This window comes from Pseudoliparis swirei, chromosome 20 (assembly GCF_029220125.1).
Source record: "Pseudoliparis swirei isolate HS2019 ecotype Mariana Trench chromosome 20, NWPU_hadal_v1, whole genome shotgun sequence".
NCBI classification, from domain to species: Eukaryota; Metazoa; Chordata; class Actinopteri; order Perciformes; family Liparidae; genus Pseudoliparis; species Pseudoliparis swirei.
This window is the reverse complement of record NC_079407.1, coordinates 22,097,206-22,169,294: the sequence shown is the minus strand read 5'-3', so window position 1 is coordinate 22,169,294 and position 72,089 is coordinate 22,097,206. Positions and strand designations below refer to the sequence as shown.

The following is a 72,089-nucleotide window of genomic DNA, read 5'->3' as shown; positions in this document are numbered from 1 at the left end:
TATGACTCAATGGTGTCATATGAGCATTATTATGAGAAGTACATTAGTCAATTTGATCCTTTTTCTTTCCTCTTCTCCCTTTTTACTGCGACCGCGGCACTAACGTTTCCCCTCGGATGGATGAAGTTGTATCTGATCTTAATTTATGTTGATTGACTGAAAGTAAAGAAGAGTGACGTGAGCTGGTTACCTCCTTGATGTCCAGGTCGATGGAGCCACTGTTGTCCTTATCCAGGGTCTTAAAGGCTCCTGCAGAACACACACACACACACACACACACCTCATTTACCACGTCTGATGACTTTTATGATTAAAAAAAATATTTAAGTGAAAATGGTCTATTTTAAAGATTTAAAAGATTGACAAATTGAAAACTCTTTTTTTAAAAGTAAAGAGTCATCACTACACAGATTTAATTCCCATCATTTACTGGACGTCAAATGAAGCCATCGCACTCTGGCAAATCCATATTATCAGAGAGAGACTCACTGCACATGGCGTCCAGTCGCACCAGGCAGCCGACGAAATTGTCGAAGTCCATGCTGCCGTGTTCATCGCTATAGCGACGGATAATCAGCTTGTAGAGCTGGTCATTCAGAGGGAAACCTGCAAACACACAGTTCGTTGGAGACGCCACACTGATGTTCCTGGTTATTTAAAACACACACACACACACACACACACTTTCTCACCTGCAGCCTGGAAGGCATTTGGCAGCTCATCAAAGCCGATTGTACCTGAACCATCTGCATCGTATTTTAAATAGATCGCCTAGAGGACAAACAACACAAACGCTTTTCACTGGTATGCAAGTGATGTGAAGAAGTGGGTCAGAATAAAGGAGAAGACCAACGGACCTGCCACTTCTTGATGTTGTTCCACATGTATTTGAACTCGTGGAAGCCGAGTTTACCTGTGCTGTCACTCTGAAGGGCGTCAGGTCAAAGGTCAAACTCACAAGCAAAAGCAGAATACTTTTTCATATTTACGAGTTTTATACCATCTGTTAAGACAGAGCTCGAATAAACAACGAAAGATACAATTACATTACATTACATGTCATTTAGCAGACGCTTTCATCCAAAGCGACTTACATTAAGTGCATCAACCAAGAGTACAAACTCAGAACAACAAGAATCCAGAAAGCAACATTTCTTCAATTACTACGACTGCTGCTTCTTCTTCTACCACTGCTTATGCTATCACTACTTATAGTTTATAATCTACAACAACTATGAACCATGGGGAGTTTTATTTGATTGAATACTGCTGTTGATAGTGTAACACCGACTATTACTTACATTACTGCTATTGCTTCTGCTACTAGGCTACTACTACTAGTGCTAGTAGGCCTACTGCCACTACAGCTGTTACTACTACTGAGGTCTTGGGGCAGGGATGTCGTATGTACAGATTGTAAAGCCCTCTGAGGCAAATTAGTAATTTGTGATATTGGACTATACAAATAAACTTAATTGAACTACTACTACTACAGCTGTAACTACTGTAACTGCGTTGGCCCCATGTCCAGCTGAAGGATACGTCCATGACCGCGACCATGCTCCTGCAGGACTCGATGCTGAAACCGTCGGTCTTCAGGTTTTCATCTGAAACCAACATGAACGGGTTCAACCTTCAAATGAATTACAGTCAGCAGGAAACACTGGAACACATTCTCTGTTTAGGCGATGACATCTCAGCTGGTAGAACAGTTGCCGTGAGAACAACAGGAAGAGGATGGCCAGACAGAAGGAACACCTTCATGTAGAGCAGACTCACGATTGCCAAGGACTTTGTTGAGGATGTTCATCAGCTCGTTGGGGCTCACCTCCATGTCCTGTTGACGCACAAACACACACACACACACAGTTCAGAAAAATAGTGTCCGTGCTCAGATTGCTTCTTTCCACAGAGGAAACCCAAACAAAGTGAGTCACAGCTGATCGGAGCGGGGCTCAAACTCAAGCTGTTTCCTTTGACTTCCTTTGATATTTTTCCAGCATCTGACTCACGTCTGAAAAAAAACTAAAAGCTCAGAACAAATCTCAAACGTTCTCCCTGTTGCCCAAGCACCGTGTTTATTCTCTGAAATGGGCCAGGGGGTTAGTTGGTTATGAGGAAACCGTCTTGTGTTTTCTCGGTCTTGACAAAAACTTGTCGTGACCTTTGACCTCAAAATAGTCGAACAATACTGCCACCAAGTGGTGACCCACGGTAAGCCAAAGAAAATGACAAGACTACAACTTTGAAGTTGAAGGACAGTTCTCCCTTTAAACATGAACCTCTGGATGATTTAAGTTTGCTTATCATTTATTTATTTTGTTTCGAAAGATGGAAACACACAATATTCCTCCTTCAAACTCAACTTCAATACATCCGGACAGCATCGAGGTCCGTGCCGGTCGTGGAATTCCTGCTACCGACTACGCCACTGTCCTGTTGAGACTCCGCCCACTGTTGAGACTCCGCCCACTCCTCCTCTCTACCGCCATCTGTCTGATGGATCGTGGAGGTCTCCATCGTGGAATATGCCGACTATGAACTATTCATACACTCTGTCATATTCATTGAATGTATTTAAACTCTAAATCTGTCCTTCTGTACACATTACATCTATTGCATCTGTCCATCCTAGGAGAGGGATCCTCCTCTGTTGCTCTCCTGAAGGTTTCTTCCCTTTTTTCCCTCTGAAGGGATATTTGGGAGTTTTTCCTGGTCCGATGTGAGGTTTTGGGGCAGGGATGTCTATGTGTACAGATTGTAAAGCACTCCGAGACACATTTATAATTTGTGAAATTGGGCTATACAAATAAACTGAATTGAATTGAATTGTTAGAGATTGACCACAACGGACTCCACCTTCAAAAGTCACTGTTCACATAACTCCGCTCGGCCAGGTGGGTGGGGTTACTTTACTACAACCATCCTTCATTACTACTGTTGGTTTAAAAAACACCCGCTGACAGCGGGCGGAGTACTGGTCTAACTGGTGTGTCCCTCTGATGAGTCAGAGAAAACCTCAGACACACACACACACACACACACATACATAGACACACACACACCCCTCAGGCTTGGGTGCCGCCCTGCCAGACAATGGTAGGAATGCAGAGAAAGAGCTCTCTTTCTCTCAGGCCAACACTCCCATGAGCCGACGACAATCAATGGATTCACTGTTTATCTTTGACAACACTCGAGTTCTGAAGTCCAGCTGATTACGGCCATGTTGGTTATGAGAGTCGAGTCTTCCACCGCCTCCCTCAATGCCCCAGCATGGGAGGGGAAAGCCATGTTTCTAGCTTTCTCTTCTCTCTCCGATTTAATTTCCCAAGGCTGGGAGTCACGTCTCTACTCGATGCGCATCGTAAGGCTTCCCGACTGACGTCTGCTCCGTCTGGAGAACTCTCCATGCCCGTTTCTGGACACATTCTGTCAGTGTGACATGGAAACACAGAGATTCTGCTCAGTTTTCAGCCTCAAAATGCTCCAAAAGGTCGACGTAGTTTGGAAGACAGAGTTCCGAGTCACATCGTGATCCCTCCGACTCGCTCTTCAATTCCATATTGGGGCCAATACAGGGGTTGCCACATTGTTTTGTTTCTCGGCTTCGATGCTATTAATTCAGCTGCCCAGTATTTCACGATGTAAAGCTGATGCTTTTAACTGAATTGAAACTAGGTCTGCTCAATATATCGCTTTTGTTTTTATTGTCATAGGGATGTTCAGTTGAGCAATAAACAGAGAAAAAAAATACCACTTTCCACTTTACAGTCACAACATTAAATTCCATTCTGTCCGGAGGCACTATTTTGTCTTCTTGTTATTTTGCCGGTTGGCAGCCATATTATTGCTGCATTACCGCCACTATTTTATTTGATATGTCGTTAACTGTTTGGCCAATCAGACGTTTATCGCCAACATCACAACGTTTAGTTAGTTGATTGTGTCATTAGAAATGTCCACTTTAAAATCTATGTTTGTGTCTGTTATCATAGGTGCGTTTTGTACTCTGTTCAATGTTACATTTGAATTCATTCCTGTAAAGTGTTTTAAATTCTTTTAGTGGCGGTTTGAGAACAGCTGAGAGACAGAACCTGCCGGGCGAGATGGTGATGAGCGAGTAGGAAGCAGAGCGAGGAGGGGACGGCGGAGGGTGGAGTTTGGAATGCAGTCGACAGCAGGCAGACAGGTGTGGCGAGGCGATCAGGTGAGAAGCAGAGGGCACTCAGAGAGAGAGAGAGAGATGCATCTTTAGGAAACCGTTTCCTTCAATGCAAACAAGAAACTCCTGAATCAGGGCGCAGCGGAACGCTTCCTCCCTCTGACTCGAGAGAGACGGAGGCGTAGAAAGTCACAACGTAGATCACCGCCATGAAATGTTAAGCATGCGGACACATTTTTCAAAGACACGATTCGTTTGCACCGTCGGCTGTCCTAAACCGACCTTTGGGAATGCCCCAAACACGCGCATGCACACTAAAACCGGGCTATTTAACTGCATGCTAGCGTGAAAAGGGTTAACCCGGTTGAAAAAAGATGTGTTTTGAGGCGGGACTGGAATGAGGTGAGGGAATCAGAGTCTCTGATGAGAATTGGGAGTTACATGAGAATGAAAGGTGCACACAGCGTGAGACTGGGAGTGAGACGTGGTGTAAACACGGAGCACACGGGACAAAACATCCACGACGGTGGGCTCACCTCTCCGGCCAGCTGCTTGAAAACTCTCCGAAACTTGTTCTCCTCTTCGTTCTCGTGGGAATCGCCAAAGTTCAGAGGTCTGCGAGGAGGAGGCTGCAGACACACACAGACATTACTGTTAATCAAAAATAAGGGCAAAGTTCAAATTTAAGAGCAACTCTCAAGTGATCACATGATTAATCACAGCCAATCGGACACAAGGATTTAACCTACGTCTGCTATATTGTTCATTCTATACTAAATAACATTCGAAATTGAATATATTCATAACTAGGGCTGTCCCAACATTTGATTTGAACTGTGGGCAAAATAATTTGATTCTTTAGGCGGAAATGATAATAATAATGAATATCATCACCTTCTCGTTATTGTTGGTGAAGTTTAAATATTCAAATTGGGACGAACTAATCGGAAGTTGGCTGAGATGGACACAAAAACGAAGTGGAACAGGAAGAGGAGGCGTGTCAGAGAAATCCCACGAGAAGGGAAGTTTACTGCCACGCCGTCAGGTTCGCCGGATGAAGATGCAAAAAAGTGAACAAGCGACGGCAGTCTGAATCATACGGAACGCTGGATCTTGTAAAAAGTTTCATAACTAATTTTCATTCTTGAGCTTTATTTTAGTAATTATTTGTAGCAGTTTGATAAATACTGGACTGTGCCCTGGTTTTGTGTCGTTTCAAGCCTTGACATTTGCCACTTGAATACATTCTACCAAAGCCACATTTTAAAATCGTGCATTTCCATCGTCCGACACCGTGACATATTTGGGTCTGAAGAGAATATTAAGTGAGCAAAGACAACATCCGTGGAGCACACGGTCTAATCGCAGATTGAGAGGATTTGTGAGTGTCAGGTGGATCTTCTGCGGCTCCATCGGGTTTCACACTCACAGGGTCTGAGGTCTTGAACTGACTCGGGTCGAAGTCGCTGTCGGAAGAAAAGAAAGACAAGAGACATGAGTCAGAGAGCCGCTGTGAAGACGTCATGATGTGCATCCAGCACAGAGGGAGTCACATGGTTAGCATAGCTTAGCACAAAGACTGGAAGCAGTTAGGTCTGCCGAGCCCCATCGAAAGAAAAGGGAAATACAGAAAAAGATCTGTTGTGTGCTTACCTCACAACATCAATGATGCCTTTGATTAAGCTCCTTGCAAAAAACATGTTGCCGTATGTCTGAGAGGGAGACGGAGAGAAAACGTTAGGAATACACAAATAAATAAAAGTTGTTTATACATAAACTACATAATGATGCACAACACATGTATGACCTTTAAAATGTAATACAGCCCTGAAACAATACTTGATGGACATAATGTCAACGAATGACAGTTGAGAATCACTAATGGAGACTCTTTGGGCCCTGTTCTTACAGACTTTGGTTCACAATTAAACAATCAATAGATTGAATAAATATTTTAAATATCATAGCTTTTCGAGTAAAATAAAACGTATGCAATTATAAAATATAATTATTTTTTTACAATAACAGAACTATTCTAAATTCTAGTGGTGTGAAAATGTGTCGAGACTTTTGCAGTCTTGAATATTTAAAGAAAAGTAATAATCATGAACATACACAATGACATCATGCAGTGTATACTATGATGATTCTGCTGACTTCAAAGCTCATGATAAATACAAAGAATGCATGTCAGGTGGTACATGTATACAAGTACTTCTACTGTATGTGTCCTATTAATGCTGCTACTTCATCACAACACATTTTAGAGGAGAGGAATATTGTACTTTTTACCCCTCTGCACTTATTTCAAAGTCGCAGCGACTGCTCACTTTGCAGATTAATATTTTACATAATGAAAAACACAATGGGTTCATCAGTAATAAATGTATTGATATAGACTAAACTACCAAACAGTATATTCAGTTTATCATCAGAGCATCCAGAAGATGTCATATACTCAACAAATTATTTACAAATGACAATCAATCAAAGTGGTTGCTAAATAGTTTTGTTGAATTAATCAATTAATTATAGCAGCGCTAATATAAAAATAGTTGAGCAACTGGTTTTACCTGAGTATGCACCCAGTAATTATATATACACGTATATATATATATATCATAACAATTTGTAGGGAGGTGTTCTGCATAAGGAATGCTTTTAGTTTGAAAGGTCTCTTTTCGGTACTATGAAGGAGGCTTCTCTGACTCAGCAGCTTTCTCCATGTTACTATGTCAACAGTGGATCTGACTGGAGTGCACTTCACTGCCTCCTTGTTCACTCCAGTCAAGGCAAACTGTAAACATGCACAACTGGAGCATTTAGTCCACCGCCATATTCTTTTTTTATTTAGTTGTTTTACTCTTCCGCCACTAAAGACAGGAGTGAACGAAATAAATATGCAAACCCTGTATCTTAATATAATCTATACAGCGTCAGGTTTCAGCAGAGAAACAGACCCACACACACACACACACACAAAAACACCCACACACACACACACACACACACACACACACACACACACACACACACACACACACACACACACACACACACACACACACACACACACACACACACACACACACACACAAAAACAAAAACACCCACACACACACACTTCATAAAACCAGCACACACGACGGACAGTTCATCAAACATACATCAGACCAAAGTAAACACTCTTAAAACATGAAGGACAAGAAGTTTGTATCACTTACTCGTGCTTCTGCCGAAGAGAGAGAGAGAGAGCGCGGAGTGTCTGAGAGAGGTAAAGATACACTGAAGGAGAGAGGAAGAGAGTGGGATAATCCGGCACAGGGCACTCCCAGAGACCAACAAAACCAGTTGAGCTAAAAGATCCAAGTTCTTTCTCAATGCATCATCACCCAGCCCCCGCCCAACCCAGCCACACGCACACATGCGCGCGCACACACAGGCCGGGAGAATCGGCCTCCAGGTCCTAACGCCCACCCTGTTTCTGAAGCGCAAACATTCAGTGGACACAGATAATGGTGCATTTAGGGGTCAGCGAGAAAGCTCGGACAATAGCACCCGTAAGCTATTTTTGGATGGGAATTCCTCAATTCCGATTTCGTGACTGATTTTTATTAACCAGTTTACGTTGTTGCCGTTGTGTGTATTTGTTTATGGCACCGTAGTGATATTGATTAATTACTGAACGGGCCAACCGGGCACAGGCCCAGAGGTTCCCATGGCCTTCCCCCTGCAAAACGTTACCAAATAGACGTGTACCTACTACCAACCATGAAAATAACACAAAACAACTGGAATTAGATGCAAAATGACTACAAGGAGACACAAAACAACTTCAATAAGATGTAGAATGACTACAAGGAGACACAAAACAACTACAATAAGATGTTAAATGACTACAAGGAGACACAAAACAACTACAATAAGATGCTAAATGACTACAAGGAGACACAAAACAACTAGAATAACATGTAAAATGACTTAAAGGAGACACAAATTCACCCCGAAAGACACAAAACAACTTCAACGACACAACATCAAGGAGAAAGAGACACAACATGATCACAAAGATACACAAAGCAGAGACAAATAGAGGCTGCACAAACAGAATTAGTTTTGTGAGGCTTCTTGCATGTCTTCTGGACTGCACTATTTGTTTTGTTTGTTCTGTATTGTATTGTGTTGTAATATATATTTTGTGTAAGCACAGAGACACTTTACCAAGTCAAATTCCTTGTTTGTGCAAACTTACTTGGCCAATAAAACTGATTCTGATTCTGATTCTGATGTCTGTACCCAGGGGCCTTTTGTCTCAGATTTTTGACCAAGCTTACTGATAATCTTTTGTTTTATTTTCATATATATTTGCTCTCTTTCCCACTTTGTATTGCAACTGCTGCACAATAATCTTCCTTGGTATGAATAAAGATATTGTGTTCATCTACTTAATTTAACTTATAATTAAGCTTGACAACAAAATTGTATGTGAAGTAAGTTATCGTAATGCTATATTTGTGAAAATCTTTTGCATCTTCACTGTTTTTATTACCGTTTCTTTACTGTTTATTATTTATATTACCCTTTCTTTCTTTTTTACCCCCTTTGCTGCTTTAATCCTGCATGTCCCCACTGGGGGACTAAAAAATGAATATTTTATCTTATCTTATTTGTATCTAGAGGATGCATCTATCCTAAACTCATCAATCAACTCACTTTTTAAGCTCTAACTGTCTAAATAGACATTTATTCTGTGCTTATTTATGTGTTGTTAAGAATTATTCATATATCCTACTGGACTCTAATGTGTCCGCAATATAATAATAAAGATATCAACTTTAATAAGATTTCAACACTTAAATCATATTCGAGTTTATATCTTCATTATCCTGAATCAAAACATTAAATAATAAATATTTTCATTGTTGATTTTTCCCTTTGAAATAAAATGTGCTCCTCTTTTTGTCAGAAACCCCAAAACATTGAAACCGATAATAATATGGGTTTACATGTATTCTATTTGTATTAGCCTTCTTTACAAATTAAAAATTAAAAAAACAAACAAACATGTTTTATAAAGGCAACTAAGGTGATGTCTATTTGGATTAAGAGATAGAAAAATATACATACAAAAAATAATATACATCGCGCTATTTTCTTTCCAGATAATAATAATTGTTGAAAAGTGTTGGTTATTTTGAACTATTGACAAGAGAAATATAATATTTGTTTTGAAAGTTTACCAAAAGAGAACACTTGGTGTGTTTCAATTGTCTCTGACTCTTTGCTCCCACTTAGTGGTCACATAGAGGAAGTGTATCACTGATCAAACTGTAGGCTACGCAGTAATGCCAGTACAACGGGAGTCAATATCAACATGTTTGGTTCGTTGTTGGTGTAAATAATATGATTTGTATCAGTAAATATTGATTCGTTTAAGAGGTGTTCGTGGCTTGAGATCCGGATCTCATGTCTGACCTCCACTTTGAAACGTGTACTTACTACTTCCCTCCAGTGGTCAAAGTAATGAAGTTAGACATGTTGGCATAGTAAGACTTCCGGTGTGTGCTTAAAAAATAAATAGTAATACAAATCATAGGCGAGCAGCATTAGGAATGAAGCAACTAACTAGACATGTTTTAGATAAACTTGAATTTAGTGTTGGTCGTTACGTTTCCAAAAACCTGGTTACTGTGTGCCACATGCCCTTTACTTATCTTTACAGTGTCTCCACCTGTCGTCATACTTCTCCATCACTTAAATAGAGAAGTGTATTCATTTATTGGAAGGTGACTGCTTAAGAACACTGTAAAGTACATTCAATTAAATGTCATATTGATTTGTATAGTCCAACATCACAATTAACAATTTTGCCTCAGGACCATTTAGAGGAATTATAACGGAACATATGACGAAATCCCATTATAATATATACTCTGTACCTCAAGGAAACGTTACTGTTGAAGACAAAGTTACTAAGAAAAAGAAACATCAAAAGGATTGTTTTAAAGCGTAAAACGGAATAAAATAGAATATAAATGAATAAAATAGAATATAAATGTAAACGTCTGTTTTTATTGTAATTTTAGTTATTTTTATTGCATATAGCTTTTAGGATATTTTAACGATGTGTTGTAAAGCGTCTTTGGGTATTTTGAAAAGCGCTTTAGAAATGTAATGTATTATTATTATTAATAAACTTAAACAGACAGATTCAAATTGTAACAGTATATAATAAAAATTGCAATGCAGTGCAATTGTAAGTGAAGGCTAAAAGTGGTCAGAAGTGTCACGTTTAGACCATTTCTTTCTTTGTAAATGTGGGACAGCCTTTCTCCCTCCCACCATGTTTCAACACACACACACACGCACACACACACACACACACACACACACACACACACACACACACACACACACACACACACACACACACACACACACTCAAACAACTTCAGGATATCTGTATACAAAAAGTTGGGTGATAATGATCATGTCCGTTTTGACAATGTGGGAGCGGAAACGAACAGCAAAGCAATCCTGACCAAAACAATTAAGCTCCGCCTCCAAACTGGAAGCCGCTTTGAATAGCAGATGGAAAACATGTTGGGTGACACTCGTCTTTAGATATGTCTTTCATTGCGTTGAGGTCAAAGACATGAAGGGGGTAATGGGAGGGGAGAGAGAGAGATATAAGAGAGAGAGAGAGAGAGAGAGAGAGAGAGAGAGAGAGAGAGAGAGAGCAGATGGATTACATGTCAGGATTATCTGCTAAATATACACCTACTGTGTGTGTACTGGGCTGATATACCAATCTTCATTATGAGTATTCAAGATGAAATAACATTAGCATATGTAAATACATGAACCTATAAACACACACTCTCACACACACACACACACACACACACACACGCACACACACAACCCTGTTCAAAGCCCCATGTATAAAGTTGTACACATTTTAAACTTCAAACAAAAGAATCAGGTGGTTGTTATGGGAACCATCTCTATCCTGCTGTTTGCACATCACCCCTACACGAGAACCACACTTTCCAGACTTAACAGTTTTAAACTCCCCCCTGCCCCTGAACGCATCATTCCTCCACTGCCAACGTCAGCCGGAACCAGGAAATGTCCAGCTTGTTGTGAGTTGTCGCGTTGCTTTTAGCTGTTTCTATTGTTTCTTTCTTTCTTCTTTTTTCTTCTTCCTGACTCACAAATGGCGAGCCCCATGGGACCGGGCCTCTGGTCCTCGGCGCTGCTGCTGCTGGTGCTGCTCGGGGCGGCCGGTGCCGTGTCCCAACAGGGAAAATGGGTCGTGAACATCGACAGCGTGAGTTCCTGTTTGTAATGTCGTCAGTGTGTTTCTGCCGTGGAGGTAAAAAGAGAACGAGTTGAGTGTGAGGTGGTGGTGTTAGCGTGGTACAGGTGGTGTTGAGTTGGTACAGGTGGTGGTACAACTGGTACAGGTGGTGTTAGCGTGGTACAGGTGGTGTTAGCGTAGTACAGGTGGTGTTAATGTGATACAGGTGGTGTTAATGTGGTAAATGTGGTGTAGCGTGGTACAGGTGGTGTTAATGTGGTAAATGTGGTGTGAACGTGGTACAGGTGGTGTTATGGTGGTACAGGTGGTACAGGTGGTATTAACGTGTATATACCACCAGATGTGTGTCATGATATCGGCTGATTCATGAGAATTTATTAATCTGTGAGAATTAATCTGCAGCTATTTTAATAACTGAAGATTTGTTTCACTCATTTTTTCAAGTTAAAACATTATCTGGTTTCAGATTTTCAGTTAAACGATTCGCTGCTCTTCTAGATTTCTATAATCGTTGCTTATAAAGGAATATCCAATCCATCTTTGGGTTTTGGACTGGTGGTCAAATAATAACAAGGAATTGAGCCACATTGGGTCAAAAATCACAATAGTCATTTTGACAATATAGCCGAAACAACCAATTAATTGTCCATCGAAAAATATATAGATGGTACTTTCATATTAAGATTATTATTAATATGTGTTCAATATGTAACGAGATAAAATCCAAGTATAATCCAATATTATTACAATATTTTGTAACATTCAAAATCCAAATGGATCCATCAAGCTAATTTAGTACTTGAAGCGTTATCAATATAGGGAGGACCACTCTCTTCATTCATTTATTATTTAGTACTTTTTTAAAATGCTGCACGTTATGAAGTAATGTTCTTCCGCGAAAACATGACAGCAATTCTCTGAAAAAAAAAGTATCTTTTCTTTTTAAATGACCACTGATCGAAACGACAGCAGCTCAATTAGAGAACATTTCTTTCTTCTCAAAGTCTTTTATTTTGATAGGGGTTAAAGGCTCCAAGAGGTCCAGCTAGTGCAGGGGTGGCCAACCAGTCAGAGACTAAGAGCCACCTTTTTTACTGTGTCACCGCAAAGAGCCACATCATACACATATGTGTGCGCGCACACGCACGCACACACCTCTGATCAGCCAGATTTGTTGTAAATGTCACACACCAACATGATAATGACAGAAATGGACTCCTACAGTACTAAGACAACAGGTCTGTCATGTTCAACAATGAACATTGTGTACACTGTCTCACACACACACACACAAACACACATTATCTCAGTTCAACCAAGTCCACAAACAAAAATAGAATAATTTACAATAGCGTTTTCTTTTACTATGCATGTTGCTTAGTGGGACTTATGGGATTCCTTGCCTTGAACAATCCTCTTCAAATCTGGCTTAATTCCTTTGTTGCCACTCAATGCAATTCTTTCACATGGGTGTCAGAACAGGTGTCCGAAAATCTAACGGTGCACTTGCGCCATGAACGCCGCATTATGGGGGGCTGGAGTAATCAAACGCCCACCAATAAACCACTTTAGCCGAAGAGAGTGTTCGACATTCGGATGCGGTTCTCCCGCAACGCTGCTCTTACACCGTGTCCGCTGAATTGAGGGCGGCTGGAGAAAGCGACACCGTAAACTACTTTAGCCATAGTGCGGGACATCCAGCTGCCCATAATGCGGCGTTCATGGTGTAAGTGCATGTTTGATTTTTGGACACTTTCATTCCCGTAACCCACCGTAGAACGGCCCGCTCGACATTCGGATGTGGTCTTTCCGCGTTTGGCCCACGAGTTTGAGACCCGTGCCCTACTGGGAAACTTTGCGTTTTTTTCATCTCACGCATGCGCGTTTGATGAAAAATACCGTATTGAACTCAAGCGAAGCGAACACGCACATACAAAAAAACACAAACTTAGATATGAACGTAAGAGCCGCATGACACCAGGCAAAGAGCCGCATGCTGCTCGCGAGCCGCGGGTTGGCCACCCCTGAGCTAGTGTGTCACAGGTCTGTAAAATGAACACAACTTTGAATAACACCATATTGCTTTTTTCCATCCTCTTACCTAGTCAAAGTTGTATTCTATCAGTGAGTGTTCCTATGACACGGAGCTTGACACAGATTAGGTTTCGTATTCTCTCAGGGGGGTCGTCGTGTATGTTGCAGCATTGTCAGACACACGGATCCTGTTTACCAGATGAAGTCTGATCATTTGTTGTTGTTCCTCTTTTCCAGGGCACTCTGAAGAAGCCAAGTTTATTTTTCTTCACTAAAACTCTGTACAACAGCAGCTCCATCCATCTCCGACGTAAGTAGACGAAGACGACGACCCCCGAGTCGCGTCGTCGCTCAAGTTTCCCGCGTGACGCGTTCAAAGTCGGCAGTACGTCGCTTGATAGGGAGCGTTCTAAACATCTGGAAACTAACGGCCAATGAGAGTGTAATGCTACGTTCACACCAAAAGCGTTGCGAAGCTCCGCGAGGGGCGGGGCTTATCTCGGTGGCTCGTCTCCGCAAAGACCGTTATCATGTCCTTCATCCACCATGAAGAACTAACCACTCGTTCTGCTTTATACTTGTTGAGGACATCCCACAAACGTCTGAACATCTACCGCCCTCGTGTTTGGGTTCATGACATCACCCGTAGGCTCGCACAGCTCGGTCACTTTCACCGATGAATACGTGACATCACCCGTGCCTGTTTTATTCTCTGCGAGTCAGGTCGTCATAAGAGGTATTAAAGAGCTCCGGGTGCCCGCAAACCGCAAGTGTGTCCTCCTCTGATTCCACAACTGCGGGACAGCGGTGACGCGCGGAGCAACTCAAGAGCCGATTGGCCCGAGTTGCGAAATTATCGCCTCAAAGTTGAAATATTTCAACTTGGGGCGAAAATCGCGTCGCCTAAAACGCCGCCCGGAAAAATGTCGCGTCCGTCGCAGCCACATGTGTCTGTACGTTGACTTTGCATGGGATCTCGTTGCGGGATAAAATCGCGTCGCTTTTGGTGTGAACGCAGCATTACAAACGGGATTATGGGAATCACGGGGGATGGGGTCGCCTGTAACAAGAGGAGCTGTAAGTGTTGCATTTGCAACACAAACCGTAGTTTTTGTTGCTTATTACCTTCGCATTGAAAATGCCGGAAGGTTATGTTTTGATCGCCGTGTATTTATTTATTTATTTATTTATTTATTTGTATGCGTGTTATTCGCAAAACTCAAAAAGTATTGAACCGAATCGCATGAAATTTGGTGGGATGATTGTTTACTATCCGGGGACCAGTTGATTAGATTTTGGGATCGATCGGGTCAAAGGTCAAGGTCAAAGGTCATGAACAGGTCAAATCTTCTTGAATCACATGGAATTTGGTGGGATGATTGGTTATTATCCGGGGACCATTTGATTAGATTTAGGGATCAATCGGGTCAAAGGTCAAGGTCATGGAAAGGTCAAAATCTTTTTTTTACCATAGCACGATACATTTTTGTCCAATTGGCATGCAACTAATGCCAAAATGTTCATAATTCAATGCCCAATCTTGTGATATGCGAAGGTATGCACTCTACCGAGTGCCCGTTCTAGTGACTATTATTATTACTCACTTTATGTTTGACAAAAGACAAACGTACTTCCGATCTTCTGTATGTTCCACAAATGTAAAATGTACAATGAAGATGACTTTGACTGCCATGAAAGCGGCTACACATGGTAAAGAAGTGTGGACCTTGTTGTAAAAGCTCTGCGGTGAAAGAGCCTGCCCCGCTGCCCCGTCAGGCGGCGTGGGAACCACCGCGACCTCAAGTCCCTTCGGACGACCTGACCGCTTTGAATGTGTGAATTGGCTTTTGACGGCACACTGACATGCTTCTCCCCCTCAGTGGTGTCGGAGACCTGTAACTCCTCGTCACCCGTCCTGCTGAACGTGTCGTGGTATCTGAGGAACTCGCACTGCTTCAAAGAAGTCGTCAGCCTAAACGTACGAGCAGTCTTCATCACTACGCAATAAGACGTACAGTATATCACTTAGAATTGTGATGAACACTGTGTAAATCAGTGTTGTTTATCTCGTCATTATTGATCGGACATTATCGATCAATCTTATACCTAAGGGTTGGTGTTCAGGTAAATTTTGGCAATAATGACCAGCTCGCTGAACAATATCCTGCTTATAACATGGCTTTTCCCTAAAGACGTCAATTTTGACACAAAATATTGTCAAAAATAATTTGATTTATTAGTTAATTATTTCATTGTTTGCGTAAAAATGCTAAATAATAATCGTCTGCTCACTGTGTCCCATAGCAACGGTTCATTATTCGCGGCCTGTTGCCTCTGTGTCATGTGACTCGTTATTTGCCCGTCCACAGGCAGACAATGCAGGAGATTACTTCAAGTCCACGAAGGTCAAAGAAGGAGGAGGAAGTGGATATTATGTCTTTCATCAATATCCTGCCATCATCTGCAAGCCCAACTTAGGCCCCGACATGGTGACACACACACACACACACACACACACACACACACACAGAGCAAATAATAAGTAAAAAGTGATTGTATGGTGATTTATTATTTCATTTCTTTCTGTGGGTGCGTTTGTTTTGCAACAGTTTGGCCTGAATGAGTTTGAGATGAAAACCCGACTGACGGAAGTGACGCCCCAACAGGTGAGACACTTTCTGCTTCCTGTCCCAACCAGAGCTGCACAAAGGCAAGAAGAAGAATCAAATGAACCATCCCAGTTCATGTTGCGGCCCGCCAGCTGCCGCGTGGCTTTCATGCGATCGGCCTCAATAATGCACAGCGATAAACGGTTTCGGTGTTCTCCGAGGAGGAATCCAGTAAATCCAGTTCCACTTGTTTGTCTTCACAAACTGTTCCGTGGTCACATTCATTCACAGCTCTCTCCGGCCTCTAAGATATCATTGTTTTCGGTCCCGCTGCACGGGGGGCTGTTAAGTTTGCTCAGACAAGTGAAGAATATACTGCATCACAATTCTGTTAATACACACACAATATATTCAACAACATGGTCTCAGTCTAATTGGTTAAAGGCTTCATGGTAGTTTTTTTACACTATTTTCCCATGTTTTTGTGTCTACAAGGCTATGTCCACCGAAAGTTCTTATTTATCATGAACGTTATGGCGAGAACAGTACAGGGAAATGAAACTCTTTCTCCTTACCTCTCACTTCCTGTTGGTTATTGTGTCATGTGACTTGTTGACAGAAGACTATGGTGGAAACGTGTTGGAGTGCTCATGACAGAGGTCATAAGGCCTTCCACAATAACAATATATATATACATTGTCCCATAAATCATTGCGATAAGCAATTATTGATATTTCAAGACTATGCCACTGATATAATGATAATACAGTAGAATAATATAGCAAGCACACCGTTTTTAAAGAGCAATTCACTTTTAATTCTCAATATTCAGACATTGGAATTGGGAGGGGATTTTTGTTGGAATGAATGAATCATGAATGAAATGAAACCACACAATCAAAACAATTAAAAACAAAATGGATCCGTTTGTTCTGATAGTGACGGGAAAAGCTCTGCTGTTTTTTCCGACTTCAAAATCTAACATTTTGCCGTCATCTTAAAGAATCGTTTTTTGTTCCCTATCATTCACTGTCAACATTGTTTGTCTTTCTTCCGTGTGTTCCATCAGCCAACCGCAGAGAAGACTCCAGGTCGGAGGGGAAGGCGTGATGCACCTACGACAGGATTTGAAGTGGGTGTCCCTCAGGGTTCGATTTTGGGACCGTTATTATTCAGCCTGTATATAAATGACCTCCCCCGTGTAATATTCAAATGTACGCTGATGACACAGTGATTTATGGCCATGCGAAAAACAAAGTACAGGCTGGCTGATACAATGGCCAATGTCTCTAGATGGCTCTCAGATTCCTGTCTACACCTAAACGTGAAAAAGACGGTCTGTATGTTTTTCCCAAAGATCGCATGCAACTCACCTGAGCCGGATGTCTATGTCTCTGGTGAGCGGCTCCAGATAGTGCATGAATATAAATACCTCGGTATCTACCTCGTTTCAAACCTTTCTTTTAAGAAGCAGGTAAAAAACGTGGCAGTTTGTCAGATTCCATTTATTTAATTTCAAGTACATAATAATTAATCTAACCATACAAAGCTGTACTTTAATGCAATTATCATTCCATATCTGACTTATTGCCTAACCAGCTGGGCTCAAGCCAGCAGCACAACTCTCAAATCAATTCAAATCCTTCATAAGCAGGCTCTTAAAATACTGGATCAAAAGCCCAGGAGTTATCACCACTGTGCAATTCTAACTAAACACAGTCTCCTGAGCTGGGATAACCTCACTAAATTCTCCAATATGAGTCTAGTTTTTAAAGTTCTTAATGATATAGCTCCTATGGTGACTGTATCATCACATTTAGGAAAAGTTCCTTTAGCCAGTCTGCATGCTCAGTGAAAGCAGGACATTTCTGGAATGCCTCTGCATATACGCACTAGTACAGTGGTCGTCAACCCGTCGATCGCGATCGACCGGTCGATCTCGGAGACGTTCCCTGTCGATCTCCAAAATAAAATGAAAATAAATTCAGAAACACATTGTTCCTTGTTTTCGAACATTTTCTGAAGTGTCTTCTGAAATGTTTTCTTTCTGACTGGAAGATTGACGTCAGAAAACATCTCCGCCTGATTCATGAACGCCTGAAAACGGGTTCGCTTACACAGCCGTGTTGTCAGCTGTGCTCCTGAAAGAGGGGAACGTACCACTACAGGTGGGACGCAGGGGGAAATGCAGAAAGACCTTGATTGATAACTTCACATATTACACAAGCTCAAAGTACACCGACATAAAACTAAGTCATCAATAAATAAATGTTGAAATGCCTGTACCTTCGTGTACATGTTTACGTTACGGCATTAACAGATTACGCCTGTGCATGCGCGACAGCCGAGATTCTTGGCGACTTGCCAGGTCTTACCTCGGTGAGTTGGGCTTTTCTGCTGTTGTCCTTCAAAACAAAAGCTCAACATTGAGCTTTTTTTTCTTGTCTGATTGAGCAATCTGGTTTACTTGAAAGTGCTTGCAATTGCATTTATTCTATTATTTGAAAAGGGACAGATGCAGGAGTCACAAATGGTGATCCTCATATTTATTATTATTTAAATCTGAGGATGTCTGTTGAGTTGATGTGAATGTAATCACCAACGGTCTGAGTTCGGAATCAATCCCAGATGAGAAAACTTCCATGAATACCAAATTTGCCCCGAAAAACTCGTCAGTGGAGTTGAGAAAATCACCAAATCAAAGACCAGGAGCTGGATTACTGACACAGCTGACAGACGGCCTCAGACTGGCTGTCTGTGATTATGAACTAACTACAAGCTCACATACAGAGTTCAGTCACAGCATCACACTGACTTGAGTCACATGGCTTGATGGCATTATGATGAGAGCTGAACTTACATGAGTTGCACTGACTGATCATGTTGTCAGTGGTGTGCTGTAACTGGATTGGATTAAATTTATTGTCATTGCTAGAGTACAGGTACAGAGGCAACGAAATGTAAATAAATACAACATTTATATTGGTAGTTCATCCAGCTGCTCATTGCAAATGTGTTTTTTCTTGTTCATATTGTGTGCGGTTAACACATATCTTACTTGTTATATTACACTTAAATTCTGTGTTCCTGGTCCCATCAATTTGAACGCTGGACCCAAATGACAATTAGGCCAAATAAAAAGTTGTAAGTCCAGTCTGGACCGTCGTTTTCTCTCAACGCCTCAATAGGTAGATCTTGCCGGTCATGAAGGCGGAGGTCAGGGATCATGGGCTCAAAAAGGTTGGTGACCACTGCACTAGTAGAACATATCACTCTTTTAAACACGGCCTGAAGAACTGGCTTTTTACCATCATAAGTGTGAGCATGGAGCGTGACACCCTCCTCAGCGATTGTGTATCTACTTATTGCTTTTTATGATGGTTTTTATTCATGATTTTATGATGAGGCCAGTATTTGATCGTAACCTGTCTGTTTATTGCTTTTTTATGTTGTTTTTGTGATAACCTTTCTCTCCATTAGTGAAGGCTTGTAATATCTGGCCACGGGGACTACAGTTGAAATTTAGCCTTAGCTAAGACTGACACATTTACCCCTGGGTAGATTAATGTGTACGGTCCCTGTTCAAATAAATAACTAAAATTAAATAAAAATTTAATACAGAACCCCCAAAGCCAACGGTGTGCACGTCTGTGGATTTGAGATGTTCTTTGAATATTTTTGATCGTTAGATTTCATTGTTAAATGTCTGACTCACTGATTATATTTCTTTCTGTCTCTTAGGCTACTGCAGGTCAGAAGATTGGGGATTCTGCCAAAAAAGGAAAAGCTTCCATCCCTCTTCAAGGGGTCAGTCAGGTCTATTCAGTATGGTCAGCTAAACTTATTACAGTAGGCAGAGATGTGGATAGACAGTGAGATATACAGTGGGTACGGAAAGTATTAGACCCCTTTAAAATGTTCACTCTTTGTTTCATTGCAGCCATTTGCTAAAATCAAAAAAGTTCTTTTATTTCTTATTAATGTACACTCAGCAGGGTGTTGGTCTGAATACTTCTGACCGTGTGATATTTCAGTTTTTCTTTTTTAATAAATTTGCAAAAAATTCTACTTTTCTGTTTTTTTCTATCAAGATGTGAACATTAATGAGAAATAAAATGAACTTTTTTGATTTTAACAAATGGCTGCAATGAAACAAAGAGTGAACATTTGAAAGGGGTCTGAATACTTTCCGTACCCACTGTGTGTGTATATATATATATATATATTTCATCAACCTTCGATTGAGTCGTTTTCTCTTTGATCTTCTTATACACAATCTCTGAAGACCAAACCGAGAAATGTGCTCAATGAGGTAGTCTATGTCCACAATAACCGGCACTGCACATCACACTTTCATTACTGTTCCATGAGAAAACACAATCTATCCCGCCTGATTACAGCGACAGTTTCGTTTTCTGCCATCTGGAACCATCCTCACACACTCGATCAAATGAATAAACCCAAACACTCTTTTGTTGCCTCGGCCATCTCTGAGGGATTCGACGGTTGGGTCGTGTAACTGTTGTAATAAGGTGCCCTAAATGTATGCATACGATGCATAACCAATCGCAAATCAAGTTACTGACTTGTCTTTGTTGCTCAGATGGCTGCTTCTCTTCATTTCGATGTGGTGGCCGAGACCTGGGAGGACGGACCGTACATGTTCATCCTGAGTGTCCAAGAAGTCAAAGACAAGAGCAGGACCCCTGACCCCGCGAACCCTCCCACGCCCTGGACGCTACAATGTCAGTCGCACTTACACACCCACCTACCAACACAGTGAATACCGTACCTGTTCATCCATTAGCCATTCGAGATTTCCTGTTTCATGCCGCGGTGAAAGTGCTCCTGAGGCCGATGCTAGGTTTACTTGCATTATTATCCCAGTGTTTCCCCTACCATTCTAACAGGGTGGCGCCCCGCCCCCCTGAATTTTTCTCTATCGCGCCAGATTACAGCAGAAGTAATTTAAGGTCCCTTTTCTTAACCCTCCTGTTACCTTAGGGTCAATTTGACCCCATTCAATGTTTAACGTCGGTGTTCTTTCGGGTCAATTTGACCCCAGGCTGTTTTTCACTGTCAAACATATAAGAAATATCAACTTTTTTATATATTTAAAGGGCTATTTAGGTAGTCAACAAACAAACATAAAGTACCTCACACTTAAACTTGGAAAACAATATTAATTCTAATAATTTTCTGGAGGTTTTAATTGCTGGGGTCAAATTGACCCCAAGGGTAAAATGATTCAGTAAATATAAAGGTAACAGGAGGGTTCAACATTGAATGGGGTCAGATTGACCCTAAGGCAACAGGAGGGTTAAAGACGTCGTTCTTCTTTTATTAAACTAAACATCTGTTATTGATCGTCTCTACACAACAGCATGTCATCTCTGTCTCTACGTGTCGCGTTAACACTTCTCGGCTCGCCGTCTCGCCCGGATGCCGGCGTGCGTCGCCGTCTTTACGCTTTTCTAATGATCTTCAATTGTTCAACTTTTGCAACAGACTCGAGCGTCACAGTGCACACTTAGCATTCTGTAAGCCTTCATCAAAATGAGTGACGCAGTTTTGTTTGACGCGTGAAGAGCGAGTGAAGTTCATTGCGCTCACGGCCGCTCGCTGTGGGAGCGGCAGTTCATTCGCGGCGCTCTTGCTCGCACCCGGATGTGGCTCGAGTGTTTTCCGGTTGCACCACGGAGCAGTATTAAAGGCGGAATACGTTACCGAGAGCAGAGACACCACATTGGTTGATAGAGCAGCCAATCGGCTCTGAACGTCCTGATGTCGTGGCATACGTTTTTAATGTCGCGGACCAGTTGATCTGATCGCCTTTGTTTGTGTTTGCAGTGCAGATCAGCATGATGGGTCCTCATGACTACATATCAGCCTCCGAGTGGCCGATGATGGTGGTAAGAAGACACACACGCGCAAGACGAAATAACACTTCAAGAACAGGAATCAAACATAACCTACAAATGTGTTAGTCCGTCGTCTTTCCCAATCTCTGGAAACAATGGGATGGAAAAATATAGATCACGGGAAATATTGGATATCACCAGAGTTATCCTTTCAAAAGAGCGTCAAGCAGTCAAGCACTCTGTTTAACTCCCCAATCAGGGCAGACGGGATTAAATTAAGCGCCGCTAAACACGATTAATAAATCCATGACAGATATTTAAAGGTTGAGAGTATATAGAGAGTAGTATATTGCTGTTTTTCCAAACTGAGGGAACCTATTGGGAGAATACACTAACTATGGATAAATACTTAATACAAACCCCAACGATCCAAATATGCAAACTATCAATTTAAGAATCCTTTTTATATCGGACCGATGTCTTCTTTTGTTCCCCAAAGTCAACACTGTCAACCCTCTGTCTCCAGTTCTACATGGTCATGTGCATCGTGTATGTGCTGCTGGCGGTGTTGTGGCTGGCTCTGTCGGCGTGCTACTGGAGGGATCTGCTCCGGATCCAGTTCTGGATCGGAGGAGTCATCTTCCTGGGCATGTTGGAGAAAGCCGTCTACTACGGCGAGTTCCAGAGCCTCAGATACGAAGGCTTGTCGGGTAAGGTGGAGACACGGTGGAGCTTTCTCCGCATGTCGGGAGGCCGAGCGGAGAGATAACACGCTGCAATGTGTCCTCCCGCAGTCCAGGGGGCGGTGGTGTTTGCCGAGGTGCTCTCTGCGGTGAAGAGGACTCTGGCCAGGGTGTTGGTGATCATCGCCAGTCTGGGCTACGGCATCGTGAAGTACGTCTTTTCCTCCTCACGGCTCTCTTTGTCGTTTGAACCTCAATTTCTCTGATAAGAAATTCCTCACTAATATCTTTTTGGATCCTCTTTGGTCTTTCATCTTTTTGATAACTTTAATTTCAATTTAGACAAGGACGACAATTTGTTCTTTCCAAAATCTAATGATCACTTTCAGACAATCTTTGAGTCTATAACATGTGCAGAATGATGAGAAACGCCTTCGGCCCGTTCCACTCTCCTTTCTGCCTGCTCACAGGCCGAGGCTCGGCGCGTTGCTCCACCGAGTCGTCGGAGTCGCTCTGCTCTACTTGAGCTTCTCCATCATTGAGGGGATGCTCCAAGTCAACGCTGTAAGTCCTGTGTGTCTGTGTGTGTGTCTGTCTGTGTGTGTGTGTGTCTGTCTGTCTGTCTGTGTGTCTGTGTGTGTGTTTGTGTGTCTGTCTGTGTGTTTGTGTGTCTGTCTGTGTTTGACTGTGTGTCTGTATGTGTGTCTGTGTGTGTGTGTATTTGACTGTGTGTGTCTGTCTGTGTGTCTGTGTGTGTGTGTGTTTGACTGTGTGTCTGTCTGTGTGTCTGTGTGTGTGTCTGTGTGTCTGTGTGTGTGTGTCTGTCTGTGTGTCTGTCTGTGTGTATGTGTGTGTGTGTGCCTGTGTGTGTGTGTGTCTGTGTGTGTGTGTGTCTGTCTGTCTGTATGTGTGTGTATGTGTGTGTGTGTGTGTGTGTGTGTCTGTGTGTGTGTGTGTGTCTGTCTGTCTGTGTGTGTCTGTGTGTGTGTGTGTGTGTGTCTGTGTGTTTGTGTGTCTGTCTGTAGGCCTGTGTGTCTGTATGTGTGTGTGTCTGTTTGTGTGTGTGTTTGACTGTGTGTATGTGTGTCTGTCTGTGTGTGTGTGTGTGTCTGTGTGTGTGTCTGTGTGTGTGTTTGACTGTGTGTGTATGTCTGTCTGTGTGTGTCTGTGTGTGTCTGTGTGTCTGTGTGTGTCTGTGTGTGTGTGTGTGTGTGTCTGTGTGTGTGTGTGTCTGTGTGTGTGTCTGTGTGTATGTGTGTGTCTGTGTGTCTGTATGTGTGTGTGTGTGTGTGTGTGTCTGTGTGTGTGTGTGTCTGTGTGTCTGTATGTGTGTGTGTCTGTGTGTGTGTGTCTGTGTGTATGTGTGTGTGTGTGTGTGTGTGTGTGTGTGTGTGTGTGTGTCTATGTGTGTGTGTGTCTGTGTGTGTGTGTGTATGTGTGTGTCTGCGTGTGTGTGTGTGTCTGTGTCTAACTTGTGTTCCCTCTCTAGGATCGAGGCCACTACACCAGCAGTAGAATTGTGTGTGACATCGCGCTGGCCTTCATCGATTCCTGTATTGTGTGGTGGATATCCTTTCACATGTACACAAACACACACACACACACACCAGCAGTTAATAATTATGCACTTTTTCAAATTAAATAATAGTATTAATTGTAAATCCTAACAATAAATAATGCTGAATAATTACAGATTAAGATAATCCGATCAAAATTCAGAAGATAAAGTAGGATTTTGAGCTTCCAGGTTGTTGTTGTTTTCCGTTGCACATACAGTAACTTTTGTTTTATTTTTTCAAATCACTGCGTAACTTTTTTTGTGCAAGTATATTTATTAATTTAAAAGGAAGCTGATGGCGATCATCCCATATCGTCTTACTGAGTGAAATGTTCTGTATTATAACAACTTCCACCACTAAATGCTGAGCATCTGCATTAATTTAACCCACTCTGAGGATTTCATCTAACAGCTATTCACAACCATAACCAGAGTTAAGAACAGAGTACAGTTATGGGAGTGAAAGGCAGTGAAAATGTTTAATATTTCCGAATAATGCAGTGCAATAAGAATACAGCAGTACTCTGCCAAACCTCGACTTAGTTCCAGCTGCCACTCGACGGTGATAAAAGACTAACGCCTGCTCCGTCCTCCGCCTGTCGGCCTTTCTGTCTTTTTCTGTTTATCAAGTTAATCTGGATACTTCCATTAGTTTACGTTGTGTTCTACACAGAGGTGTATTTTTCTCTTACTTGTGTAGTGCGAGAATTAATACAGTGGTTTTTTTTCTCCAATTAAACACAGGCCTTACCGGCCGCGACGATCGCACCATTTGAGTGCTTTGTGGTACAAAATCATCACAACATGCTAAATTAACCAAGTTCACATACCTATGGGTTTTATCAGACAACAGTATAGTGCTACTTGGTGAAACAATTTCAAACTTGAATTTGTATGGCGATGTTCAACAACTTACTCTGCAGCCATTTTCATTTAAGTGTTCCCTTCCCGTCAGCTACGGAGGAAAGATGGCGACCATTGAGGGTGTCCATCGTCTCACATTGCGTCTCGAAGGTAAACCACACGGCTAAACCCAGGCACGATGGTGCAGGGTAGCCATGTACCTTGTATGGTTTAGATTAGGAATTGATCCTAAATGGGGCGGCTGTAGCTCAGTGGGGTAAGGGGGTCGTCCTGCAACCCCAAGGTTGTCGGTTCGATCCCCGCTCTCCCCATTAGTTACAAGTCGAAGTGTCCATGAGCAAGGCACTGAACCCCCAGTTGCTCCCCGGGCGCATCACTGCAGCCCACTGCTCCTTAATAACTAAGGATGGGTTAAATGCAGAGAATACGTTTTGTTGCCTCTGCAATGACAATAGATTGAATCCAATCCTCAATGGTTGAGGAGAGGTCATCAGGCCGAGAGTCTCGCAACAGTTTTTGCATTTTGTGGGTAACCATCTATTATTAGGACACCAACTAGGTTCTCACAGTTCACGGAATTTCGCCTTCTTTGTCTGTGTGGACGCCTTAATGCACAACATAACTGCTCGTCTGTTGCTCTGCAGGTTTACAGACTGTCACCTCGTACCCCCACCTGAGCCAAACTGAAGGAGCTGCAGCTGCTCACTGACTGCAGTACACTGTGTCTGCATTTCTGTTCTTCCCCCTCTCAACCCTCTCTTCCCCTCCATTTGCCTCGCCACACTTCTTCATCTTCCTCTCTGTCCTACCCGTCTTACGATCCACGTCCTGCTTTCCCGCCCTCTTGCCCTCTTCCTTTCGTCTCGCCTCCTGTTGGTTTCACCTTTTCGTCATCTCTCAATCTTTTTCTCTCCCCGTAGGCCGAAGGTGACGTAGTTCTGGCTGCTATTCCTCTGACTGTGCTCGACTCTACCCTGTGCCGGTGGATATCTGTGACTGCATCTTCCCCTTTTTAGTAAAAACTCAGCCTCTCTCTCTCTATTTCCGCCTTTTTTCTTTCTGCTTTGTTCGGCTCTGCGTATCCGATTTTGTGTTCAGCAAAACCCCTTTCAATGCTAAAATCATGCAATTAACCAAAGTATAGAAATATTTTAATATACCTTTTATGTGCCTGTTTTCACAATAGAACATCTTAGACTGTCGGCAATGTGCAGCATGTAAAACCTTCGAACCTCTTGTTCCTCATGCACCTGCAAACCTCACCAAGCACAGGAGTTTGCGATGATAAATATCTCAAGGGTTAAACCTCATCAACAAATGGTCCGACACAGGGATCTTAAATTGGAGATGAGAATAAAAAGAATGAGCCGGTCGTGTTTGTCCAACCTGTCGCCGCTGCTCCTTGACCGTCGTCACATCTTTGTGAGTCTGGCTCAGACGATGAAGCTTCTGAAGCTGAGGAGGAACGTGGTGAAGCTCTCTCTCTACAGACACTTCACCAACACGCTCATCTTCGCTGTCATCGGTAATAAAAAAATGAAGAACGAAAAACATACTTAAATGTCTTCTGAAACCCACTTCCCTTCTTTAAAGCTTGTTTGTCTGTGTTTTGCAGCGTCGATCATCTTCATCATTTGGAGCAGCAAGACCATCAAGGTGTCTCAATGTCAGTCTGTGAGTACATCAGCAGCATTGAGTATGTACTGGGTTCCCCGGTTAGATGATTAATAATAATAATAATTGAACTAATAATGAACCACACAGTCTTTTATGATTCGGACCAAGCGTTTAGGAGGAGTTAAAAAAATCTTTTTTTTACAAAATTCAAAATGGCGGAAAATCTAAGTAGGCGGAGCTTAGGGGTGATATTGGCTATTTTGTAGAGCAGGTCCAAGCGGACATGTATGCCACATTTTAAGTCAATCGGTCATTGGGGGAAAAACGTGGGTACGAAAACTCTAGGGGGCGCTATAGAAACGTTTCTTTGTAAACAAATACAGAAAACTCAAATCTCAAAATTTTCACCAGTCTGTAATATGCATGTGGAATTTTACTCAGTTGGGATACGCGGTATTCAGTCGTGTTGTTTTTATGAACTTCTCATCATGGTTATATATGCATCTAAACTCTTTTCCCCCTGTAAGCCTAGTTACCTTGTTGTTCCCATTCGTAGCGAAGCTTGAATGCAAAAGTGCTTCTGTCACACTTCATATATTTTCGCCATCAATACACAGTTGAGTCGTGTCACAACACTTTTCTAAGATATATGAAAAAAAAAATTTTAATCCAATCTGTATTTATCCGAATTCAAGCCAGTGGAGACATAAATCCTTTTTTTTCTGCATGTAAATGAAGATTTTTTTAAATAATGCTTTTGAAGTTAATCTCTCTCTACCCCTATTTTCCCCTCCCCCCCTCTCTCTGCAGGACTGGAGGGAGCTGTGGATAGATGACGCGTTTTGGCGCTTATTGTTCTCCATCATCCTATTGGTCATCATGTTTCTGTGGCGACCATCAGCCAATAACCAGAGGTAAGGGGGGGGAGGGGGGGGGGATCGTCAGGCCCGTCTTATCGACTCTTCCTCTCGCTCCAACTGCAAAGTAAAGTTGGTCTCTTTCTCCCGCTGTGTGTTTGCCAGGTATGCCTTCAGTCCTCTGTTGGATGAAGAGAGCGAGGAAGAGGAGAAGGAGCCCATGATGAACGAGGCTTTCGGTCAGAAACTTTCCTCCTTCACTCTCTTCTTTCCTTCCTAACCTGTTCCGTCCTCTCACCTTCCCGTGTTATTTCTGTCTCATCATCCTCAGTGCCTTCCTCTTCTTCTTTATTTTAGTTCACTTGTCAGTTAGTTAGTCTGCTCGTGAACTGATTAGTTAGTTCAAGACACACTGCTCAACATCACTGGAAATCTGTGTGTCTTTGTTTGTTCTTTTGTGTCTCCAGAGGGGATCAAAATGAGGGGCGCGAAAAATGAGACCAACGGCACGGCCAAAGCCAACAAGGTGGTAAGTGACCTTTTTTTAACAATATAATTATGTTTTTTTAATACTTACTTGCAATGTGCTGCTGTGTCTCTTTTGTATTGTGTGTCTTATGTGTTCTTCTCACCACGTATAATGTCGTGTCTCCTGTTTGCTCTTGTGTTATGTTTGTTATGACCTCGAGGGACTCGAGATGCAAATTAGCTGAAGCTATAATCTGGTACAGCGCATCACATGGTGACATTTATGTTTGAACTGCACATGGTCCCTTTTTCAAATAAAGAGAATCAAATGATAATAATTTCACTCCAGCGGAGTAGATGTAAGGATATTGCGACAAGGGGCCGATTGAGGGATGGATTCATTCACAAAAATGTACCACTCCTGTATGCTGACACTCACTCATACGCGGTAATCGGTGCTTACGGCCCATTGGACCACGTATGACGTGCTGCACGCCGATGGTTCAGAAACAGAGTGGAACAAAGCACCAAAATGACTCATTTTTCTAATCTCACTCATGTGAAATATCATTAGTTCGATCAACCTTATATAATCCAAATTCTCACATCCAATAGAATCGTGTTCTTTTTATTCATTCATGGAGGCTGATTTTGTTGTTTTTCCAGGATGAGGATCTGAAATGGGTAGAAGAGAACCTCCCGTCATCGATGGCAGATGTGTAAGTCGTCATCATGACGCCAGCATGTCGACACTGATTATAACATATGAGAAAAGATCATAAATTCATATTCAAATATTTCCCCTCTGTCTCACAGCGCCATGCCCACCCTGCTGGACTCTGATGAGGCAAGTCTTCTGGTTCTCTCATTTCATTAACAAACTACGATGTAATCGCACAACAATCAGATAAGTAATGCATTCTCAGTTCATCGGATATGAGTGGTGATTGGCCGGTTGCTCTCATATTTCTCATTGTCACATCTCATTGTCACATTTCTGATGATCATTGTGAGTTATGTACAGTATATCTATTATATTATAAGTATGAAATGCAGGCAATTTTGCTAAAATACCTGAAGAATCTCTTTAACCTGTAAATACTAATGATTGAAAACAAGTGAAAGAAAGACGAAGACACTAACAGTGACACTCGTTTTTATGCACTTGGGCCTTTTAAGTTATTGTGAAATGTTGTTTAGACAGATATTAATATGTACAGGACTGTCTCAGAAAATTAGAATATTGTGATGAAGTTCTTTATTTTCTGTAATGCAATTAAAAAAACAAAAATGTCATGCATTCTGGATTCATTACAAATCAACTGAAATATTGCAAGCCTTTTATTCTTATAATATTGCTGATTATGGCTTACAGCTTAAGAAAACTCAAATATCCTATCTCTAAATATTAGAATATCATGAAAAAGTATACTAGTAGGGTATTAAACAAATCACTTGAATTGTCTAATTAACTCGAAACACCTGGAAGGGTTTCCTGAGCCTTGACAAACACTCAGCTGTTATAAATCTTTTTTTTTACTTGGTCTGAGGAAATAGTAAAATTTTATGAGATAGGATTTTAGAGTTTTCTTAAGCTGTAAACCATAATCAGCAATATTATAAGAATAAAAGGCTTGCAATATTTCAGTTGATTTGTAATGAATCCAGAATGCATGACATTTTTGTTTTTTTAATTGCATTACAGAAAATAAAGAACTTTATCACAATATTCTAATTTTCTGAGACAGTCCTGTATATAAATATATGTATATGTATTTTGTATGTATATATATATATATATACTCACAAGATGTGTGTCAAACACTATAATAATATTTGTAGTTCTGTTCTGTGAGCAGCAGGGGGTGGCAAACTACCAAGGCCGAGATCAGCTGTTGCCATGGTTACATCACACAGTTTATCCTCTTCTCTGTGGTCATGGCGAGCAGAACAATGTGACGGCATCGTGTGTGTGTTTGATGCTATTGCTGCTCAGACATTGATGATGATCTTAAACGCAAATAGACGAAACATTTTGGAAAGCATTTTCTGATATAAAACATCAATTCTCACTTCAAATCTCGATCATATATTTCAAATATTGTTCTGCTGACCGTTGACCATTTTCATGATTTACTCTTTGATCTCCAAGCCAAACCTTTTTTTGCTTGGAGATCAAACTTATTATTTAAAAAAATTTTTTTTTAATGATCCAGCAATCAACCAAGTGCCTCTTATGTTGAATCAACTCCTCCTGTAAGCTGCTGTGTTAACGCTGAGAGATAATGAAAACCCATAGATGGGATTAAGTTCTTCCTTTATGGCGTTTCTGTTCTGAGGGAAAGAAAAGAGTCCAAAGGAACGGAGCAGCATCAAAATGGTGCTTGCAAAAGATCTTTTCTCTGTACTAGTCGCCACAACTGAAGGCTGTAGCCACTTATTTATACATCATGTCAGGGATTTTTGGGGGTTTTCAACTGCAGGGTGTTTGAAACGTGAGCGAACACTCACAACGTCATGACTCTCTAGATGATGACAGTAAGGGGAAACAATCGCCGCCCCACCATTCATGTCCTTATATGTGGCAGGTTACGTAATGCGCTCTCGTTCTTCAAGAGGTTGATCTGACTAACCTGCACATTATCCCTATAATAACAAATCATGTAATTTGTCTTAATTAAGGAGGAAATTAAAGAGTGGGTTTTTCAGTGCCACCGCCTCCAGGCCCAGATGCTCTTTTGAGAGAATCCGAGGACAGGTTTGGGTTTTATTCCTTTAAGAATCTGATTCCTTAGATGCACACACACTAACAAACAAAAAAAAACACACACACACACACTCTCTGTATTGTGCCTCATTACCTTCGCATTGAAAATGCGGAAGGTTATGTTTTGATCGCCGTGTATTTATTTATTTGTATGCGTTTTACTCGCATAACTCAAAAAGTATTAAACCGAATTGCATGAAATTTGGTGGGATGATTGGTTGTTATCCGCGGACCATTTGATTAGATTTTGGGATCGATCGGATCAAAGGTCGAGGTCAAGGTCATGAAAAGGTCAACATCTTCTTGAATCGCATGAAATTTGGTGGGATGATTGGTTATTATCCGGGGACCATTTGATTAGATTTTGGAATCGATCGGGTCAAAGGTCAAGGTCATGAAAAGGTCAACATCTTTTTACCATAGCGTGGTCAATTTCTATCCAATTGTCATGCAACTAATGCCAAAATGTTCATAAGTCAATGCCCAATCTTGTGATATGCGAAGGTATGCGCTCTACCGAGTGCCCGTTCTAGTCTTGAACATGTTAGCCAATACAGAGACTCTGATTCATTTAAATAACTGCAAACGTCACACTTAGTTCCTTCAATTGTTAAGGAACAAATGAAAGAGCTCCTTTAAACGTACAAGAGGGAACACCAGGGTTCGGTTGTCGTCAGCTGACGCTTTTCTTCCCCTGTCTGCCAAAAATGCAGGAAACCTTGACGACCAAGTTTGAGATGTCCAAGATGGAGTGAAAGCAGAAGAGGACGGACGGACGGAGTGTCTGTGAAACGCAGGGGCCGGTGAACAGACGGGCGAACAACGCAGGTTAACGTCGGCGTAGAAGGTGGATTAGAGAGAAGAATGGCGGTTTCAGCGCACATGTGAAGACGAGTGAGGGGACACATGGGCGGAGGGGTTGCTTTAGTCTGAGTGATTTAACCCCTGACTTTATGAGCTTTGTAAGCCTTGATTGTACAAACACGGGGAGTTAAGTCTGAGACGGCAGCACAAAGATCCTTTTTATGTTCGTTGCCTGTTAGTATTTATCTTTTGAGAGATGATGTTCTTTCTTTGTGACACATTTGATCTCTTGGAGTTCTCTGCTATCGCGTGGCTTGTTTGTTTTTTCACATGCGGGAACGGGATTTTCCAATCTCGTCTCATCGGACAGTTTGTGTCCGAGCTCTCCCCGTCAGCCGCTTTTTGTTGGGTAGACGAATAAGAAAGAAAGGAGAAAAAACAACCGTGTAAATTATAATCTATATGGCTTTCGGTCCCGTTGGTTTTGGAATCCATATTTTTTTTCAGCTTTCGCTCAGTGTAATCTGTATTTGAACCATTAAAGCTGTTCACGTTTGGATAATTTTATACTGACTGTGTTTGACAACTTTCTTATAATGTTATTGTTGACGTTTTTTCATCGTGTTCATGAAAAAGAATTTCTTCAACAATAGAGGACTGATTTGCTGCATCTTTCGCCACCGGTTTCATAATCATCACGTCCGGTCACTCGACATCCTACTTGCCGATGATAAGAAGACTCGTGACACCTCCCCAGGGTTGTGGAAGTGTTTGCATAGCCTTGACGTGCGCAGACCGTCCGTATAGAACCCCTAAAACGTGCATCAGGGCCCTGAAGCCGGCAGTCAGCCGTTAGACCGGTGAACTGATGACTCAGGCCGTTTGGAAGAGAACAGCCTCTGATTGACTTTTCAGGAGGGGAAAATCAAAGATTCACCAAATAAAATTGAAAAAAATCTGTTTCTGTGTCATCAAATTCGTATCAGTTGGTCGGTCCAGCACTTAGGTCAAATGTGTTATTACAGTTCAGGGACCTTAAAATCATACTTGTTCCCTTGCAGTGATCTATTGTTCTTCTGACTTCAAAAAAAGAAATCATGGTCCAGATCCATCATGTTCCCTGTTCCACGACGATTTGTACGATCAAAATAATCTGAATTCTGTCAGCGTTGGAGTCTGTTCAGCATTTCATGAGGAAGTATAGAAGGAAGAAGTAATGAAAGAAATGTACATATTTTATTAGAAATATATATATAAAAAATACTAAACATGAACAGTTGTGATCCGTCCGCTCTGCTACCACAATAATGGTATAAAGTATTAACAAAATAAAAGTGGCAATTATTCCACTTGCGATGAAGTCAACAGTGACTCTTCTCAGAAGGCTAAAACATGGAGGGAGAGAGTCGTGTAAACGGAATATACGTGAACATCTTGTTTCTGGTTTTCCGACCACCTTAAAGCTCTTTAACGTGACGTCATTCACATACCTGCCCATCAGGGAGCTAACATTCAAACACACTAGGCACAGCTACGGGATCAAGTGCCTTGCCCCAAGGACACATTAACATGCACTAGCAGAGCAGGGGATGGAACCTCCGACCCTCTGATTGAAGGACGACCCTGCTGACCGCTGAGCCCCCTGTGACAAGCGTGTTTATCTTTAATCGGCAATAATATCAAAAAATGTCACCCCGTTGTGAATGTGGTCATTTATTCAAACGTGTTTCATATTTCACCAACAGAATATGTCAAGATTCGGGGGTTGAAATCCTGGCTGAAGCATGAAATCTTGGAGAGGGGCGTTGTTTTAATGTCTTTCCGAGAAACAGGAAAAAGCGCTCATCTCCTTCAACAGGACTGGACCCTCACCCCCTGATAGTGTGTGTTGTTATAAATGATCACACCGTGGCCAACATTGTATCTACCTGTTGTTGGTTTGTTCCGTCCCGTGTGAGACGGCCCTCTTTCAGGAAGAAGGTGGAGCTATCTCTTTCAGGTCTGGTACGCCTGGAGCAACACCACCTGAGAGGGATCACCTAATCAGTGGGCGGGACATAGATACACCCAGAGTAAAGGTGCGTTCACACCAAAAGCGAAACTATTTTTTCGCGCGACCGAATCCCATGAAAAGTCAACGTACAGACTCGTGTGGCCGCGATAGACGCGATATTTTCCCGGGCGGCGCGTTTGGGGCGACGCAATTTTCGCCCCGAGTTGAAATATTTCAACTTTGAGGCGGTCATCTCGCAACTCGGGCCAATCGGCTCTTGAGTTCCGCTCTCGTAGCGCTGGAAGCGGAAGTCTTTCAGACGTAACAGTAACTTCATCGGTGAAAGTGACCGAGCTGAGTGAGCCTACGGGTGACGTCATGAACCCAAACACCAGGGCGTTGGTGTGTGGGACGTCCACAACAAGTATAAAGCAGAACTAGTGGTTAGTTATTCTGGTGGATGAAGGAGATTATAACTGTCTTTACGGAGACGAGACACGGAGATAAGCCCCGCCCCTCGCGCAGCGTCTCGACGCTCATGGTGAGAACACGGTGAACGGTCGAGCGAGTAAACTCACGCGTTTTGGGCGACGCGAAAAATAGTTTCGCTTTTGGTGTGAACGCACCTTAAGTGTTTCTCTCTCTCTCTCTTCACCTCTGAGCTTGACCATTCTGTGGCATGGTGCCTAAGTGGAGGCCACCATTTGTGTATTTTCGGGGGTTCTCTGACATTTTTGTTGTGTCTTTTCTCCTGTTTTGTGGTAAGACAGGGAGCTTAGTAGGCCTATTGTTTTTCATTTCACCACGGTAGTTCAGTGTGACCTTTTGTTTTCTAGTTAGCATTGGGGTTTTGTTTTATTGTGTTGGCCTTGGAGACCCTGATGCCTTTTTGCTTCTGTTTTAGTTTACCTTTTGTTAAGCCTTAGATGTGCTAATAAATATTCCTTATTTTGCTTAAGTATTCCCCTTTATTGTTCGCCTCCTTTGTTCCCCCCTTAGCTGTATCCCTTATTATTTGTATGTTACGGCCTGTGCACCCCTAGATAACCGAGAGGCCGTAGGCTAACGTGGTTTCTTAGGACCCCGACACATTTGTGTTTTCATAAAACACAAAACAAAAGGATGTGAAATCATTGGGAACAATTTGATTGACCGTCGAGAAAGACTGGACTGATGAAAGGATGCACCTGTGAGACACGAGCATATATACCTCTGAGGTCGGTCGGACTCTTTGCCCGGTGCCGTTTGAAACCGCTCACGTGGTACATTGGATTCGTGCACCGGTCAAATGAACATGTAGAATCCCAGCGTGCTGCTTGTGGCTGCGGTCTAAATATTCCATATATTACATTCTTGGCATTCACAACTCGCTGGAGAATCTGTTGATGGACAAGTCGGCCACGGCGCCGAGGAGGAGCTGAATCATCAGTGTGTTGCGCCTCCAGTCCACTTTATTTATTGTGCAGAATGTTGCACTAACATCGTCTCTGTGTCTTAAAATGTGTGTCCACGTGCTCCTGTGGACTCTCACGTGATCTCATGATAGCAGCTCGCCCAAAAACACCCGTCAGTACTTTACTAATCGCTTCATGTATTTAAATCTGCTGATGTTATTTCATCTTGAGTACTCATAATGAAGATTGGTATTTCAGCCCAGAACACACACAGTCGGTGTATATTTAGCAGATGGCGTCTTTATGTTATAATCCTGACATGTAATCCATCTGTTCGGTCTCTCTCTCTCTCTATCTATCTCTTATATCTCTTTATCTCTCTCTCTCTCCCCTCCCATTACCCCCTTCATGTCTTTGACCTCAACTGTAACGCAATGAAAGACATATCTAAAGACGAGTGTCACCCAACATGTTTTCCATCTGCTATTCAAAGTGGCTTCCAGTTTGGAGGCGGAGCTTAATTGTTTTGGTCAGGATTGCTTTGCTGTTCATTTCCGCTCCCACACATTGTCAAAACGGACATGATCATTATCACCCAACTTTTTTTATACAACAAAGCATCAGATATCCTGAGGTTGTTTGTGTGTGTGTGTGTGTGTGTGTGTGCACAGCTACTGCACTCTGGCATTACGACTGTAATAACATAATCCCAGAGATTTGGCCCGACAGCAAGACAGTATGCTGCAGATTTCAACTGGCAGGAGGGAATTATTGCGTGTACGCACTTCACAGACGGCTAGACGTGTGTTAATATTGCTGCTATGAGTCTCAACATGTGGCCCGTGGCCCTCCGAGTTCCACTGACTGTTAGGGGAATGACGTTTGGAGGAAACGTGGTTAAATGGTTAAAGTTCAGACAGGCCAATTTAAACTACCTGCACTGTCATTGTTTTTTGTCTTTAAAAAAAAAAAAATCTTGCTTTGTTAATTGTAGCATTAAAGAAACACAATTTTGTTCTCCTACATAGTGATAATATATATATATATGTGTATATATGTATATATGTATATATATGTATATATATATATGTATATGTATATATATATACATATATATATATATGTATATGTATATACATAAATATATAGGTTTCTTCCGTATTTTTCTTTGGGTTTGACCTGATCTGAAGTGAGGGTCGCAGTCAGAGGATGGTGCATGTTGTACAGATTGGAAAGCCCTCCAAGGCAACATTTGTGAAATTGGGCTAAACAAATATATTGTTATTGACTTGAATCCGTCTCTATTTAACAGTGCAATATTGACATGATCACGAAACTCAAACGTCAAATTACCATATAAAGTATAATGTTGCTGTCGGGTTTTTCCCTCTTCACACTTGCAAGCTGTTTAAATGAATTTGAATTTGTATGTGAACGTACAATTAAACGTAAATTAAATTAACTGAAAAACAAATTAAATATGTTTTACAGACGCCCTACGATTCACTAAGAGACACAGTGCTGTGCAAATACAAAACGCTGTGAACAATCTAATGTATCTTAACAAAACATACCACCAAACAAATGCACAACACATTTATAAATGCTTCAGAAACAAACACAAATATATATATAAAAAGTTAAAAACCTATTACGTAAAAGGATGAGATTATCAATACACGGATTATGAACATCCCCCGCCCTGCCCTGTCCCTCAAACACAACACTTCCACTATCCAGATAAAAATAGAAACCCCAACAATGACTTGCAGTTTAGTTGTTAGATTTTAGTCTTTATTGTACTATTTTTTTTTCTTGACAATTTGCTAGCGGACATGTGAAAACTTTGACCAACAAAACATCATCGTTATTATTATTATCTTTTTTAATTACAGCATATCGCCAGACTGCGGTAACAGTGAGAAGATTTGTTTGTTTTTTAAATGAAACAAAGAATAAAGGGAATTCAAACCAAACAGGAAAAGAAAACATTTTGACTTTAATATTTGATGGTGTTTTTTTATTTATTCATGTACACAATTTAACAGTCTAAAAACATTGAACACACAGAGCTGAAGACATTGCAGTGTTGGTTGGGAAGTGGCTGTCTTGAGGGCAGTTTATATACTGTAGCAACATGGTTCTGCTGAACTGTCGACTATCTACTGGGGCAGATGGGGAGAGGGGGGGGCGGGGGGGGGGGCTGAGACATTTGACGGGGAACTACAAACCAAAATGGCCGTCAATACAAAACTATCCGTCTTCTTTTTTTTCTTCTTCTTTAAATCCACCAATCAGGAGTGGGTAGAGACAGAGAGCAGAGTTAGGTAGCTTGAAGAGTTGGAAAATAGGGCAGCGGGGGGGAAAGATATGTGTGTGTATGGGGGGCGGAGGGGGATGTCTCGATTCTTCTTCTTTTACATTTCTTCTTTTTTTCTTTTCTCTCGTAGACAATATAAAATCTCACAGACAAGCAAAGAAAAGAATAAAAACACTGGATGCACATGTTTGTATGTATGTTTGCATGTATCGGACGGAGGGGATGGATGGATGGATGGAGGGATAAAAAGAAGGGCTTGAATTATTGCTCTCTGAGTAATTAATAATTTCACTTGTCATCTACATGAATTGCATCTTTCTCATCCTCTCAATCGCTCTCTCTCTTTCTCACCATGGTGTTCTGTAAACACGTGATCACTCCGTTTATTTGGGAGGAAGGAGGAAAGATGAAGGGAGAGAGGAGGAAGAGGGGAAAGAAGGAGGAGGAGGAGTGGGTGGTGAGGGGGGGTGGACTCAGAGCTCCTTGCTCAGCGAATCCCGGGCAGTTCTAATCCTCTTTGTGTGGCCTCACACGTTTCCCGCCTTTTTGTCTGGTAAATGATAACAGAAGAAATTGAAAAATGTATTAAAAAATAGGTCTTGAAAAAAGGATAATAATAATAAACAGTCATAAAAAGGGTTATATGTTGTATGTGCATTTAGTGGTTTAGTACAGATGTTGGTCTAGTGTTGGGTTAGTTTAAGTTATTTCATGTTAAGGATGTACACAAAGCAAACAACAACAACAACAACAAACACTTAAATGAGAAGTGGAGGATCATCATCATCATAACCAACAGGTAGACAGCCTGTCTGTCAGAGAGAAGGCTCGTTAATCTGGCTTGTTGAAGGGGATCCGTGACACTTTGATTTCGCCCACTAATCCGTTGATGGACTCAATTCCATTGATGTCCGCTAAAACAGCTTTTCACTCCACAGCTAACAGAACGCTAACTACCTAAGCTAAAGCTAGCAGCCAGCTGTCTGTCAGCTGGAGGAGGAGGGAGGAAGCACAAAGGTCGAGTCTGCAATTAACCTTTTGGTGGTTTTAACCCTTAAAGGCTACAAAAGGTCACACCAATGGTTTTCACGTTGATCACGTGCATGAGGGGCCTTCATGATCAATGAGTTGTTTCTGTCTTCCTCAAAATTCTTCCATTGAAATGAAAAGACATGTTATATTAACCGACTCTAGCCTACTGATTAGGAGTCTTGCGGCTTCCATGTTGTGTGAATTGGTGATTGTACTAATTTAAAGGTAGATGCTGAGTATCATTTGTACCAAAACATAAACATAATCACCAACTCAGTCGACAGATTATTTTTTGTATTGCAAATTTCTGCGAAACCATGGGATTTTTTCGTACTTGCAGAAACGCACAAAGCCATGCTGTTAACGCTGCGAAACGATTGGTTTGGTTTGGGAAACACAACTTCTTGACGATGGTTAGGCTTAAAATAATAAGCTACGAATGCAAGGAAACAACCATAACAATCTAACTACTGGAAATAAACATATACAAGTATTCAACAATACTAGAGACTACTGTTTATGTCCCATGGAAGAAGAAAAAAAATATTACACCTTTTATTGACCGTTGATTCATGAATATTGTGCTACGTATGTTGTGCTACGTAACATAATGCTATATCAGGCTGTGCTACGCGACATTGTGGAACGAAGTGTCTTTACATAACTCCGTGCAAAGGAAATCCATCAAGGGTGGTTGTTTTTAATTTAGCGAAGTTAAACTGTCACATTACATTGTTACGTTAAATTGTTAAGTTGTTGAATTATTATTTTAACACAAAACATGATCTTTTTTCTAATCTCAACCAAATAGTTACACGTCACACTGATCTGGTCTGTACTCAGGCTCATGCACTCTGGTGCCGCTCATTATTTGGTCTCGGTTCAGGCAGACAGCTTGTTTATATGGTCAAAACATTTCCTGAGACAATTAGCATTTTTGGTATTACTGCAGCCTGGGCTGATTCAGCGTTTAATGGAAGACTAGAAGAAAGAAAGAAAACTTGACCCGTCCTATTCAAATATAGTATAGTAACTGGGTTAGCAACAGTTTAGTCAACCGTTGAGAGGAAAATCAAATCTACACAAATCGATATCATCATTTCCATCAAAAATGGATAGTTTCTGACATACTGTGGGAGAATAGTCGAATATGTACATATACACTACCGTTCAAAAGTTTGGGGTCACTTAGAAATGTCTTTGTTTTTCAAAGAAAAGCACAGTTTTTTCAATAAAGATAACATTAATCAAAAATACACACTATACATTGTTAATGTGGTAAATGACTATTCTAGGTGGAAACGTCTGGTTTCTAATGAAATATCTCCAGAGGTGTATAGAGGCCCATTTCCATCAACTATCACTCCAGTGTTCTAGTGGTACATTGTGTTTGCTAATCGCCTTAGAAGACTAATATCTGATTAGAAAACCCTTGTGCAATTATGTTAGCACAGCTGAAAACAGTTATGCCGGTGATATAAGCTATACAACTGGCCTTCCTTTGAGCTTGAAGTTTGAAGAACAAAATTAATACTTCAAATAGTAATCATTATTTCTAACCTTGTCAATGTCTTGACTATATGTTCTCTGGAATGTTCAATTCATTTGATAAATAAAAGTGTGAGTTTTCATGGAAGACAAGAAATTGTCTGGATGACCCCAAACTTTTGAACGGTAGTGTATATGTAAATAAATAAGTTTGAGATGACTTACTAACGCCAATATATAACATGGTGCTACAAATGTGCCTGAAAAATAAATAATAAATGTCTGATTTCCATCAGCCAAAGTCCGTTGTTCGAGAAAAACTAACTCAATAGTGCTAAATTGTAATCACACAGTATTTGTAACCATCAAACGACTAACTCTACAATCATGCAACCATCTTAAGTAGCCCGATGACGCTTGGAAATTGTAAATAGTAAGATCTTCCCAAAGTTAGCACCTCACATGATGCGAATGGCTCAGTTACAGTTCAGGTCTATATAACGACTTTGAAGAAAACCTCTGAAACCAACCCCATCTCCCGGGAAGGATTATAAATAGCTCTCCATTTACTGATCTTTCTGCGTGTCATTATGCATTTGAGGTTTAAACGTTCCACGGTCAACGGTGTGAAACGGCGTTTAGCCGATCACTCAAAGCTACGTCGTTACAGTGAAAAGGCTGCGGCCATCTTTAGGCAATAAAACAGTATTAGTAAGGAAAACACGCCACTAACGTAACTTGAAACTGATCTCACGTCAGTCTCCTAAAATCCTATGTATGTTTGACCCATCCAGCATAAGCGGTCTGTGGAGAGTGCAGTTCCGCGGATGCGTTTACGCTGCAGTCGGGACATCGTACACGGCGTTCTTATTCGAAGCAAAATGACTTAGAATTGTCACGGCATACATGGCCCATTTGGGGAGAGTCGGCTATTTCACTGAATTCATTCAGCCCAATATCACAGATTAGAGTTCAGAGCCAAGGTGTTAAATGGAGTTAGATTTTAGCAAAAGAGTTTGAGCTTCAAAGAGGCTTCTAGTAAACGTCGGCTGCAGCAGGAGACACGGTGGTGGCTGGCTGGACACGGAGCCCCACACTGCCCTCGAATGGAGAGGGAGGCTGGGACCGATACATAATGGAGGGGATAGAGCACCTTCTGGTTCACAGGCACTTCACCTCCTCGTGCTCAGTGTCCAGCAGCTTCGGCTCCCAGTTGGGAATGTGTGAAACGGGACAAAAAGAAGCGAAGCTCTGCCGGAAAAGTGTCTGAGAAAAAAAAAAGCTGGATTGCATCTCCATCTTTGTATTTCTTCACATCACTGCTAAATCCAATTCATGTCCTCGGGTCATGACTGCAATAAATACAAGTGGAGAATCGAACACGTCCCTGCTCTAAAATGACTGGATTGATGGGGGCTGTGGTTCAGCCTCTAAGCACAGCTGCCCTGCGAATCTGCACTCACCATCTGAGTCCTTGTAATAAATGACACAGTTCCGGTAGTCTGGCTGTTCATGAACTTGACATGATAATGAAATTAGCCTTTAACAAAGTCAAAGGGCTGCTTCGCTCTCCTTCCAACTCTCTCGTCTATCGAACGCATCCTGGGTATTTACAGGTGAACAAACACAATTGAAGAACTACGATTTCATTTAAACGAATTCTGGAAGAAATGCTGAATTATTGTTGTGTCATGCAATCACCCAGGTAACGTTGTAATAATGTCTATGTGGTTCTGCACATACAGTGGTTTTAACTTATGTGTGGCTCAATTATATATATATATATATATACATATATATAACTATTTATATATATATTTGAATATATATATTCAAATATATATATAAATAGTTATACATATATATATATATAAATATATATTTGTATATTTATATAACTATTTATATATAAATTTGAATATATATATAAATAGTTATACATATATATATGTGTGTATATATAGAGTTCATCATTTTAGGAAAGTTGTTTTTTCAATTCTAATGTTGTGTATTAAGTAAGGAGCTGGAGTCAGGACGTGGTTAGCCTAGCTTAGCACAAAGGCTAGATGCAGGGGGAATTAGCGAGCCCAGCTAGTCCAAACTAAAGAAATACACCTACCAACGAAATTTTCAGATATTTTCGTCAGTCACGCGCAATTCCAGGATGCTTTATTTTAATTTGTTGCTGGATTAAATCTTACCCAGATACGTTTTTTTTTCTGATTGGCTATTGTGGAGCCCATTTCCTCTTTTTGATTGGCTGATAAGTGGCTCCTCACAGCAGACCTCCAGGGGAGCGCTTGATTCCTCCACGGTGAGGGCAGCGCGGCCAGCTCATGTTGGCGCGCTGCGGCACATTAAAACATCAAATAGCCGAGAGTTTTTTTCAGCGTGAGAAATACGATGTGTGGCGGGAGTGCGTGACGTAAGACCGAAATGCGTGAGTCTCACGCTCAATGCGTGACACTTGAGAGCCCTGCGTTTACCACATCCATTCTATTTAACCACAGACATGAGAGGGATATTAAACTCACCATCCTAACTCTTGGGTGGAAAAGTGTATAAGTGTGTTTCCCAAAAAGTTGTTGCATGTGTGTGTGTGTGTGTCCCCTAGCCTTTGCTAATATGTGTGAAGATACATTTGGCACGATTTAAGTATGAACATGAACGGTGTATTTCCACATGCATGAGTTACCCTGTGCAGAATTGTGCATTGGTGTTTATCTTGTGTGCATTGTGTTGGTATCAGACGCCGGCGGCGTAGCACCCGTTCAGACCGCTGTCGGCGCACAGCTCCCTCTCTAACTGATCAGCTGCAGCTGACATCACATCCTGAACAATGACCACCGCTGCGTCGCAAAGATCCCTCTTCCTCATTTCTTCCTCCTCCTCCCCCTCACCTTGGTCACATGACTCTGCACCATTGTGGCAACCTCTGTTGTGTGGAGACTCCGCCTCCCTTCCGTCCCCCTCCTCCTCCTCCTCCCTGCTAATGGCTAGCTCAGGTTCTTGATGGCTGCTTTTAGTTTGTTTACTGCTACCTTTTGCTATTGCTGGCGCTTGTTGTTGTTGTTGTTGTCTGTTGTTAGTATCTCTTTCTTTGCTGCTGCTGCTGCTGTTTTGTGTCTCATCAGAGTCCCGGTCGGCGTGCTCTAACTCACCGCTGTTTACGGCTGCGGCATTGATGATCTTGGCGTTGTTCTCCTCTTTCGCTCCTCCCGCCTCTTTGATCTTCTTCACCGGGCTGCCCGCCATGTCCTCCTCCTCCTGGTGATTGTTTTCGGCGTTCTCTTCTCCCGTGCCGTTGGAGCAGCCGTTCTCCCCATTGGTCACGGGAGTTTCAACGGGCGTTTTCTCCACCTCCTTCGCCGCCTCCTCTCCGTTCTCCACCGCCGGCGTCTTCTTCTTCTCCTCCTCCTCCTCCGCTGCCGCAACTTTGTCATTGGTCTCCTTGGCCGCCGTGTCATCTTCCCCATCTGCAGCCGCCTCCTTCACGGCTTCTCCCCCCCCCGCTCCCTCTGCTCCCTCGGCGGCCGCCTCCTCCTCCTCCTCCTCCTCCTCCTTGGCGCCCTCACCCATGTCCACGCTAGCGGACTTGCCCTTTCGAAGGATGAAGTTCTTCAGGGAAACCGCACGGCCAAAATGTGAGCGCTTGGCCTTGGATGACTTGCCGTCTTTGCCTTCCTCCGCCGCTCCATCCTCACCTGCAGGCGAGAAGAGAGTTCAGGCTTAAAGCTTCCTTATCATTCCCTCTGAATAATCGATCACAAAGGAATGAGTGAATTGATGGTTGAGTTTATGATTCTCACAAGCTTAATGCACCTGAATGTGAGCCTGCCGTGATTCATTTTTGGCCCCTAGTGCGAAATAAATCTATATATACTGAAACAAACAGTCACCACCTGGCTTATTGAATTGTATTTTTGCCCCATTTTCTTTCTGCAGCCAGAGAGGCAGCTACGTTTAGTCTTTACTGTCGACTGAAGCGACAGTGTGACTCGAATTTCAAACACTAACCACTAACTCCTGTCTCTGCTATCTGGAGAGGGAGAGACACGGCATGAATGTTTGAATGATCTGCGTGTTGACCTCTAGGTCTGACCTTCTCTAAAAAGGGTCACAAGATCAATCCTGCGGGGTCACGTGTGGATTGATGGTGTAAAGTGTTGCTACACTTTCCTCTGATCTGTGGTTTTATTTGAGAAATATTAGCTATTGTAACTTTGTTGGGCCTAAAGCAGTCGTTTGAAGGAAATCGGAGAAGTTTAGAGGGTAAACATGTGTTTTTATCTCACGACGGTCCAACCAGACGCTGAGTTGTGTTGCGTGTCCTCTCACCTGTGGCGGCAGCTGCAGTCGCGTCCTCCTCCCCACTGGGGGCGCACTCCGTGTGGGCGCGCTTGGACTTGGGGATGACGCGCTTCTTGAAGGAGGTCCAGATCTCGTTGGCGTGTTGCGTCACCGTCACGCCTCCAGCCGTCGCTGCCTTCTCCTCCTCCCCACCCTCCGCCTTTTCCTCCCCTCCCTCCGTCTTCACCTCCTCTGCTCCTCCCTCCACCTTCGCCTCCTCTGCTCCCTCCTCTCCTCCCGTCGCTGCAGCCTCCTCTGGCTTTGCGTTGTCAGCAGAGTCTTTGTCGGAGCCCTTGGCCTTACCGCTGATGCCCACCATGGACGTGTCCCTCTTCAGGCCCTGGAAGGTCCAGGAGCGTTTCAGCTTCCACCTCGTCTGCCCCGACTCCTTGGAGTCCAGCGTGGAGGAGTCTCCGCCTCCTTCTCCGCCTTCAGCTCCATCTTCTTTCACGTCTTCTGCTCCTCCTCCTCCTCCTCCGCTCCTCTTGTGAGCCTTCTGAGCCATGAGCTTCTTGAAGGACTGCCAGCGCTTCATGTGCTTGGTGGCTGCCGAGGAGGACGATGCTTTCTGTTCTCCCTCTGCGCCTCCCTCTGCTCCTCCGGCGGCCCCGCCCTCCTCTACGGTGGCGTCTGCAGTGGCGTTAAGTGCTTCAGGATCTCCCAGCCGGTCCAGGGACTTGGACCGCACCTTTTTCTGGGGTTCCGCGGCGTCCTTCTTCTCGGCGCTGCGATGGGAGAAGATCCTCGCCACCGGATTCCTCATTAAATCTCGAACTGTGGATTTAGCCTCTGCAGGTTTTCCCTTGTCTGCTTTTTTCTCCTCCTCCTTCTCTCCATTTTCTGGAGCTTTCTCTATCGCTGCGTCTCCTTCTGCACCTCCCTCTGCTCCGCCCTCAGCCGCCGCCGCACCCACCTCGCCTCCTTTCTCTCCCTCTTTCTCCCCTCCTTCAGTGGCATTCTCCTCTCCTCCTCCTCCTCCTCCTCCAGTGGCTGCGCTCTGCTCCTTCTTCTTCCGTCCTCCCATCACCTTCCCCAGGCCGCTCTTGTTGAGGAAGGAGTCCAAGAACGAGGTCTTGGGCTCAGCGGAGGAGGTGCTTTCCGAACTCTGAGGAGGAGCCTCCTCCTCGCCCGGCGCCGGTTCTCCCTCCTCGACTCCCGTCGCCGCCGCCGCCGTGTCGTTATTCACTGTCTCTTTGTTGTCAACGACCTCACAGTTGACGGCGGTGCCGTCTTTATCGACGACCTCACTGTTGACGGTCTCTGACTTTGCGCCGGCGTCTCCAGCCTGCTGCTCGGCCTCCGCCGGCTTGCTCTCCGGGGTTTTCCCGTCTTCCTGGGCCACCGGCGCTGCGCTGGCCTCCGTCGCCGCCATTTCGGAAAAGGAAAACAAACAACGGCAAAATAAAAAAAGAAAAAGTGTGCTCTTTTCCTTCCTTCTCTGGCCTTCTGCCCTCCTCTTCCTCTCTCTCTTCCCGCTTTTTTCGTTCCTCCCGCTGCGGTGGCGCTCTCAGGTCATGGAGAGTGCGGTGGAGAACAGTGATGAGGAGGAAAGATACTCAGCATCCTACTTGTCCTCCAAACTCCTGCAGAGAAAAGAGGGATGAGAGGAGAGGAAGAAGCGCAGATGGTTAATAGCCTGACTCGACACCATAGACACTCAATTAGTCAAGTCTAGACTGCTTTGAATGGGGAATGAAGTGTAACCCAATAGAGGATCTCCGAGGGAAATGCAATGCAATTTTGATGTTTCCTAGTCAGTCACACTTCCAGAATCTACTGTGGGACACACAAACTCCTACTGTTACTTTTTTTAATTACATGGCTCAAGGGGCTGCAAAATGTGCACAACACAGCAGCAATAAAAGAGTTTGACGCTTAACTTTTTATCAGCCGGTGCTTCAAAACCTCTAAGTTGACATTGTTTTTTTCTGTTTGACCGTCTCATCCACCTCTGGCATGTTATTTTAGCAACATGGCCATTAATGGGATGAAAGTTCACTCAGGGGATTTGGTGTGGCATGGCCATAACGTTGACTTATTGATACAATTAAAAACAGAATGGCCAAACTTTTTTTTGTTTTTTGTGTGTCACTATTACGAGTCAAGCTCTAAAAGTATTGGATCTGACATGTCCAATAAAGACTGGCAGCTTTCATTCGACTCTCCTTCCTTGTTGTTAATCCACAAAACACCCACATCTTCCAAAGGTTCATCACATCATCACGATTTCCGAGACTTGATCCTAAAGCACCAGTCGATATTATAGTTCCAATGAAGTAAATCTTTAGACACGGCTCACAAATATTTCATATTTATGATAACAGTTCAACCGTGTGTCTCAGTGATGCATTTAATGGAGCTCCGTGGGGATTTGCTGACAATAAGAAGAATATGCCAGACGTCTCCTTCAAAGGCTGCCCGCTTGGTCGCAACACCTTTGGAGAATTTAATGAATGAATCAGCAGATCAATGAATTCATGAGTCACACGCCGATGCTTTTCAGCTGTGTGAAAGTGTGGAGAGTCCAGACGTCTCGTGAACACGTTCTCCGGGGAGAAGGAGAGTGAGTGAGCGAGCCAGACTGCAGGAGGCAGAGAGATGCAGAGAGAGAGGCACGAGAGGGGCGAGCGAGGGAGGCAAACACAGACTGACAGAGAAAGAGAGAGAGAAAGAGGTGTAAACACATACACCACATACTCCAGATAATCTCGCTATGTTGTTGCCACAACTGACTGACTGGATGGGCCGCTGGTGGAGCGCTTGTTACACTGGCTGCCTTTGATCTTTACTGGTTGATTCAATCAGAGGACTCGTAGCTTATATCGGGTTGTATCAGCGTCAGGCTGGGCGCGATGGGGAGACGGTCCCCCTGGAAACGTGCAGACCGATGATGACAAGAGCAGCCTGAACTCAGATTAGCACCGTAACGTTGATTGCAAGTCTTGCATTCATAAAAGTAGGCCAGCAAATAATAAATTAGCCATTATAACCATGTTTGAGCTAGATCGTAGCTCGCGCTAGCTACGAGCGCGACAGTCTGATATCCGTTGTTTGTCAGCGCTCCGTGAGAACGGCTTTTGCAGGGAATATTTTAATGTCGTCATTGTCAATCGTCGTTTTGTGCTTCTTCTTTTTTTAAGTGTCGGTTCAGGCACCGCTTAGCCACCGGTATCGTTTTAAAAGTACCGGTTTAGCACCGGTATCGGGAAAAAAAAAAAAAAAATGATACCCATCCCAAGTCGTACACTAGAATGCGCCTCCGCCAACCGGTCGTGCTGCAGTTTACTTCCATGTCTGTCCAAACAATGTTTATGTATGACTCAAACCAGCCTCCGGGGATCATATTTCCTTGTGTCACGGGGGCCTGAAACCACGCTGCCAACCAGCACCCCAATGCGTCCGCAGAACGAAATTTTCGGATATCAGTCAGTCGCGCGCAATTCCAGGATGCTTTATTTTCATTGGTTGCTGGATTAAATCTTACCCAGATACAACAGATACGGGTTTTTTTCTGATTGGCTATTGTGGAGCCCATTTCTTTTTTTTAATTGAGTAATAAGTGGCTCCTCACAGCAGAACTCCAGGGGAGCGCTTGATTCCTCCACGGTGAGGGCAGCGCGGCTCATGTTGGCGCGCTGCGGCACATTAAAACATTAAATAGCCGAGAGTTTTTTTCAGTGTGAGAAATACGATGTGTGGCGGGAGTGCGTGACTTAAGACCGAAATGCGTGAGTCTCACGCTCAACACTTGAGAGCCCTGCGTCCGTTACACACAGAGCTGCTTCTGTCTGACGTACCCTGTGGATCTGACTCGCTGGATGATGGTCCTCTGGCAGGCTGTTTGTCATGCTGTTCAGAGGGTCAACCTGTTGACCTGAGGCAGCGGCAGACTCGGCGCCACAAGCGGACGCCTCGTTGCCGACGAGGGCCGTGTTTCATGGCGGCGAGCAGACCGTTCGGAGCATGTGATCCCGTCTCTCTCTCTCGCTGTTCTGACGTGTTTTACAAGTGCGCTCCAAGTGTAAATGCACTTTGTGTCGTTCAGCAGTAAACATTACGGTCAAGCTGACTGTCAGGCTGTATTGGAGTTAATCAGCAGCAACATGTTATATCAGCTATCCGATATAATGATGAATTATCTCTAGAGCTGACTGAACTTGAGAGTCATTTTTCCCAAATCCATGACACCGTTAGAGCTGCTGAACACATTTCAGGTCTTCGGGTTTGAGATTTTGACAGAAGGCGACGGCTTTCCTACTTCCAGCGACACGTTTCAGGTCACATTAGCGGCTGAATTTGCAGAATGATTATCAAGCGTTGGGTCTAATGTTCTGGTAATCAGTCCTTCAGAACAGAAGAATCTCCACTGCTGTTCAAGGAGACTCTGTTGGCTTCATTGACCTTCAGTATTTATTTCTGTCAGATTCCAACATCTGCAGTGAAATATACCTTAAGATCGATCATGCCGTCATTTTTTTGGGGTCTCATTTTCCCTCTTACGTTTTGGCTTTGTTTTCTGCACGTTTACTTCTCTACTGTATAACTATTTGAACGACACTGTGGAGCATGTTAATCTGGATAAATTGAATCTTTAAATATCTAGAATATAAACTACACCAGTCGCTTCAAGATTATAAGCCCCTAATGGCTTTGTATCCTCTAATTTACACGAGCCCCGACATATGGAGGTAAATCTCGTAAAAAAATGCCAAACTGATGGCACTGTTCTTCCAGAGCAAACGGAGCCAGCCGTTAAATCCAGTGAATTACCTTCTGGACTTGACTGTCAGTGTCTGCACTTCAAGTCTTCAGGGGATAAAGTGAGCATGCGGTTCAAACTTGAGTTGTACACATTAACCTGAAGGCAAGTTCTCAGCGCATCCAAGCCAAGAGTCTCCCCAACACATTCTTACTTACCCAGACAGAGGTCGCTGGGGTAAAAGTCCATTATTTGTTTGAACCATCCTATCATACCCACCATGGCATGGGGCGTTTTCACAAGAATTAAAGACTGCTATGATTATTCCAATCAGCGTCAGAAAAACATCAGGGAAAAGGGCAAAACTGCCCCTAAGAAATATAATATTGCCCCTGATATCTCTAGGAGAGGGGCAGAAAATGCTCCCATAATTTCGATAGTTTAGTTTTAGTTCTTTGTTGTGTGTGTCCTATCTGTATTGCCTGTACTAGGTAGGTACACAAAGAAATATCAATTCATATAATTTTTTATGAGAAAAAACCCCGAAATAAGTTCTAATTATTCATAGTTGTTAAAAAAAATTATAACAATAAATAACCACAATAAAATAAGAATACAATTGAATATGATTGTCTGATTTGTGTTTTCTGTTTGTGTTTTCTTAAAGAAGTCTCAGAAAACACTTTGAATTTGTAGACGCCTGCCTAATAGTCGTATTATTGACGTTTTTATGACAATTGCGCGAATACTGTAAGCATAAATAAGTATATTTATTATTTATGAACAAAAGTTAAATGTTATATCACAAGTTTCAAAAACTGCCCGCAATTTCTTTTTTAAATGCCCCTGGATTTCAGTTAGTAGGGGCAAAAATCGCCCCCTAAAAAATATGTTAATGTCCTACCCTGATTCCAATATTAAAGAAATAACATAAAGTAGTTCCTCAAGACTTGTTGCTCGTCAATCACATTCTTCCAGTGAAGGCCCCGCATGGCTCCAACTGAACTATCCCAAACCCTCTAGAGGTCAGAACTGGGTGGGAGAGCTCAACACAATCCATGACCGTGATGAGCCCGGTGTGTGGAGGCGAGGAAGTAGACACGGGGTTTAAAGTTCTCTCTCGAGCTGCCTTTCTCTTTCTTTCTTTCTTTAACAATTTCTATCGTCGAAAGTGTGTGCCATGAGCGATGATTAAGTCTCCTTTCAATTTTCACCCCTTTGGCCCGACAGTGTGGTCCGATGACACGTCGTACGAACTATCAAATACAGCACCGGCCTTTAAATACGAGATTTTACACGAAGGGGGAAGACCAGACTTTTGGAATCAGCTAAAACTTGTGTCACAAGACGCAAACGAAAAAGTAGTCCGCAAAATGGTCGCTCAGACGAAACAGGAGGAGACTGATCATCTCAACCCTGTTGCACTGGTTTTGAGTAATTAAAAAGTGGGTCAAAACCAAACTTATAGTATTAACACATGTGTGTTTCTCCTGGTGTTTGATGCACGTTCAGCCACACCAGAGGAAGCTCTACCATGACCGTCTTTATGTTGTGTTGATTATATTTGTTCTTGTTGGGTCACGATTACGCTGCTGCGGCAGCGGAGGAGCTTTAGCGGGCTGGATGGTCGATGTGAGGCTGAAGCCCCCGAGGTGTTGGAACGGCATCAGACCGAGGAGGACGACAAAATGGAGGGATGAGATAAGATGGGGGGTGGAGGAGTGGTGCAGACATAGACTCATTGTGAATTGTCTGTTTCAATTTGTCTGTCTCCATCCTTTTTGCTTGTCCCGCTTTGCTCCGTCTCTGCCTCCTTCTTCTCTGTCCGTCCTTCTCTTGCTGCTGAGTCTTTTCTTTTCCTAACTCTTGGCATTTTTTGTTGTTCCGTGGCTTTCTTTCCTTCCACCCTTGTTTTCCGGTCTCCCTATTGCTCTTCTTGCTCTTTCTTCCCTTTCGTTAGCATTGTCATCCTCTCTCGCCACCTTTTTTTGTCCTCTGCATTTGTTTTCCTCATCACATGTACCCACGCTGTCCGTGTTTCTCTCTCCCTCTCGGTGTGCGTCTCTCGGTCCGTTGCCTCCTGTCAGTTTTTATTTCTTTTTTTGGAGAGATGAATCAGTATTTCTTTTTATGACCTTTCTGTCCGACTTACTCTCTTCATTTAACTGAACAAAGCAGAGAGCAAAGAGCCAGCAAATATTCCCAATGCACTATATTATAGAAGTCACATAATAGAACTAGAATGTGCACTCAGTAGAGCGCATACCTTCACATATCACAAGATCGAACATTGAATTATGAACATGTTGGGATTAGTTGCATGCCAATTGGATACAAATTGACCGTGCTATGGTAAAAAGAAGATGTTGACCTTTTCATGACCTTGACCTTTGACCTGATCAATCCCAAAATCTAATCAAATGGTCCCCGGATAATAACCAATCATCCCACCGAATTTCATGCGATTCAAGAAGATGTTGACCTTTACATGACCTTGACCTTTGACCCGATCGATCCCAAAATCTAATCAAATGGTCCCCGGATAATAACCAATCATTCCACCAAATTTCATGCGATTCGGTTTAATACTTTTTGTGTTATGCGAGTAACACGCATACAAATAAATAAATACACAGCGATCAAAACATAACCTTCCGCATTTTCAATGCGAAGGTAATTAAGGACACGTGTGGCGTATCTTTGAAGTTCAACAAGTTAAAAACCAAGGAACATGTGCCGCCATTGACAGGCATTGAGCTGAGTGTGACAATTAATATTTTATCACGACATCATGCAAGCCACTCATCTTGTTGAGGGTCGCGGGGGCGCTGGAGCCGACGCTAGTCGACATTGGGCAAAGGCAGAATTCACTCACAGTGAAACCTACGCACATTCGCACTCAACCAATCACGTGCACAGTCTCCAGTTAACCCGAGCTGCGTGTCTTTGGACTGTGGGAGGATGCTGGAGAACCGAGAGGGAACCCCAATGCCATCAGGAGAACATGGAAACTGGATCGAACCCGGGCTGTGAGGTGACGGGGACATCCACTACACCGCGTTGCAGCCCCAATCATCACCACTCCAACTTATTACAGTAACTTGAAGAATATGTTCTGATGTAAAGAACATCTGTCCTGTGGGACACCCATATTGTATATGTCCGAAGATCTGGCACGTTGTTCAACAATCGGAGAGTCCAACAGTGTAGTGTGGAAAAGGCTGTTATTGTCATAATGAGGACTATTCTGAGAAGGGAACTTTGTGAAACTTACTATAAAATATTAGTAAGGTGTCATTGAGTGCTGCAGGAAGGAGTCCTGAAACCAGGAGATGAGACCTTTTGCACATTCAGCTCCCTCGACTCAAAGTCTATATTTTATTCAGTGAGTTTTGTGGTGGATGCCTGAAATAAGTTCTGTGGTTAACACAAGCTTTAGATATTCTGATGTTCTGTTTTCTGACATAAAATGTGTCAATAAGTAACCCACTCGAAGCCTTTAGCTTAATAGTGTTGATGTTTGTTTGTTTGTTTGTGTATTTTATTCACTCAATCAAATCAAATACAATACAATATGATCCTATATAATATACAAAAGAGAAAGACTGAAAAGGTATAGGTAGAAGCAAAAAATGCTTATAAATTCTTATCCTAAATTGAAATCAAAATAAATCAGAAAATTAATATAAAATTTAAAAAAAAAAATATATATATATATTTTGTGAAGTCATGCAACCGTGACGTAGTACCTCATTTTAACGAAACGTTGGCTTTTTCCCCCCGGTGTTTACTCTTCAAACTATTTTAAAAAGTGATAATGTTTGTGATGTATTCGAAGCTGATTTAATTTTCAGCTTTTTTTAAAAGAACAAAAAAGGTTCTGCAGCGTGTTAATGTGAAGCGAGATTCAAGCGGATGCTTCTCGAGATGACATCATGAACCCTGTTCCAACGTGATGAGATCCGGATTGTTTTTTACTGGTGTTTAAAAAATAATAACACATTTATTTTTCCAAAACCTTCCACAGCCAACATCTGGTGCGTTCTCACATGCAACTGCAAAGAGACAAGAAGCAGCAGCAGGTTTTTCCTGGGTCAAAATGGGTCTTCGGTGCTCCCAAACTATTTTTTTGACACGGTCTGTGTCTCTCTGTCCATTCGCGCACCTCACAGTTGCGTATTGATCAGACAAGAAGACACGCTTATCAACTCGATTACTATTGATCAAAACAGAACGAGGGTTCGGCTGTAGCCTACTTGAAACATACTATTGAGAACATATTCGCTGACATGCAAATGCAAATGTTCTCTATGCAGGACAAACCCTGAGCAGGATGTTGTGCTGTGGAGGACCGATGCACCAGGAGGCCAATCAGTGCTTGATGTGTAAATGATGAGGTCACCGTGAATAATACCAGCTGAGTGAGAGATGAGAGACGGCCTCCTCTTTGTGTTTGTTTATAGCCGGAAGTGGATTTGTGTTTCAATTTCTGAAGCGGGACACAACATTCAAGTCTGTATGTACAAATACAATTTTTTAAAAATGCAATCAATAAATTTTTTGGTTTTTTTTCCCGTCAACATTCTTGAATGAATGTGTCCTCAATGCCACAAAATGTCCACAGACAAAGGAATTTTCTGTGTATTGTGTCAAATGCATGACTCATCATTTCCGGAGCCATGTTCAGGTAGCGCTCAGTTGCTTATGGTTCTGGAAAGACGAAGACTGAAAAGGTATAGGTAGAAGCAAAAAGGTGAGCAGGTTAGCATGCGACCCACTGCTCCTGTGCTGCAGTTCTCAGACACAGGATCAATCTTTCCTCTTCAGTTTTCATAATTCACTACATTTAACGAGCACTATTATCTTGTCGGGCACTTCTTTTCACAGAAAGTTCTATTATATTCGAAAGTTCCAAAGTTCTGGAGGCGAAACGCTTCTGCTTCAGATGACTTTGTCATTATTTGAGCTCTTTCATACCTCATCAGTTTGCAGCTGCATTTGTTTCTCACTCTCTGATGGCAATCTAATCCTCCAGTTAATGCAGCTGTAATGGGGGTCAATGGGGAGACGGCTGAGTGCCAAATCACAGCTTCCCTCTCACACTTTGATAAACGCCCTCATCCTCACACCTTCCTCCTACCAACATGTCCTCAACCCAGTGCATTCAAACGCAAACACGCGGCGGCGTCGGTTCCTCGGTTCAACCCTTTGTGGTGCAGATGTGCGACCTTTCAGGGCCTGAATATGGAAAGCGGCCTCATGTGGAGGTGAGGCCGGAGCTGTTTGAGGGAGTTGAGAAGCAGAATGTGTTTTAAGATAAGAGTGAAGGTAGAACTGCGTGTTTAATTTGGCCCATTCCCATAGCACAATAAATCCCATGGAAATTAAATGTACCGGGGATGGTGCATGATTGAAGAAACAGATGAAGTATCCTGAATCGATTTCCCATGAACATTTTGCATTACGTGCTTCTAAATATAATCAGATGGGGATCACGTTACATTGTCCATCATTGGTTCTCCTCTACAAACAAAGTTACTATCGAATACATTTGGAATTGAACTGTAGTGCTGCATGTGTGGGGGGAGGGGAGGGGGGACTACTGCTAACAAATAGTTTCCCTCATGTCAGTCCAAGCAGCTTGTCACACAGCTTCGACACAGTTTGAACACACACACACACACACACACACAAACAACTGTATTTACTGAAAAGTAAATATCAGGTCAATAATGTTCACGTGAGTTTTAAATTGAAATGCAAAAGCATGGCAATCAATTATCAATATCAGACGATCTCTGATCATATCAGTCTCAAACGGATCGAGGGGGGAGTCTCAGTCATCCTCGTGCTTTAATGTATATGAGACCGGAATAAATATTGATCATGCAGAAAGTTCTGATCTGAAGGGAAAAAAACTATTTCTTAAGGGCACTTGATGACTTTTGAATTTTAAAATGATTTTGCATAATGTAAAGGCCACTCACGGTGGCATGGCAGGTGATGTACGGAGTTGTACTCGTGAAATATGGAGCTGGGAACACTTTGTTATAAAGAAAGACACCGCCGGTCACATTGAGCGGAATCAAGCCTGCAGGAAAACCGGCTGGAGCGTTCACACATCGCGGAGCCGTCGGAGTTCCACTGATACAGAGCGGGTCGACATACCCCCTCCTGTTGTGGGAATTTAACCTGGGACTTTCTCAGAAAGCCGAAAAGCGGAAATGGAAATCGCGTCCAGACAGAGACAAGAGCGGGACCGGCATCAAAACACGCCGACAGCGAACATGCGACCATGTGAAAGGTCGCAGCAGGGAGTCGATCTGAGGGAAGACGCGTCGATACGTTTCCCAGGACTATGGCGTATAATCAGCATGACTCATTAAATATGACTAAATATGACTCTAATTGGAGGATAATGTCCAAATAATGTGCTTTTTTTGTAAATAAAATATCACAAAATGCATTTCAACCAATTCAAACTGTATTACTAATATGTGTTGAATATTTTCCCCAATCTTATGGATGACTGCATAATTTTGGAATCCATGCCGGTGGTATAAAGTCAGCCCGCTGTGTCGACACCTTCTTTTGCTTAAAGGTAACCATATCTTAAAAGCATTAGTATGCTTTATGCCTTCAGGGCTCAGGATGCTCCAAAGGGGCTGAATGGGTTCTTTTCTGAAGAATGAAAGAGAAGTTCCGACCTCAGCTGCTTTCTCTTCAAGGCACCTGGCCAATCAGAGCCTGCCGCTCTTCCTGACTCCAGTTTTGCAAACACGTGGCGGGTTCTGGGGGTCCAGAGAGCTGACGGGCATTCCACTTGACAGCAAGTGAGGACAAATCTTCTGACATGAGCCAAGAGGGCAGAGGTGTAAAAACAATGTCAACCTTTCTTTCTCCGTTCTGCATCTTCGAGGAGAGACCGTTGGAGAGGCTGCATCTCTAGTTGTACATGTGTTGAGACTGTGGAGACTGTGGGCTGCCGCCAGGAGGAGGATATGATTGGTCAGTCTTTGGTCCCATTGGAGGAATATAACGCATCCCACTCAGGGAACAAGTGGCCCCAAGACGGCGGAGCAGCAAAGATATCACAACCGACACTTATCTCTTTTATTTAGGCGTAATTAAATTTATTGATGCTGAAAAACATCCCGGCCGGAATTTAAACCAAAGCCCTCTTTACTTTCACAGCTACACAACAAAATGCCAGACACAAATCACTGTAAAAAAAATCTAATCAATTGCTCATTGGCTCGAGACCAAACTGTCAACTGCCATATTTCAGGGAGAGCTGCTCCAAAGGTTTTAGAGAAATCTCGCTCTTAGGCAGACAAACTGATCTTGCAGCAGCTCCTGCTGATTCCGAGGGTTGAATAGTCCGTGCCGTGTGACACACGTACAGCAGCTGCCTGTGTGATGATATCTCTAGCAATGCTTTCTGCTCAGTTGCCTCGAAGCAGCAACAGCATCTCATCTCCGCGGTTGCTGCTTTAACGCAAACTGTCGTGGAACAACTGCATGTTTTTATCCTCCAAATTTACACGAACATCAGGAAACGCAAATAATGATCCAAACACCTCATTACGTCCTCGCTTCGGGAGTTCATTTGGCCTTGCACAGCATCTGCTGAGGACTAATAAGCCCTAAAAAAAACATCCACCCTCCCAAAAAATGCAGTGAAGGTGAAATTGATGCAATATAAATCAAAGCAGAATGCAATATCAGTTTGATTGTCTTGATTACCTATTTAAGTTTGATCTTTGTTCTTCCCCCTCTGTCAAACTGTGAGCCAGTAAGATCAAAGCAACAACACAGATCCTGATGGGATGTTCTGCACAACGCTGAGAGACTGATCCAGACCCCTATAATGTTCTTAAACAATGATATATATATATATATATTTATATATATATATATATATATTTATAAATAAATATATTTATATATATTTATATATACTGTATATATATATCTATAAAAATATATTTAGAAATATATATATTTATATATATAGAAATATAACTATAACTATATATATATATAGAAATTAATATATTTATATTATACATATATATATTTATATATATATCTATATATATAAAAATATATTTAGAAATATATATATTTATATATATAGAAATATAACTATAACTATATATATATATATACCTGTGCTTATATCTTTAATGGTGTTGGCTGTGAAATGGTCCATAAAAGAATGAAGCCTGGGACCCAAATGATTGATGGCTGATTTACAATAGAACGTTCTTGAAACAAAATACTTTTGTTTATTATTGAAAATCACTTACATTATTGCAGAATAGTAATTCTTACCCATACATTGTTTTAGTATGACACCCTCCCTCTGGACTCTTTTTGAAAACAAATCAATCATTCCCATGTTCTATGATTGTGCGCCAGCTAGTGAGCCTTTCGGGGAGGAGCCGATCAGATTTGACGTGTATTTATTGTACCACAATGATGCAATAGGAAGCTTTGACTACTCTTCTAGGCCTCCGAAGATTGATCAAGGAAATTAGCTCTCAATGAAGGTGGTATTCATATTGGCAGAAACTGAATGAATGCATTTCATTGTTGAATGTTATTTTCTCTGAAATGATTGAGCCAATAGGTTGATTATGCAAAGCAAACCTCAAGGACTGCATTCTTTCATCGACGTAATATTTAAAAAATCAAGCACATCTTGTCTCAAAAGATGCAAAAAAATTGGTTCACGCGTTCGTTACTTCGAGACTGGATTACTGCAACTCCTTATTATCAGGCTGCTCTAATAAGTCTCTTAGGTCCCTCCAGTTGATCCAGAATGCTGCAGCTCGTGTTCTCACTAAAACTAAGAAAAGAGATCACATCACTCCTGCACTAGCTGCTCTGCACTGGCTCCCAGTAAAATCAAGAATCCCTTTTAAAATCCTTCTCTTAACCTACAAAGCCTTGGAGCTTATACTACCATATCACCCCACTAGAGAGCTGCTACTTGTGGTTCCCAGAGTCTTACAAAGTAGGATGGGAGCCAGAGCCTTCAGTTATCAAGCTCCTCTTTTATGGAACCAGCTTCCACCTTCAGTCCGGGAGGCAGACACAGTCACCTCGTTTAAGAGTCGACTTAAGACTTTCCTCTTTGACAGAGCTTATAGTTAGGGCTGAATCAGGTTCACCTGGTCCAGCCCCTTGATATGCTGCTATAGGCTTATAGCTGCTGGGGGACGTTTAGGATACACTGAGCATCTCTCTCCTCTTTTTTCTCTCCTTATGAATGCATTTTTATCTCTCTATTGCACATTACTAACTCTGCTTTCTTCCAGGAGTCCTTTTGACTTCACGTCTCATGGGGTCATCGGACCCTATGAGACGACATAGATCCTATCTGCTGATGGATCATCGAGGTCTGGGTCGTGGAATAGGACTACTACCAACTATTCATACACTCTGTCATATTCAGTGATTGTGTTGTTACTGTGTTTTAATTTGTGTGTGATGATTCCTTCTGGTCACATGACATCTATTGCACCTGTTCATCCTGGAGAGGGATCCTCCTCTGTTGCTCTCCTGAAGGGTTCTTCCCTTTTAAGGGTTGTTTAGGAGTTTTTCCTGATTCGATGTGAGGTTTTGGGACAGGGATGTCTATGTGTACAGATTGTAAAGCCCTCTGAGACAAATTAGTAATTTGTGAAAATGGGCTAAACAAATAAACTGAATTTAATTGAATTATAGCCACTTCCTATAGTCCTACACTTGGCACAGAGAGCATAGACTCTCAATACTACCTGTTCTCAGTTCCAACTCATCGAATACTTCCAAACCCCAAAATAGTCAATTTACAAAGATATAAAACAAAGAAAAAGAGCAGAGTTTAACATCGGGCAATCTGGAACCAGAAACCGTTTGACATGTTTACTTTGTGCAAATAATCTCTTATTGTTCAAGTAACTTGTATTATTGGTAGTCCCTTCTGTCCTGCTGCTGTGAAAGACCTCAAAATCATTCAGCAAGCTGCTTCTTCTTTGGCCCAAACAAAGATGGCTGCCAGGTATAGAAGCTGCGACCATTTGTCTGGCTACTCGTTTCTTTCATACGCTGATTTAATCTGCTCTCACCCATCCAAAATGGACTATAACATGTTGACATGGAACGTGGATGAGCACGCCTGGCGTGGTGTGATCTGCCCCACCGAGCGTCAGCCAGATGCATTGTTGTTGTTGTTGCTGTGGATTAAAGCCGGGTGTGTTGCTGCAGCAGATTGCCCTCAGAGGGCCTTTTAGTGTAAAGGTCTAATCCAGAGTGAGGAGAGCAGCCAATTTAAACTGGCTTCAGCCCACAGGACGACACATCACTCAGCTGTCCCTCTCTAGTCTCTAGGGCCTGCTCCCTCCTTCCTATTAAATGTCTTAAACAATGATTATATATTTATAAATATATATATTTGTAAATATATATATTTATTGATATATTTATAAATAAATAAATAAATATATTTATTTATATATTTATAAATAAATTAATATATATTTGTGTATATATATATTTATTTATATATTTATCAATAAATATATATATTTATAAATATATATATTTAAACAATGATATATATATGATATATATATACACATTATATATATACTGTTTACTGTATATATATATATATATATATATATATATGTATAAATATATATGCTTTCATGTCCAGGACCACCCTTCACCCTTCATTTTCACGTGTGATACTCAGTGACCTGGCGGGAAAATAATCCATAACAAATGTACAATTTCCTTTTGTTTGTTTGATGAAACCTACAGGAACAAGCCGCTTTAAGAGATCACTGATGATATGTTTTTTAAGATTTGTGTCATGTTAGATTAACAACATGTCGTTACGGGGAAATTGTGATGGGTGTTTCTGATATTAGATGTGAAATGATCGATTAATCAATAAATCATAAAAACAATCAGGATTTATTAAGTACTGGAAATTCTTCGTCACAGCTCTAAACATGTGTATTGTTGTTCTCTGTGGTCTTCCTTTGATAAGTTGCTGTGTGATGTTATTCTATTCCTGCAGATGTAGCGGCCCTGTGGAGATGTAACAGTGTGTGTGCCTGCAATCGGTTTTTAATCCACAGTAATACATTCTTTTTTTCTCAATATCTGCCTCAGAGCCATTTGTCTTCTTTTTCCGTCTCTCGAGCAGTTTGAGGTTTTTTGTTGTTTTGCTCTACGCTCTCATTTCCATGCAGACCTATATTTTCAAAAATACAATTCACTAATTATCCCTGCTGTTGTAGTTGTGCCCCAGAAGATGAGAGGGTTCTGAAAAAGGCTTTCATGTGCCACGCTGGGAGGGTCCATTTATTTTCAACTCAGTTGGTCCACAAAAAAAGAAAGGAAGAATGTTGAGCGACATTTCTGTGCAGCAGAGGGCTCGTGGCTTATTAAGAAAGATTGAACTTTTGGGATTGTTAAAACAGATACATGATTCGCCCGCGATTTACGGTCATAATCTCGATGTTTTCCTGCCCTATAAATTACAGGAACATTCACATATTGTATATAATTGAACAGTTTTGACCTATAGGTAGAAAAGGCTCGGCTCGAGGGGTGGAAATGTCTGCTGGCTGAAATATCTCGACATAAAATAAGTGGATTGCCATGAAATGGGCTACAGATATTGACGGTCTCTAGAGGATCGCTCTCTATATCCACTCCCTGGTCAAATGTTATGCACACAGGCAAAGGGCCAAAATGATTTACAACCAAACACCAGCTGCTGTTTGAGCTTGTGAACATGCTAAAGTAAGATGCTGAACATGGTGAACATTATACTGGCCGTACATCAGCACTTAGTCACATAGCCTGATGATATATTGCCTTTATAAATATATGAAAACTGAAAACACATCTAAATGAAGGCTCATGGTCCTCTTGATGTATTTCATTGCCCTCTCCAGATAAATGATTCTTCTTCCTTTTATCATAAGCCCCATTGTTTACACCTGGACAACAATACAACATGATTTGCTGTGTTTTTTTTTCGCAGGTTTCTTTTTTTTCTTTGTCTGTTATTTGTTTTGTTAAGTGTTGAAATTTATACGCTGCCACTTTGGCCAGGACCTTTGTGAAAGAAATTCTAAATCTCCATGAGATTATCACGGCTAAATAAAAGTAAAACACAAATAAAGAAGAGACAGCTGTGAGTGTGGGGCAGAGGGAGAAATAGAGAGTACTAAGAAAAGGTCATACTCAAGCAGGGGCCAACAAGATGAGGAATGAATATAAACTATATATTAGTTCATTACTGAGAATCACACACATTTTTCATTTTGTTTATTGTTGTTTTTTTGTTGTTGTTTTATTTTCTTCTTTATTTTATATTAATTTTCTGATTTATTTTGATTTCAATTTAGGATAGGAATTTATAAGCATTTTTTTGCTTCTACCTATACCTTTTCAGTCTTTCTCTTTTGTATATTATATAGGAAATATTGTATTGTATTTGATTTGATTGACTGAATAAAAAATACAAACAAAAACAAACAAAAAAGAATAATTATGCATTAAAAGTTGTTGTATTATTTAGCTATTTTCTTTCCTCAAAAGTCTTTTTGTTTTATTTAAAGCCCAGATTGTGTCTTTGACCTTCTGGCACTTTAACAAACGGCTGCCGACGCGTCCTCAAGCAAAAGCGTAAACCTGCAGACTGTCGTCCTCCTTATTTTCTCTGTAGGTGACCTCATCTCCGACCTCTGACCCCTGAGAGCCGAGGGTTCGAGAGAAAAGGGGATTTCCCTGCAGGGAGCAATAACGTTTAAAATGACATGGCACTTGATGTAAGCTGTTAAATCCACCAGAGGGTTCAGGAGGGGCTGCACGTAAAGCGCTCACACGGGTTTACAGGTGGAGGAGGACGTACAGGCAGCAGCCCAGAGCAGGGCCGCACACCACCACACACCTGCGGAGCAACACGAGCACCAGCAGGTTCTAACCATCAGTCCTGGCCAGGGTAGGACATTTACATATTTTTTAGGGGGCAATTTTTACCCCCACATCTAAAAATAAATTGGGGTAAATTTTTGAAACTTGTGAAATAACATTTAACCTTTTTTTTAAAATAATATTATTTAGGCTTACAGTAAATGAGAAATAGTCATCAAATGGCAATAATAAGACTATTAGGCAGTAGCATAATTCATTCTGGACCGGGTCATATAGGCTACGATGTTTTTGACATGTTCATTAAATTATCATAATTGGAAGAGGAAATGATGGGGTATTGTTTCCCCCTCTCCTAGTGATATCAGGGGCAACATTATATTTCTTAAGGGCAGTTTTGCCCTTTGACCTGGTGTATTTCCGACGTGGCAGTAAACAGTTTTATGATTCTTATTATAATTATTGTGTTCTTTCAGGAGTAACAAAAAAAAAAAAGAATGATAAACTGCAGAATAAATACAGATTATGGTGAACAGGGACCTCACAGCAGCCACATGACTTTATTTCAGGATCCAATATAAGAGATTTAATAGAGCTTTACACATCTGTCCCCATCAATAGCTGGGCTGTAGCTGGAGAGATAAAAAATATATAAATAGGCTGTTAATTGACTGATTTCTTTACAAAGGAATTCGTTGAAGCGCTAGTTATTTTTGAAAGAGAGCAGCTATGACTTATTATTTGTCATTGTGAAGTGATGTTTCAGATGCAGAAGTTTCCAAACCAAATTCAGGCTTCACTGTGTGAAGAAAATAAATAAACTTTTCTCCTGAATCTTGACATCTTTTCAAATGTTTGCCCCAATTTCCAAACATAACTGATCTTCATAATAAAATCACATCTACTGTCGGTTAAACATGGCAGTTTAAAGCAATTTAATGCTGTAATGTATCTTCAGTCAGGGAATGAATGACTGATGTTTTTGGTTTAATACCATTTGTTTCTGCACAGGAGGCAGAAGGAAATGAATCCTTTGAAATCCGGTCTGCCCAAACTCATAAATGTTTTCCTACTGAACGTTCAACTTTGTCATTTTCCATTGTTGGTTGTTGTTGCAACTGTTGGTCCAAAGCTTCCAGCTCAGTCCAGATTGACTAAAGCTGCAGGAAAGTCTGCAAGACAAAAACCTGGAGCCGTGGGCAAATGGAAGCAGAAATGCATCATTGACCAAAAGCTTACTGGATCTTTTGGTTTCCAAAAATCAATCTCAATTCCAACTGTGCACTTTCTGTCCTGATGTAAAAATCAAACTCTGTTCTCAAACTGAAGACGGGTTCTGTGTCACATTGCAGCCCTTTGTCCATGAATGCAACCTAAAAACACCAGTCCTATTAGAGACTGAGTAGAATACACAGCAAGTGGCCAGATACAGACATGTATTTGGCGTGTTACGGTCCACCAGCGAGGAGTTACAAGCAAACACATCACCAGAAGCTTCAACCCCGGGATCTGTGTTCACGTCCAGAACGTCAAGAACTATGACGGGTTGGAAGAGCCCACATACGTCCACGCTCACCGATTGGCTCAAACTCATGACGGAGACGGCTGCTGTCGAAAGTTTGATTGCCAGAGCGAAGAACAGTTCAGACTGACCAAGCAGGGAAAAGGCTGATGGCTTTTATTACAAATTAGAGGAGGGGTCAAATTCTCAGGGGCTGGATTTGGGTTTTCAGGGAAATGCGAATATAGATGCAGGGTGGTGTATACAAATTTACAAGTAAAAGATAATTAAGGGGTTGCTTTTCTTTTTCTGTTTTCTTTTAGTTTTTTTGTTTAGTTTTTTGTGGTATGTATGAGTGTTTTTATGTATGTATGTGTGTGTGCATGTGTATGTATATCAATATATATACATATATATATATGTATATATATATACATATATATACTGTATATATATATATAATTGTGTCCTAATGTATGTGTGCATGTGTATATGTATATATATATAAATATACATATATATATATATACTGTATATATATATTTTAAATTATTTGTATTTTTTTTTATTTTTTTATGTTAACATGTCTAAACGAATGTAATTAAATGACAAAAAAGGGATTATAACAGAGGTTTTACATGGGCGCTACAACCAGAAGCATTTTTGCATCAGTCCAGTGGTAGTCAATATTTCTAATAATTTGCAGCCGTAGTCGATGTTATGGTTTAACAAGGGACCGTGTAAAGTGGTGACTCTCAGCAGAATGAGGCTGTTAAAAGGTCGACATCGTAGGAAAACATATGAAATGTGTTGTCAGTGAGGACTTTGGCAGATCATTTTAAGTGTTATCCAATTTTGTTGACAACACATGTAATCCAGTCCAGACATCATTACATTTCCTTCAAAGCGCATTCGCTGTTGAACAATAGTCGTAAATCAACGTGATTTTTGGAAGACGCGGTTGGAATCTCAGATCCTCCTCCTCTTTTCATCCAACCCAACGCTTTCCCACCCACCCCTAGTTTATACCTTCTTAAACCTCACTGACCCAGCGGAGGCTTAACTATGCAGCAAATTACATGTTCACAGAGTCAGGATTACAGTCGAACTTCAGATCTGAGGGGCTACAATGTTCAGGCCCTAAACTCTCACCCGGATCCGGCGGCCTCTTGGTCCGACCAATCGCCCACGAGTTTGTCCACCTCCATCACACCACAGGCATTCCTCACAACCACCCCCCAGTTTCAAGGCATTCTGGGTTCATAGTGGCATCATTATAAGAGGCCAACTCACAGACTAAATGCCTTGTTTCTGATCGCCATGGCAGCCTTCTATAGAGCCGCAACTCCCTTCTTTAACAGAGAGGCCCCTTCATCACGCTGTCCTCCTCCTCCTCCTCCTCCACTCATCCTCCTCGCTCTCTTCTCCCCTCAGACACAGACAAGCCTTTATCTGCCCATCATGTGCTCGCTCTCTCTTTCTCTTTTTTTCCCTCCAGGCTGACCCTGTTTTCCACAGCTAACAGACATGCCGGTTAGGATTTGGGGGGGGAAACACACACACACACACACACACACACACACACACACACACACACACACACACACATGCAGAGCGAGGGGGAAGAGACTGATTTGGAAAGCCAGCTCAATATTGTATCCATGCCCATGCTATCTGTCTGTGTAGCTTAATACCGATTTGATGTTATCTACTAAGTCTCCCAGCAGAGGTTTTTTCTCCATATTTTATTTCTGATCAACTAATCTCTTCTGTGCAACATCTTTGTCTTTTCCATCTGTCCTTCATGTTTATGGACTGTAGATGTGCAGCCATTGGTTGCTGCGAGACAAACAAACACCTCAATAGTAAGAAATACATTGTAATCCTGCACCAAACTATTGTTTTCCATATCAAATAATCTGTTGATTCTTCTTCTTTATGAAGCAATTCATCATTTGGCTCTCGATATCATCAAAAACCAATCACATCATCGTTTCCCAGAGCACAAGGTGGAGTCTTTATATTATTATCACGTCAGATATTCAATGACAAGAACACATTAAGGCTGCAAGTCGGACCCAGCGGGTGTTTGCTGGACAAATGGCTTCAACAATCAAAGGATTATAAAAACGACAACGAAACTCATTCAATGAATCAACTCGAGACAGATGACACAAACCTAAGCAGAATTTTCGCATTGCGTACACTGATAAAAACTGGCCTACGAAGACGTGGTTGTGTTCCCCCTCCACGGCATCAACAGGGCGAAGCGCTGTAGGGAGATCCTCCCGCAGCCTCAGCTCCTCCAAACGCCTTCAGCCCATCAAAAACCTTCAGCACATTTTAAATACGGGTCTCAATTGTAGGAGACTGTGTACAAAACGACGCACCATTTCTTTTTTCTCCAATGAATATAATCCACAAGTAAACTGAGTAGAGGAATAATGACCCGTGGCCATCTAATCATCTCCACCTACCATCTCGAAAAATAGTGAAGAGGTCTTCAGGATTTAGTTTTTCCGATGAGTCAACCGCAAACTCGTTTGGCGAAGGCGTTCCCGTTATCCATTCAGCGTAAACTCTTGACGAGTTGAATGCATTTTGAGCTTGTGAGAACACATTGTATTCCAGGCTGCATTTAACGGTATTTGTAACAGCGAATAAAGTAAATACGATACAGAGCTTGGTGACCAGGAGGAGCTGCCCCCTCCCCAGCCACCGGTCCTCACTCTGGACTTGGATCCATGCCAAAGACTCGACTAGACACAGCCAGTGAGCTCCCTTCATTTTCTCGACAGTACGACGAAACAACTTAAAGAGACTTGAGACCTGCCGGAGCCGCGTAATCCATCACGGTGCACAGTGGAGTTATGCCACAGTAATGTGGTGACGGGGGGCAGACTTCAACAACCTGTCTGCCTACAATGGCTCGCCGTGTACTTGGCGAAAACGTAAACTCCAGCTGATTTAGCTTGTCTTGCATATTGCAAAAGGTAAGACATCAGAAATCTGCCTGAATGCAGATGCTTTGCCAAATGATCAGACGGGTCAATGGGCTGAACTAGGGCTGCAACTAATGATTATTTTGATAATCGATTAATCGGTTGATTATTTGTTTAGATTAATCGATTAATCAGATAAATTGTTTTAAAATAATTTTCAACCCTTTAATCAAAACAGGGTCCGTACGGTCATGGAAAACCAGGAAAAGTCATGGAATTTTTAAATGGCTATTAGCAGGCCTAGAAAAGTAATTGAAAAAAAAGAAATCCCAAAATATTTGGAAAAGTAATGCAAATTTGTTTTATTCAAATGTTAATTTACACGGAATATATACGGTATGCTTTGGAATTCTCATTGTTAGTTTAAATACTACATATTTTCACTTTGTCACGTATAGACAGAGTTTTCACAAAATGTTAAATCATGGAAATTTGGTTTAAAGTCATGGAAAGGTCCTGGAGACCCACTGGTCAGCATGGTGATGAACCTGTTCACTGGTCAGGAAGGTGATGAACCCGTCACAAACAGACTGACAGCGGTTTACGCTCCGAAATTGGCTATTTGTGGGTTAAACGCGTCATACGTGTCGGTGAGGGGGCGTGGCTTATCTCTGTTGCCTTTCTCCGTGGAAAAATATTTTCCGGCATCCGCCACGGAATAAATAACCACGTTTTCTACGTTATACTTCTTGTGGAAATGCCACACACGTCGTGATATGTAGCGCCCTGGTGTCTGGGTTCATAACGTCACCCGGAGGCGCACTCAGCTCCGTGAATGTCTCCGACGACGTGAATGACTTCCGCATCCAGCGCCACGTGAGCAGCAGCAGCCAATTAGATTCATCAACAGCGGAGCAGCTCAATGCTGATTGGCTCTCACAACGCAGCGTTCTGTCCTCTCCCTCCGCTCTGGTTTCTCCTGCGCCGCTTTTTTTATACGCCGCGATAATGAAATTCGTTGCCAACTATTTTAATAATCAATTTTTAGCGATTATATCGATTCGTTGTTGCAGCCCTAGGCTGAACGGAGACACCAGTATGCAGCGTCTCCTGCAAAGACCACGCTCATTTCACCTTCATCAAATGAAACATTAACCCTCGGTGAAGAGCCCAGGCGGGCACCTTTAATGATCGGGCCGTTGTTTCGGCTCAGCCACCGACTGTATTGATCCCAGGCTTGGGGAAGAGGAGAAGGAGGCCACGCCAATGACAACTTGACACTCCGATGACCCTCAATGGGAGCGATGGGAATTGCTTCTACTCGCTGGTTTTATGTGGAGCTAAGAAGAGGAAGAAGAGCAACGGGAAATATGCTGGATGTTACAGAGCAATTAGCCCTTCTCGCCACGACGGACGCCATGTTCCACGGCTAAACAACCATTTTCCTCCATCTGCTCAACAGGATTCTTCGCGGTTCGCTGGCATGCACCTCCTCCACCTCCTCCACCTCCTCCTCACCATCACGCGCCTTATAGGCTCCATGCTGAGTTCATGCCCACAGATCGCTTCTGTCTCTCCCATCTTTTCTCCGCCAGTTTCTTCCTCTTATTTACTCCATTGTTCATCGTTCATCGTCCGGCTGTCATCCACTACTTACTCCTTTCATTCATCTTCTTTTATCGACTTTTTAAATGTGTCCTCCTTTCGCCTCCTAATTTCTCCTCTTTCATATCCTGTCCTCTCAAACTCTTGTCTTAAATATGTTGTCCTGAAATTGTCCAATGCGCTCTTTCTTTTGTATACTACTCATTTTACTGGACTCCCCATTGATGTCTCTTCTGCTTTAACATGTATTATTTATGCATTTTTCTCCTCTTCTTACTCACATCAGTTTCCCTGGTTTCCTTCATTGTCTCTTTCTTACTTTCCCATTTCAAATCCTCCCTGTTGTCCCCTGACTGCTTTCCTTTCTTGACAACTTCACTACACGTCTTCCCTTTCCTCCTCAACCTTTATTCTCCTGAAATTATTTTATCTCTCCTCATGTATCTCTTCTATGTTTTCATTTGTCCTGCCATCCTCCCATTTTTGTTCTAGGTCCCACCTTTCCTTTGTACATTTCCTGTCTCACCCATCCTTTGCTTCTTCTCATTACTGACATGTCCCTCTTTATATTCTCCTCCTCTCACCACCTCAAATAAGAATACAGGGGAATAACCATAAAGCAGTACTCAACAAATCACTGACACATGTTGCATTTGTTCTATGAGCTACACGTGATGAGACCGAGTGATGTCTGTGATGTTTGGGGTCAACAAGACAACATGAGAGGTCAGACCTCCTGTTGGATGACTTTTGGACCAACTCATCTAAAACTCCAAATAGATGCCGCTCACTTTTTAAGTGGTGTGAGAAAGTGTGTTGCATTTCTTTCATACACTATCGTTCATCTGCTTTTCAGATTTATATTTTGCATCAGTTTTTAAACTTAAAATACCCGCTTACGAGCATGTGTAACAAATGGTTTACGACAAACTGTGTGGTTGTGTTTACTAATGTTCTTTTTTAGCCACTATAAAGCCTCCGGGACCCCCACAAGTGGAGGCTGCTGTATCAATATAATGAATAACGATATCGTAAAGATGTCTTGACACAAACCAGCTCACTAAACACATTACATCGGCTTCGTTGCATTTAATAATGAGAGTGGGTTATTAATGCTAAAAACGTCCTTCTCCCTCCTCCCATCCTCCATTTGTCTCCTTTATCTTTTCCTTCCTTACTTTTAAATCACCTCCTCCTCCCATTTATTGTGTTTCTCCCACTAAAATCCCCCTATTTTTGTTTCCGCCCCTCCACTCCTTTTGTTGCGGCCGCAGCGCGAGACAGACACAGCATATTTTGAAGTAGTCGAGTAGAGCGCGCTCGAGCGCTTCTTCTATTTTTTTAAATTATTTTATATCCTCAAAGCTCCAATAGTGTGTGCGCGCAGTGGACAAGAAACATCATTCTTATGAGAAAGAGGGAGGGAGGCGCGTTCCCGAGACTCTGGGGAAGGAGGAGGAAGGAAGCCAGTCAGCCATCCAGCCGCGCGCGCATGCTCGAGACAGCAGGTGCCCGAGCCCCCGTTCAAAGAAAAAAAACCTCATTTGCATTGCTGATGAGCTCCTCTGAACCTCCTCCCCCTCCATTTTGGGGGGCAAAAAGCTTCTAATATGGCGACATGTTTTTATTCCTAAAAACAAAAATAGAGAGAGATAACAGATAAAACAATTCCCATTTTATTTAATACACTATATAAAAGGTTTCGTAGGAATACTATTACCAAAAGCCCGCTGGACCATTTTAGAAATATATAATATAATATATAATAAACCTTCTGTAGACACTTTGATTTATAGGAACATTATATGTAAAACACAACAATTACTCTTTGGGTTAATGAACCGATTCATACGCGTTATTTTTAACACTCAGATTTCCACAGGGGAACAATAGTGACCGAGTGTGACGTCACAACTACACACGGGCTTCCGTTAAATGATCAATTAATCAGCCAATCGAGAAGGCTACTAATAATAGAAGGTGATACAAGAGCAGCGAGTGGATGGGTCCACGGAGGGCTTCGAGATCAACAACAACAACACCAACAACAACAACAAAGAGAGAGGGAGAGGGGGAGAGAGAGAGAGAGACGCTCACACTGAATTCCTCATTGAGCAAAACAAGTGAAGCGCCAAATTCCCAACAAGCAGCTCCCTTGTCTATTGTGGGGGGTGGGGGGCAGAAAAGAGGCTGGCATCCTCCTCCCTTCAAATCTCCTGATCGAAAAAGATACTTACAATAATAATAATAACGAAAAGATGAATTGTGACTTTGATTCTCCCCCCCCCCCCCCCAAAAAAAATACTCTGGTGTCCTATAGCTCTCTCTATCTATCTCTCTCTCTCTCCCCTCCGCTGACCTCGTTGGCGCGTCTCGCACATGGACGCCCGCCTGTGATTACGATGTGATTTCAGTCTGTCTGTCGCCATGTGCGTGCGCTTACACGCGCGTCGTCGAAAATGGCTGAGAGCCCCCCCCCCCACCCCACATCTCATTCTCTCTATGTCTCTCTCTCCCTCTCTCTCTCTGCTCGCGCATTCATTGCGATGTGTTGATGTTAAAAATGCATAGTCCTTTGGAGTTGGATGCTTTTCTCTAGACACGCAAACATGAACACCAACATGCCCATTGGACCGGAATCCACACGCAAACACGAGACACATGAACAGATGACAGACTCACGTGTCAGACGCACTAGAGTATATTTAACATTTGACCAACACACCTTTACAGCACATATCACAGAACAGCTCAACCACCGCCAGAATATAATGAGAAAATATAACATAAAGAAATATCATAAAGCCCTCTGTTGAGCCCCACATGTACATGATTTGCATGTTGTTGCTTCATCGGAAGGAACCGCGCTTAGAAACACACACAACGCACCGTCCAGACACCCAGACCGGAGCCAGGCTGTGTGATGGATCCGGCTCATGTGATTGACTAAAGCATTACATTGACTTATTTATAGTTCATATATTTTTTCTCTCTTCCCTATAGCCTCCAGAAGCAACCGGATCAATGCTTTTAGGGCACAATCCACCGCGTGCAGCGTCGCCAAACAACAGCGCCGTTCATTGTCCCCCTCCGCCACCTGTCTCCTCGCGCACACCGGAGACCCTCCAACCACGACAAAAACAAGTCCTCTTGCACCCCAGTGAATAAAAACTCACCACTCCCACTACTACTACCGGCACTTCATGTGGCCGTTAACAGCTAATTACCCGCCAGCTAATCGCCATTAAACGTGTTCCCGCGACCTGTAGCCTCAGCTGCGACCGACGGGGAGATTACAACGGTTCATTCCAGGAGGCGAGAACAATAAATAAAAGAAAAAGAGACGAATTCAAACAATAGGAAGCCGATGAGAGCAGAGGATAGATACATAAGTGAGCCAAACAAACCTCCTTTCGTGCGCGTAAATCCGTTTCCAAAAGCGCGTGGAGAGAAAAGGTAATAAGCTTGATGTGTTGGACGGGAAAAGACGCTGCCGGACTAAATCCTACCAGCCATCCCCTCTCTCTCTCTCTCTCTCTCTCTCTCTCTCTCTCTCTCTCTCTCTCTCTCTCTCTCTCTCTCTCTCTCTCTCTCTCTCTCCCCCCCCGTGTGTGCCTATAGGTCTCTCTCTCTCACTGACTGAATATCGCTCTCTCGCGCATCTTCTAAGTCTCTCTCTCTCTCTCTCTCTCTCTCTGCCAATTGTGAGGGATGGAATTGGCGCGAGGGGTCTTGTAGCGGGACGTTGTCAGATCCCCCCACACACACACACACACACACACACACACACACACACACACACTATCTCACACCCACAGGCGCACAGGACGCCTTCCACCTCACTCCCTCCCTTATGGTTGCCCCTAGCAACTATGAAGACCACCACCAGCCCCTCCCTTCAACAGACCCTCCCCCCTCTCCCGTCGCCCTAAATTTCATCCCCCAGTTAAGAGGGTTTAGAGAAAATTATCTTCTCGGTGGTTCATATGCGCGCTAAAGCCGCTAAGAACAGAACGTGATGCATGCAAGCTTTCCATATATATATATATATATATATATATATATATATATATATATATACATATAATGAGCTGGAGAGAGAGAGAGAGAGAGTCAGCACTATGGGCGCCAACAGCTTACAACTCTCCCCTATGGTGGCTGCTCCATTCAGGGTTCAGGCATTGTTTTGTCCCAGTGTGTGTGTGTGTGTGT

General features: G+C 42.4%; 3 protein-coding genes across 3 annotated transcripts in view; 1 reads left to right on the top strand and 2 right to left on the bottom strand.

The window, feature by feature from the left end:
- Nucleotides 1-7,532, bottom strand: part of capns1b (calpain, small subunit 1 b) — an 8,988-nt gene extending 1,456 nt beyond the window's left edge. The window contains exons 1-10 of the mRNA XM_056440468.1: nucleotides 7,387-7,532; nucleotides 5,816-5,874; nucleotides 5,592-5,628; nucleotides 4,699-4,791; nucleotides 1,780-1,837; nucleotides 1,543-1,607; nucleotides 858-926; nucleotides 693-771; nucleotides 490-606; nucleotides 191-249 (exon numbers count right to left, since the gene is read on the bottom strand). Of these exons, the coding sequence (XP_056296443.1) occupies nucleotides 191-249; nucleotides 490-606; nucleotides 693-771; nucleotides 858-926; nucleotides 1,543-1,607; nucleotides 1,780-1,837; nucleotides 4,699-4,791; nucleotides 5,592-5,628; nucleotides 5,816-5,862 (624 nt within the window). The 5' untranslated portion in view covers nucleotides 5,863-5,874; nucleotides 7,387-7,532. The remainder of the gene's footprint in view (nucleotides 1-190; nucleotides 250-489; nucleotides 607-692; nucleotides 772-857; nucleotides 927-1,542; nucleotides 1,608-1,779; nucleotides 1,838-4,698; nucleotides 4,792-5,591; nucleotides 5,629-5,815; nucleotides 5,875-7,386) is intronic.
- Nucleotides 7,533-10,991: 3,459 nt separating this feature from the next.
- zgc:162698 (Transmembrane protein 87A-like) lies at nucleotides 10,992-32,566 on the top strand. The gene is made up of 21 exons (XM_056440461.1): nucleotides 10,992-11,495; nucleotides 13,758-13,830; nucleotides 15,401-15,498; nucleotides 15,890-16,009; nucleotides 16,130-16,186; nucleotides 17,199-17,261; nucleotides 19,871-19,936; nucleotides 20,733-20,874; nucleotides 21,980-22,041; nucleotides 22,517-22,700; nucleotides 22,785-22,884; nucleotides 23,144-23,237; nucleotides 24,163-24,242; nucleotides 26,514-26,620; nucleotides 26,711-26,769; nucleotides 27,523-27,626; nucleotides 27,735-27,808; nucleotides 28,037-28,098; nucleotides 28,704-28,756; nucleotides 28,854-28,884; nucleotides 31,518-32,566. Exons 1-21 carry the CDS (start codon nucleotides 11,382-11,384, stop codon nucleotides 31,557-31,559), a joined length of 1,785 nt encoding a protein of 594 aa, XP_056296436.1. The 5' UTR covers nucleotides 10,992-11,381; the 3' UTR covers nucleotides 31,560-32,566.
- Nucleotides 32,567-37,257: 4,691 nt separating this feature from the next.
- Nucleotides 37,258-71,375, bottom strand: si:ch211-137a8.4 (uncharacterized). The gene is made up of 4 exons (XM_056441868.1): nucleotides 71,285-71,375; nucleotides 44,174-45,768; nucleotides 42,997-43,539; nucleotides 37,258-37,865 (listed from the first exon to the last, which is right to left on the bottom strand). Exons 2-4 carry the CDS (start codon nucleotides 45,555-45,557, stop codon nucleotides 37,843-37,845), a joined length of 1,950 nt encoding a protein of 649 aa, XP_056297843.1. The 5' UTR covers nucleotides 45,558-45,768; nucleotides 71,285-71,375; the 3' UTR covers nucleotides 37,258-37,842.
- Between the last annotated feature and the right edge of the window lie 714 nt (nucleotides 71,376-72,089).

Bases quoted from the DNA above. Each gene is read 5' to 3' on its own strand.
- zgc:162698 (XM_056440461.1), top strand. From the start codon at position 11,382: ATGGCGAGCCCCATGGGACCGGGCCTCTGGTCCTCGGCGCTGCTGCTG. The intron at 22,885-23,143 runs GTACGTCTTTTC...GCCTGCTCACAG, and splicing joins CTGGGCTACGGCATCGTGAA to GCCGAGGCTCGGCGCGTTGC. The intron at 24,243-26,513 runs ATCCTTTCACAT...CCGTCGTCACAT, and splicing joins TCCTGTATTGTGTGGTGGAT to CTTTGTGAGTCTGGCTCAGA.
- si:ch211-137a8.4 (XM_056441868.1), bottom strand. From the start codon at position 45,557: ATGGCGGCGACGGAGGCCAGCGCAGCGCCGGTGGCCCAGGAAGACGGG. The intron at 43,540-44,173 runs GTGAGAGGACAC...TCTCGCCTGCAG, and splicing joins GACTGCAGCTGCCGCCACAG to GTGAGGATGGAGCGGCGGAG. The intron at 37,866-42,996 runs GTGAGTTAGAGC...ATCATTTACCAG, and splicing joins TGCCGCAGCCGTAAACAGCG to ACAAAAAGGCGGGAAACGTG.